Here is a 72,089-nt window from a genome sequence, read left to right on the forward strand (position 1 = left end):
TGAACCTGAAAAATAATCAAGCACAACAGGTTTATAGTGGGGAGACATCATATCCTGCTTATGTTGTGGAAATCCAAGAGATAAACCTTCGATCTAGGAAGGCACTTCTAAATTCTCACCCACATTCTCCACTTGAAGAACTTGAAGAAGAGAAAGAAGATAATACCCCTCAAGCCAATGTACCTCCCTATCCTAAAAGGTTGGTCCAACCTAAACAAAAAACCTCGGAAGAGACTGAACTTCTAGGATAATTAAATAACTCGTGTGAAAATATCCATTCTCTAGGCCATCAAAGATTTCCCCATTTAAAACAAGCTTATCAAGGAAGAATGCTTTAAAAGGCTCGGGAGAAAAATAAGAGATACCCCCACTATCAATGTTGTTGGGAAACTATCTGATCTAATACTTGGGAGGGTGATCTCCCTAAATTACTTGGATCTTCGTAGCCCAGTGGTGGACGTGCACATTGATATAATTATGGTCCCTAATAACTTGATTGACCTTAGGGCTACCATCAATGTTATCACAAAGGAAACCATGCTCAAGTTCAAACTCAAAGGGGTCTTGAGGAAGACCACTACAATACTACAACTTGCAAATAGATCCATAGTAGCCCCTAAAGGAGTTATTGAGGATGTTGATCCAAACTTAAATAGGAACGCAAAAACTTAAATATATAATAATAAAAAAGAGATGCAATAGAAAAACACTTCATTTCATTAATAGAAAAATATTGAACTATGCTTTGTGGAGTACTAAAGAAGGTATGTTTTTGGTAATTATTTCAATATCTTTTCATTAGAACTTACAAACCTTTTGCATCATGAACTAGGTAAATGATAAGGAATTGTAATAAAACCTGTGAGATTAATGTGCAAAACGAAAACACTGACAATTGTCATTTTCTTATGCAGGAAGAAGGAAAAATGAAAGACTGTCGTTCCAAAGGAAAGAACAAGGTCGGGTTAACCATTATCCCTTTGACGGGAAACCGTATGCAAACAAGGCAAACCAAATCAAAGCGTATCAGCCCTGGAAAGGAAATGGAGATATCAGCTCGGCGCAAGAAAGAAAATAGATAACTGAGGACTAATGGTTCGACGAATCCCTTAGGATCCTTTGATCTTGAGGGATCGCTGCTTTAACTGTTTTTGCACTTAGACATCTCCGCCTTCACCATTATAAAAATGGGCAGCACTGTTAGCCCGGGGAGTCTGTTATGTTTTATGTAATTTCCCTTAAGATTGAAACTTTGATCATCGAGTCTCGTTGAGAACTGATCTACTGTAATTTTGTCTTATGCATTAATACAAACTCGGTTTCTATTTCATCTCTGAGTCTAGAATAACTTCAAGCAGTGTACCCCTGGAGGCTAAGGGCCCGGCCCTGGAGGACACTTGATCCTGTACTATTACTTTTGTTTTATGTGTGGTTTTCTTATCAGCGTTATTCGCTAATCTGATATGTTCTGTTAGTTTACATCACACGCTCTCTTATGTTTGATTTACTAAAGTTTCTGAAGACAGAGCTATTGTATTTACTTTGCAACGTATTACTGTTCCTTTAAGTGCTAATATAATATCGCCGGTCTTTACAGAATATTGTTGTTGTTCAATTACAGAGTATCTGTGTGTACACTTATTTTTTTGGTATTACTGAACTCATCTTAGGGATTATGTTCTTTGCGATTGTTGAATCTATAGACATTGTTGTTCCATTCTGAAATACAGTCGTATTCTTTATAACTAAGATTGATATATGGATTACCAAGATCAAATTACTATTAAGGTGTGCCATGTGCATGTATGTATGGTTTTCAAGCGCTGTTCTATAGTCCATCATTAATCAGTGTTGTTCCATTTTCATGTGCTGTTCAATTCATCCTTAAAGTGAAGGATTGCCATTTGATTCCTGTAGGACACGATTATTGCATTTGATCTTGTAGACTAAGGTGTTACTGCTTGTTATACTTGATTGTTGTTACAGTTTCCTGTTTGTTGTTCCATTTCTTATTTGTTGTCCTATTTCTTATCTGTCGTTCCATTTCCTGTCATTTGCGTTATTGTATGGTGTGAAGAACGATCTAAGGCTATAGTGAGCATTGACATTTACTGTCTGGCTCCCAGGTCGATGATCTGTTCCCTGATTTCCTTTAGTTCCATCAGTTTACAAAGGGATGAGTTACTGCTACTGAACCCTTGACTGATAAATTGCTTAGTTTTCTGAATGCATGGTTTAGTCTTTAAAAGTAGTTTGCTGTAAACAAGCATCCGTTTACTCTTGTATTTTTGAGCACTGTACTACTAGCATTACTCTGGCAAATGATAGCCTCAGACTGAGACACTCTTTGAAATAACAAAACGTTCCTGGATTGACAAACTAATGTGAGGTAATTAGAGGTGAAAGAGACCCTTTTTATAGCTCGACATTTTGGCATCGTTGCCGGGGAAAGAGTGTAGCTATTTGTTTCTTTTCGGAGTAGTGTAAGAACCTGCTAGGGAAGAATTGGGTTTTAAAAATGGAAGGTAAGAATCTACGTGTGGAACATGTAACAGCCCTGCTCCCTTGCTCGCTTTCTTATAGATTTGCTGCTGTTTTGTTTGGGTAGAACCTAGCAGTTGATTTGTGTGCATGACTAAGCAGAAAAAGCCAGAAAAGAATTCCAAACCTCTACCCAAGCCAGAAAAATCTAAGGGGTCGGTGACCCTTGGCCGATCAACCTTCATAGACGAAATCTTCAAGAAAGCAGAATCTCAGCCTTCAGTAGGACCCAGAAAAGTTATTTCTAGACAGCCTACTAGTTCCCTTCAGGCCACAGGATCACCATCTGTAGCCTTTGCTGAGGTGCATAGTCAAACTGAAGAGCAGGACTTTTAAGAAATTGAAAATTCTACTCTAGAACTATTGCAAGAAGGGAATTTCAGCAATATTTCTGAAGGAGGAGGAGAGATAGGGGAAACTGAGGAACCGAGGTCTCCTCTTGGGACAACTCAGCCATTGAATAGCCTAGACAAGGGAAGTGCTGCAAAAAACATTTGTGAAGAAACTCAATCTCCTCAGATATTAGGCACTCTCATTATCCCAGATAGAAGAAGTGCTATTAAAACCATTCCTGTTAAAGCCATTCCCTCCCAACATAGGAATACCCTCCTAGATATCCCAGAAGTTTATTGGCATATATTCAACCAAATGGCTCAAAACCAGACAAAAACCCAAACCTCTACATTACAATACCCCATAGTGGATACTGCAGCAAATGCGCCTATGAAAGCAATCCCTCTTCAACATATCCCCACATTCCACAATCTTACATCAGAAGATCCGGATGCATTTCTATTTGAGTTCGATGTGCTGTGTAGGGGATATGATTACACCACCAACCCCCAAAAACTGAAATTATTTCCCTCTACATTAAAAGGGGCTTCCTTAAGATGGTTTATGGGATTAGGTGGCGAGGTTATAAATAACTGGGATCAAATGAAAGAATCTTTTCCAAAAAAATATCAGGACTATTGCAGGTCTAGAGAACTGAAGGACGAAATATTCCAGATGGTAGCTAGACCAAATGAAACATTAGAAGGGTATGTGGAATGTTTTCAATATAATCTTCAAAGATCTCCTTATGCATCACTACCTTTACCTGATAATGTGTTAAAAACAGCATTAATTAGGGGCATGAAGGAACAATGGATTGAAACATTAAACATTATGGGAAAAGGAGATATTTATCAGGAAAATTTTGCTGACATTATTGATTTATGTATCAGGAGCTCGAGAGGCAGCACAAGATTAAAACCGACAGAACATGAGCAGTTTGTAAGAGATAATAAAATTTCTATAAAAGGAGTAACGCGTGCAGAAATTGGAAATTTATTGGAAAATTTTAAAACTGATATACTAGGGACACTAACTACACAACTTGATATTATGCAGGCCAAACAGAAGCAAATGGAGGCAGAACAGAATTTGGCATTCTTCTGTACCCGATGCAGGAAGAAACATAGCCATAAGGAGTGTCCACTAGATGCAGTCCAAACATGTGCCATATGCACAAAAGATCACCTTACGGAAAGTTGTCCCACACTTCCCGGATTAAAAGCAGTATATAAGGAAGCAGAAGAAGATCTAGAATTGGTCTATCTACTCAACCAGCACAGTCAGTGGCAGCCGCGACAGTCTGGTATGTTTTCGGACCCAACTTCTTCTTTTCAGTCTCCAAAGATAATGCTCAACAATATAATATGTGGCAAAATCAACCTTAACCCCCGTTTCCAAATTGGTCACCACAATCATTTCCTTCATCAACCCCGTGGCCGAATCAGGAAAGCCAATCTAGTTGGCTGACTTTTCCCTATGCCCCACCATATTGGCAAAGTAATGCATACCCAGCACAATGGACTCCCCCTACTTCACAAAGTCCAGCCTAGCAGACAAACTAGCAAATACCGATGCACCAGCCAGTAGGAACCATTCCGCTCCCTCAACCTACACTGCCAGCCTTACAACAAAATCTCCAGTCTAATATGAGACCGCAACTCCCAGCCCAACCCAACCCTAATCCAAATAACATATCGGTCCAATCTGTCCAAATAGCAGAAACAACAAAAATAGGAGCCGATCTGAGGGAGTGTAATGATCTTCAGCTAAGATCTGGGCATATTATTGAAACTGAGGGAGATAAGACAACCCATGTTGAAAATCAGTTACCTAGAGAGCAACTGTCACAAGAAGAGGATGTGGACAAACAAAAAACTCATAACCAAGCAACCACATCCTCTCCCCCGTTCCCAGAACGATTAATCATACCTCGACCTACACAATATCCTAATTTTGACATTCTGGGAGAATTACAAAATTTGTACATAAAAATTCCATTCCTCCAAGCCATTCAAGGCATCCTGATATATGCAAATACTATCAAATAATTGTGTGTAAAGAAACCGAGGAATATAGCAAACAATCCGAGAGTCCAAGTAGTTGGCATTCTATCTGGCTTATTATCAGGAAAAGAAACACCCATTAAATATGAAGACCCAGGAAATCCAACAGTCACCGTACAAATTTATGGTCAAATCTTCCCCAATGCCTTAGTTGATCTAGGAGCTACAATCAACATCTTAACAACTACTACTTGCTAAAAGCTAGGCATTGCATCTGTATAACCCACCTCTACCTTACTAGAACTGGCTGACCGATCTATGGTTAGGCCAGAGGGAACACTACATGATGTCATGGTATCTCTTGACTCCTGGGAATATCCGACCGTTTTTCTGATAATAAATCCCAAAAGCCGACTTGATGGACACCCATTGATTTTAGGTAGACCTTGGCTTGCAACTGCCGATGCCTATATCGGCTGCCGACAAGGCAATATGACCATAACGAGAGGAGCGAATATCAAGAACTTAGCTTTATATCCTCCAGCACAGCTGAGTGTCACAATAATCAAAACTAATAAGCACCCTGTATCATACCTTACTGATAACATTAGATCTCCATTAACTATACAAGAGGCACTTGACTTCAAATACCAAAAAGAAGACGATGCCATTAATAATTTTATTAGTCAAATTGAACCCAGATCCCGCACACAATGTCATATGATAGAGGCAGCATTCGATAACAAATTAGAAGAAGATCCTCTTAAAGATACACATGATGAAACAATACCTGTTACCTCTATTGCAAATAGTAAAGTTGTGGAAGTTGAACCGGGAAAAACCTTAAACATTAATGCCAACCTCACCTTTGAAAAAGAAACGAAGCTCATCCATTTATTAAGGAAATATAAAGAAGTATTTGCATGGGACTACCCTGATATGAAAGGAATTGATCCCCAATTATGTACACACCACATTTACATAGAAAAAGATGTGAGACCTATTCGTCAACCTCAAAGGAGACTTAATCCTCATCTAAAAGATTTGGTAAAAGCTAAACTTCAAAAACTCTTAGATGTCAATTTCATCTATCCTATATCTGATAGTAAATGGGTCTCTCCACTTGTGGTAGTACCAAAAAAGAATGGGAAATGGAGAATTTTTGTGGACTACAGAGAACTAAATAAAGCAACACAAAAAGACCACTTCCCTCTCCCATTCATTGATCAAGTATTAGACACTTTGGTAGGAAAGAAATTCTTTTCTTTCCTAGATGACTTCAGTGGATATAATCATATCCAGATTGCCCCTGAAGACCAAGACAAAACCACTTTTACTTGTCCTTGGGAACATTTGCCTACAGAGTTCTACCTTTTGGCTTATGCAATGCTCCTGCAACATTCCAAAGGGCTATCCTCAGCATTTTTGTAGACTTAATAAATGAAGGACTTGAAGTATACATGGATGACTTTACACCATACGGAGACGATTTCGATCCAGCATTGGATACACTGGAAAAAGTCCTACAACGCTGCATTGCTACCAAGCTTTGTTTAAGCCATGAAAAATGCTATATGATGATGACTGAAGGACTTATTCTAGGACACTATATTTCAGCAGCTGGCATTCAGGTAGACCAAGCCAAAATCTAAATAATTTTGCCTATTCCCACTCCTACCACCCAAACAGAGGTACGCAGTTTTCTTGGATTTTCTGGTTATTATAGGAGGTTTATAGAACATTTTTCGCATATTGCTGCACCCTTGTATGCACTAACAGGTAAGGTTGATTTTCTTTGGACAGAAAAATGTGAACTTGCTTTCCAGGATCTGAAGAAGCTTGTGTCCACAGCCCCAGTCCTTCGAGGACCAAATTGGGATTTTCCATTTCAGATATCATCAAATGCCTCAGATATAGCTATTGGAGTGGTCCTTGGGCAAGAAGAGGATAAAAAACCATATGCAATTTATTATATTAGCAAAAATTTATCCCCTACTAAACTAAATTACACTGTTACTGAAAAAGAATTTCTAGCTGTAATACATGTTGTCAATAAGTTCAGACACTACATTACTGGATATCCTGTTATCTTGTATATAGATCATTCTAAACAATGTAAACTTTGAAACGGGAACTATAAACTCAAAACGGGAACTCTGGCCCAAAAACCCCAAAAAAACCACAAAAATAGTGCTCAAAACGAAAAGTGTGTATACTGGAACGATGTTTTTTTTTTAGGTGTCAATTTTGCGGCTGTTTTAAAAATGGCAGTGACTACGAAATTTTCTACGAAATTTTCCTGCAAAATATAGCTTCAGAACGAAAGTGTTGATACTGGAATAATGATTTATTTTTTTAGGTGTCAATTTTGCGGCTGTTTTAAAAATGGCAGTGACTACGAAATTTTCCTGCAAAATATAGCTTCAGAACGAAAGTGTTGATACTGGAATAATGATTTTTTTTTAGGGTCAATTTTCATACTTTTTAAAAAATGCTAATAAAACCAATTTTTTATGTCTCAAACAAAGTTAAATTTTAAGGAAAAAACACATTAATGTTTCTGGTAGAATATCATTTTGGGCCGCCCCCTCCCCCCGCGGCCCCCCGCCCGGGCCGCCCCACCCCCCTCCCCCCCCCCCCCCCCCCCCCCCCCCCCACCCGGGCCGCCCCCCCCTCCCTCCCCCTCCCCCTCCCCTTCCCGGCCCACCCCGCCCTCCCTCGCCACCCCCGGGCCGCCCCGCCCCGCCTGACCCGACGGCGGGTCGATTCCCGAAATCAAGATGCAAGTTTGTGTATCATGCAAGATGCAAGAGACATGCCCAAAGTATTTATCATATAACATGAACCAACGTCAAAACAATGGGTAGAGGAATAGGTCATTTGATAGAGAAATCTAGGTTGATAGGGATAGGTCATATGATAGAGAAGCCTACGTTGATAAATGTCGACCAAAAAGAAAGAAGAAGAAGAGAAGGATAGACACACTTAATTGGAACTTTACTTTGTTGATTGGATTTTTATAATTGAAGAAAGGTGAAAAGAAGTAAAAAATAGCAATGACATGTTGGTAGTGTGTGATTGTGGTTGGCTATTGTTGGTAGTTTGTGATTGTGGTTGGCTATTGTATTCTTACCCATTGTTCTAGATTGGATTGAGGGATTAGAGAGCAAAGGTTTGAAGTGAACTCTTGATTTAGTAAAGAGGCACCAAATAAATTTTCAATTTGAATAAATACAATTTCATTGATTAATGTTGTTACAGACCTATTTTAAAATTAAATAATAAAATTAACAATTTATTCAAGTGTTATGTATAAATGGAAAACACATTCATGAAATTACATTTATATCATAAAAACAAAAAGTAGTATCTTGTTTCCTTAGGCACCAAAACACTTATCTCGTGATACATCTCACATCACCAAAATTATAAAAATTAACTATATTATAACTTTATTATTAATATTATTATTATTGTAACAATAATTAAATTTGACCCATTAATATTCAGATTCAATTCTTATATATTAAGTTTCGTAATAGAAATATTGTTTCAATAATTTCTAAAAAACTAAAATATATATATGGTTTATATAAAATGCAAAATTATTTTAAAACTTAAAAAAATTAAATTTATCTTTTTCGACTAATCGAATTTAATACATTAGCGATGAAACTCCATTGGTTTATTCTACAAATAGATGTTTTTTCACGACTCCACTTGGGCTATTTCAGGATAAATATATCTTTGTCATAGTAGATATAACTTTAATGTTCAAAAATACCTAATTTTCATGATAGAGATACGTTTTAAAACAAAATTCACTTTAATATTTAAAAGTAATCAGATCATGTGTAATCTGATTTGATTATAAAGGGTGGTTATTATCATCTTTCTAACGACTACTATAAATATGACAGTAAGACACGCTAGCTGCAACGATGGATTAATCAGCGCCACCGGGGTGACGAAAGCAGGATTCCCATTAGCAATCAGAAATTATGGTTTCGATCTGTACAGAGTGCAAAGTTGCAAACCATACGCAGCGCCACCCCCGGGCCGCCCGACCCGGCGGCGGGTCGATTCCCGGAATTGACCCGCCGCCGGGTCGGGTGGGGCGGGGTGGCCCGGGGGTGGCCCTGCGGGCACTTGGTTGAAATATTTCAGGTCGGTTGATGTCACCGTGACAAGTAATTAACATGTTTTTCACAACAGCTGCCTTAATGCATTTCCACCATCCATTAATCAATTTCTCTGAAACGGAAGTCCAAGTTCTTGAAGTCACGTCGAATGCTATTGCCGCGTTCCGATACCCTCGTAGAATTATCTTCGTTCCCAAAGCAGCAGACGCCCTTAGTGGAGAAAGACCTCTGCTATGGGCTCTTGCTAGCGCTTCAGATCGGGGGATTAATCCCGTCCATTTCATGGTACACGGATCGTACACTTCACCCCATCGGTGGTTTCTTATATCGCACCCTCCAAACACATAAATTCTTCCATCGACAACGACAGCATGGCCGGCACTCCTCTCCACTCTGCTGAAAGTGACATCAGACCAGTTATGCGAGACTGGATCAAACTTGTGAACAAGACAAGAGGTACATGTGCCTCGGCTACCACCTATAATATATAGATTATCATCTAAGACTGAACTCACATTCTTCCAGTAGAAGTTCATAGGAGGGTCGGTCAGACGCACATATAAGCTGTTTTCTTTTATATCAAAAGCATACAAGCTTTTGGTCACAATCTCAGTTTCCTCTGAGAATCTTGCGTACACCCAATAACATGAAGCATCATGCACCATGCGTGCAAAATGTTCTTTCGTGACCTTTACTGGTGTCGGGAAACCTTGGGAACTAGATGCAACATCCTGAGGACTGTCCGTGATTTTGTTCTTCCCAGTCTTACCCTGAACACCTCCTTCGTTTGGAACATTATCAACACCATCTTTTCCTCTAGTCATGGGGCGGGAGTTGCAGATTTCCATGACCTTTGCCTCACAAAGCAGGTTGCGCACAGAGAATTTGGAATAAATTGCCTCGATCTCGTTCTCGTTCTCAGCTCTATCTTATGAAAAAAGAAGCTATCCGTTCAAAACGGTTTAAGATTTAAAATGTATTCAAGGTAACGTTCGTTCTTCTAGAAGATTATTTCCGCTGGTCACGAGCATGAAAATTGGTGAGCAATGAATTATACACATGGTAACACCGTTTTATCCGCTGTTACAAGCAAGGGATGTGCTTGGCCATTTGTTGTTCTATATTGTTCTTTGCCATAATATCCTTGATTCCAGAGACTTTCCTTCGTCCTACTGATAGCAATGAACACCATCGATGCGTAAACAGTTGGATAACCAATTAAGATACAAGATCACCAGTGATCAGGTTTGTATTCAAAAGAAATATATTTATTATTTATTTATGTGTGTTTAAGGTTCACAGAACATGAGCTATATAATAAGCCTTAGTTGTAGGTTCAAAGATGGCAAGCGAGTGTTCTTTTACGACTATCTCAATTCGGATTATGTACTTTTTAATAATATTTAGGATTGTGCTAATTATTTTATTATTATAACATATGTTTTGTTTGTTTTTTTATTAAATTATGAATTTTTATTTTTATTTTTATAATGCTTTTGCACCAATATGGATTGTTATTAGAGCTTTTGTATTAATATGTCGTTAATTTTATGACTTTTGTATTCAGAAGTATTAAATAGTTAACATCTACATGTATTTTTCTTAATTTTATATTTTTTTGTTTTTTTCAATTTTACATTTTTTTCATATAAGTTGGTGCTTCTTGTAAGGTTTATTTTTATATATCTTTTTAATATTCTTGTAAATTTTATTTTTATATATATTTTTAATATTTTTCAATTTGAAAGTGCCACATTTTTTTTTAAGGCATCAATAGTCATTTTAGTGTTCATAAAACATCATAATAGCATCATTATGTTTTGTCGCACCTATTATTGTTACATAGTTGCACATTATTTTTAAGTAACTTATTATAATCAATCTTGTCATTTTATCATCCTTGTTTCTAATAAATATATCATTTTGCATTTAAGTAATATACTTTAGCATTAGATTTTATACTATGTTAATATTATGAATCATGATTTAGAGGTATTGAAATTATAGTTAGGTTATGAAAACTTTCGAGCATGGCACCTCAAATCTATTACAACATTATTTAAGAGGAAATCATATCAATAGGCATACTTATGAAAGAGAGATAAAAGGTAAACATATGAACAAGAGAGAAATGGGTTCTATAAGTTAAAAAGTTTATCACAATATCAAAATATGATGTTACGAATGATGTATGAATTGTTTATTTATACACAGATTATGACATGGGGTAGCATCTTCCTGCATGGAGTATGGGCCCACTTAAATTCTTCTGTGAACCTTACAAACCCCAGACAAATGTGATGACAAATGTGATGACCGAAATGAAATTATTTCTTTTATGAATGATTTTCAAAGGAATCAATGGCACATTTAGGACATTTTGATTCATCTTCAAAGGAGAGAGCACAACTGTGATTTTCGCATTGATTTTTAAGTTAATTATTATTTTTTGAAAAAAAAAGTTGTTATTATTATTTTTTTGACATGAAATTCATAAAAAAAACTATTATTTGACCATTTTTAGTTAATATTTTTGTATAAAAATTGTGATTTTGACATGTTAATTCTAGCAAAAAATTATCAAAACGTTTAGTTTTTTTGTTATATTTATGTTAAAAATGGTTATTTTTATGTCCATTGTTAAAAAATGTTGTTTTTTAGAAACAATTATTTCACGTGGATTGAAAAATTAATTAAGGATGTCTAAATATGTAGATTATCTAAAATTCAAACTATCGACTTTCTAATTTAAAAACGAAAAACAATAAAAAGGCCACTAAAAAAAAAAAAAATTAAGATAGAGAATAAGAAAATATGAATACAATGACGACTTCAAAAACTATTAAATTTAGAAAATAATTTTTTACATTTCACACACTAGAAAATTTAAAGTCAAAAAATAGGTCTTTTAAAAAAAGGGCGTGATGCAGAATACTCACTTTTTAAAATCAGGATGAAAATCACTACCATTCACTACCATTCTAAAACTTAATGCACATGAAAAAAATTAAAGTTCCAAAAACCATGTTCTAAAAAAAACATGTGTATTCTGCATCACCACTTTTGAAAATCGGGTCATTTTTTTGCCACCTCTACAAAACGGGTAACAGTATCAGTTCCCGTTTCAAAGTTTACATTGTTTCTACCATAAAATATTTAGCAAATAAGCCTATCACGAATGGCAGAATAACTAGATGGCTGATTTTATTGCAGGAATTTGATATTACAATCAAGGATTGACTTGGGAAAGAAAATCTTGTAGCCGATTTTCTCTCAAGAATGCCAAAGCCAATTGATGCAGCAGCAGTTGAAGATCAATTTCCAGACGAGCATCTGTTTGATGTTGTTGTTAAAACGCCCTGGTATGATAATGTTGCCAATTACCTAGCAGTAGGTAAACTGCCGAAACATTTAACACCTAATGAGTGGAAACAGATTGTTCAACAAAGTGCCCGATTTTCTTGGATTGGGGGCTACTTGTTCCACACAGGGGTAGATATGCATATCAGGAGATGCGTTCGAAAGGATGAAATCTTTTACATTTTAAAAGCCTGCAATGGCAGACCATGTGGCGGACATTTCGCCGATCGCAGAACTGGACATAAGGTGCTGCAAACAGGGTATTATTGGCCTACAATTTTCAAAGATGCAAAGAAATTCGTCCAAGCTTATGACAGTTGCCAGAGAGCAGGACGCCCTGGTCAGTCTGATGAGATGCCCCTGAATCCACAGCTAGTCATTGAACCATTCGAATGATGGGCCCTTGATTTCGTTGGACCAATTAACCCACCCTCGAACCAGAAAACATATATTTTGGTGGCAACAGAATATGTCACCAAATGGGTCGAAGCAGAGGCATTGCCGAGAGCTACAGAGGATTCTGTCATACAGTTCCTATTCCATATATTTGTGCGCTACGGTCTTCCAAGAGATATAATTACGGATGGTGGACCACAGTTTGCTGGGAACAAAATAGCTGCAACACTCAAAAACTATCATGTCCAGCATAAAATCACTACTCCATACCACCCACAGGCAAATGGTTAGGTAGAAAGCAGCAATAAAATAATAGAAATAATCCTAACAAAAACCATTGTGTCACATAGACGCGATTGGGTTGCCAGACTACCAGAAGCACTGTGGGCTTACAGAACAACATGGAGAAGTACCACTGGTTACTCACCTTATCAATAAGTGTTTGGAAAGCAACCCATTTTTCCCATAGAATTCGAAATCCAAACATTGCGAACAGCACAGGAAGTTGGCTTAGATCTAACTAAGGCACAGATTAATCGACTACAGCAAATCAATGAGCTCGATGAAATCAAGCTCTCTGCACTACAAAACACTACACTGATCTAACAGCAACGAGCTAAATGGCATGATGCTCTCATTAAAAATAAAGTCTTCCACGAAGGAGACTGGGCACTTTTGTACGATTCCAGGTTTCAGGACTTTCCCAAGAAACTCCAGACTCGTTGGTTGGGACCATACGAAATCTAGAAGGTACACGACAATGGTACTCTTACTCTAATCACTATTAACAGTTCTGGATATGCCTTCGAGGCAAATGGCCACCAAGTTCGTCTTTATCGCAAACCACTCACTCGGGAATCCTTCTGCCAACAGCTACGCCAAGACTCTGATATGGAAATTTTGGGGGAGGGAGAGAAGTCTTCCTCACTTGTGATTCATTAAGTCATTTATTTCTTTTTACACTTTGTACATAATTTCTTTGTTTTGTTGAATTATTTTTGTATTAACACCTTGCTGTTACTTTTCCGAGCAGTGGCAATTTTATTATTTTCTGCTGATTCCCTTTCTCAAAGGGACAGCATTTCCATCTTGTTGTTCCTTTTTCAAAGGAACAACACCTTTTGGATCAGCCGTTCATTTTGCTTTAATTTTGTTCTTTTTCTTTACTTTGTGCTTTTTGTTGTTCCTTTTCCAAAGGAACAACACTTTTGCTTTTTGTTGTTCCTTTTCCAAAGGAACAACACTTTTGATTTTTGCTATTCCTTTTCCAAAGGAACGAAATTTGTGTGTTCTGCTATTCCTTTTCCAAAGGAACAGCATTTTCGATTTTTGTTGTTCCCCTATCCACTGCTATTTATTACACATCATGCTCTCATCCCCTGGAGCCCCGAACAGTTATGAAGAAAAATCAATCAAAGGCAAAAGGTATATGAAGAAGGGTGGAAAAGCAAAGGTCAGGGTAACTCATGTACCACGATTTGCTCTCGCCTCTAATCATATACCCAGGTTTGGGCTTCCCTTATTATAACTAGCCTAGTACCATGACATGTGGTCTGAATGATTCCCCTGATTCCGACTCCACTCCATTACTATATCATTTACCATCTACCATTTGAGGGATGTGCCATGGACATGTCACACTCCTTTAAAGGTTGAAACCACCTAATAGGGTCCTGTTGTTCTGCTGTTCCTTTTCCAAAGGAACAAAATTTTCGATTTTTGCTATTCATTTTCCAAAGGAACGACATTTGTGTGTTCTGTTGTTCCTTTTCTAAAGGAACAACGTTTTCGATTTTTGTTGTTCATTTTCCAAAGGAATGGCATTTGTGTGTTCTGCTGTTCCTTTTCCAAAGGAACAACACTTTCGATTTTTGTTGTTCCTTTTCCAAAGGAATGGCATTTGTGTGTTCTGTTGTTCCTTTTCCAAAGGAACAACATTTTCGATTTTTGTTGTTCCTTTTCCGAAGGAATGACATTTGTGTGTTCTGTTGTTCCTTTTCCAAAGGAACAACATTTTCGATTTTTGTTGTTCCTTTTCCAAAGGAATGGCATTTGGGTTTCTGCTGTTCCTTTTCCAAAGGAATAGCATTTTTGATTTTTTGTTGTTCCTTTTCCAAAGGAACGACATTTGTGCTTTCTACTCTTCCTTTTTCCAAAAGGAACACCGCTTGTATTCTTTTGCTCTTCCTTTTTGAAACAGCAACATCCTCGTATTCCTTTTACTTATGCTTGCTCCCCTTGCTATTCTAAATTAAGGATGCTTACTATTCCTGTTCTTTCAAGTCTTTTGGAATACAGCTATGCACTTATGCAATGGATACAAAATCACAACATACTGAAATCGGTGAATTATAAAATCTCTATTTTTATAAGAAATTGCTCTGAATTGGTAAGAGGACAGAGAGAAGGACACACTTACCCATTATCTTTTGTTGTCATTATTCCACTAACTCTGCTCTGATTGGTTATCTTTATCATGTTGGTTCTTTTTAATCCTCTTTGATTATTATTCAAGAATAAGAGCAAAGGGTTTATATCTTCCTATTGAGATGTTACGACTTCTTCCACCATTCCTACTCTTAAGGAGTGTTGAACCATCCTTTGTGTATAAATGGGAAAGTACTTTATGAAAAAGAAAGAAAAAAGAGCAAACAATAATGTCTTAATGACTTGTTTATATAAGATGTCAAATGCAGGATAGGGGGTCTCATCAAGAGCCATCCTACCATGATCATGAGGAAGAAAGTGAAGTGGCATTCCCACTATGGCCACCACACTAGGGATATGGTCCAAAAGGTATATCAAATAAAGAACCCTTGGAACAGGAGGTCTCATCACGAGCCGGCCTGCCCACCTTTTGCTCCTTCCTCGTGAATGGCATTATGGCCAACTGGTCACCAAGCCAGCATAATGGCCTACATTTTGACATCGCACAACATTTCCTAAGCATACACAAAGGATCATGGTTCCTTGGGTGAAATAAACAACTCTGCCAAGGTTATGGACACCTGTCGGAAGCAGAGCACTGTTAATGGTACTGAAGTCACATTATTTACACCAATAGGTAGTTATCAGCACCCTTCTGTTTCTTATACCTTAGTAATAAATCACATAAGAAGAATGTATATTATTTTCTAAACCATACAACGCATGTAAATCTATTATCACCAATCATGACAGAACAATTGACAATGACTGCATGAGACTCTTTATGCATGGTAGATGTCCTATCCTCCCAGCCTCGCATCATATCACAGTAGTCTCTTACGTATTAAGCGATCCAACTTTACACCTCGATTTCGGTAATCTGCTACTTTTGTAAACATGGCATATTGCCATACGCTGTTCCTTTATGACTCTACTTCAGAACAGAACGGCACGCCGCTCCTTTATTTGACGACCGGGACAGCCTATCACATTTCGGGGGGGGGGAGTTTAACCTCATCATTCCCTGGATTACGTGTCAGACCGCTATTCAGGAAATTGCGTACTTGGGAGTAGCACGACTCAATGGTATACTATTTTTTATTTTTGCATGGCTTGCTGTTCCTAAGCCATTTCCATAGTATGCTCCACGGCATTAGTAAAGCCCTTTAAATTCTAAGCGATTCTTGCGTCTGTCAACCTCTCTGTGTTTTAACAGCGTGAACAGCTGCTGTTTTATTGTCAAATTCTGAGATTTTACACCGAAACCATAAACATGGGAGGAAGATCGATTCGAAGAGAACCACAGGTGTTAACAATCTCTGATGCTGCACAGGAAATCCTAGCAAGAGCAGGGTGGCTAACTTATCTCAATCGCTTACAGGAATCCAACGAGACTATAGCAATTGAATTCTTGCAGAACTTGCAAGAGGATCACTCCACAGTGAGGGGGAGACACATATGTTATAGACATTTTTGGGCACTGCAACCCCAATCATAAATGTACATAAACCAAAGGCTCTTAAGTCCCTAAAAGTGTTGTTCCAACCCCTAAAAGAACAAGGTCAACTGATTACATCATCTCCCAGAAGTTCTCCATGAAAAACTACTCAGAACTGGTCAAAACTCGACCATCTCACCTGCTCCATGGTCAAAGTGCGCTGCATCCCACCTAAATGCACACGGGAGGTACGATGCATACTGAAAAGCCCTTCTATGGGGTGCGATGGGCGAGAGTAGACAAATGGCAGGGTCAATCTGTGAGGTGGAGGATCATGGAATCTTCCAGAAACTTCTCCTGTGACACTTGCCTCTCTGCATTTGCCCAGGGATGAGTAAGAGATCATCAATATCCAAGTGGAATAAAGAACTATCAGAGAGAGGACACTAATCAAATCTCAAAAGCTGACTCACCCCCCTTGCAAACATCTATATATGGATCCCTCATCCCAGAGATCCAGAGGCTGGAATTTTGTATCTTGTAAGGAAGTGCTGCTAGTTTCTTGGTGCAACATCATAATGTTGGGTGATCTAAGCTTTTCATGAGGTGAAGAAGGGATTTCTTGCTGAGAGGATGACACTGGGTTAGAACAATTGGTTGTAATCCTCTTTGCTATTCTTGATTATTAATAAATCTATTCAAGTTTTCCTCCACATTCTTGTATGATTGATGATATATGCATTTGTGTGGTCAATATATATCTGGTCCTATATTGTTTATGATAGTAGATCTCTGTTCTTGTATAGTGTTATGCTGCTTTGATTCCACATGTGCTCTTTGAAGCTAGGTAGACGAGGAAGCGAGTGGCAAAGACCTATCAGAAGGGAGAGGAATCAAGCAAGGAACCAAGCGCAAGACAAAGGTTGGTCTCCTTTTTCCCCTCTTATCTACTTCTCATAAAGGAAAACAAAAGTGGTTTTAGTTTGTTTGTTTCTAAGGTATCTACCAGCCTTAGTGGGACTAGCAACTCTGCATAGACACTAGATTTCCCAATAAAAAAATGGCAACTCCGTTGGGGAGCGAATAGATTGTTTCTTTGTCTATATTTGTTTGCTTTATAAACTTACAGACGGAGCCTGAAGTCAAGCCAGCTAGCCTTCGAACTGCATTTGCTATGCAAATGCAAAGTAGATCAATGCTTCTTCAGTCTATCTCCGAGTTTTGTTTATGAACTGAACAATCGATTTACAAACTCTCTAATTGCCCTTGTGGTGGCTCTGGTAACCTCTTTGATCTACCCCTTTGATTTATTTACTGATTACCACTTGCTCGGCCTAAATCCCTGAACTGTGCTGCAAACTATGATCAAGAACTGGATCAAAAGTCTCGCATTGTACCATCGCACCCTCTCTTCAAGGATAAAAGTATGCATCACACTTCCCGTGTGCTGTAGGTGGGATGCATACTGGAATCCTGTGTAACAGGTGCGCTGATCAGAAAGGGCTAATTTTGCCTCCAGACTTTGGTTTTTTCACTCTTTTCAGCTCTATTCAGGAGTTTTGCTGTCTGTAGTCAGTATACCTCTGTTGGAAACCCCCTTCCTTGCCATTATTCTGCCTCCATTGTGTAAAGAACTGTAAATGTTTTTATGTATTGTGAGCCATTTTCAGTTCTCCTTTACAAAGAAGTAGCGTAATTGAACTGTCGTTTCTTAATCTGGAAGTGTCGTTTTCAGTCATAGAAGAGAATCTGATTGTTCTTGATAGTCAATTACACTGTTACTCTTGTATTTGATTTGAATTAGTGGTTTTTCAAGTGTCGAAAGCAAGTTTTCAATTCCAAATAACAAAGTGTCGTCATTGTCTTCATTTTGTCTTGAAAAAAAACTTGTTAGTAATGTCGCTTTGAAAAATAATTCAGATTTGCGCTTAGCTTTCTTTTTATCGTTCACACATTAAGAAGGCTGAAAGCAAATACATGCATGTGCATTTGCATTTAGATTATTTGTTGGTTTGATTTAGGACAGTGCATATAGTGTGTTCTCTCTGCTCTATGTTGAAAGAATATCGTCTCTCTTTCCTTAGTAGCTAGGATTTTCATTGCAAAAAAAAGATTAAACAATTGTTTATCATCTTAGATTGCATTTTAGGAATTGTGTATCTACATCATGTGGTGAACCTGAAAGGAAATTTTTTTAAGCAAGATCCATTGTAAAATAAATTTAATGAATCTAAAAACACTTTGGAACCTAACGCACAACATTTAGAAGTCTAGGTTAGAGACGTATTCCGGCATCGTAAAGCTTGATAACTGTTGTTTTCATTGCTAGTTGGGTGATTCCTCCACTTTGAGATGATAAGTGCCAGTACGGACTTGTGCTCCCATGTCCCGTCGAGTATATATTGGGAGACCACAATAGGCTTTATCCTTTATCCATAGGAAGTCGTGGCTGCCGCCCTATCGATCGCAATGCACTGAACACAGCATTCGAGAAGATTGACTGTCGTACCATAAAAAGTATTCTGCAGTTTTGCGATTAGTTTGGTAATCCCTCTGTCTATATTTCCAGAGTAGTCTCTTTCGTTCCTTTTCAGACTCCTTAAAGGAAAAGGTCCAACTGATCACTTGTCACTTCAAGCTCATTAAAAATCGAAGGCGACTAGAGTCATCTTTTTTTTCTCAACTCTTAAAAATTGAAAAAACAAGTTGTGTCAAAGCGTCTAAAATTTATTTTAATCGAAATAAACATCACCTTTCCTACATTGGTCTTAGGTTGAGAAAAATGGAGTCCACCAACCAAGGATTTTCCCTTGGAGGAAATCATAGTCCTTTCTCCTCTTAGGGAGATGTTGGTGCACCCCATATGGCCACATTGTCGCTTCCAGGATTGACAATCGGCTTGCCCGTATGACTCTTCTTGACCTCTATCGTTCAGAACACCGTGATTCCTGAACAATCAAGTCAGCAACTAAAAGATACCAGGGTTACCCCCCAACCTTCCACTTCGTCCAATTCTCTCTCTCCTCCTTCCTCTTCGCTTGATGAAGCTAGTAAAGCCAAAAATCAAGTAACTGAGAAGAATAAGGAGAAAAAGAAGAAAGAGAAGAAGAAGAAGGAGCCAAAGGAAAAAAGCGGCAACCAGGTGTCGTTTAGCGAAAATCCACACACTGCACCATCCAGGCCTAAATCGCCATGTGTCATTTGCAAAGGAGACCACTATCATCGAGATTGTCCTTGCATCCCTCGGATCCTAAGGGACTGGTCTCCTCGTTTGCACAATCTAGTGTCATCAACCTTTGACGATCATGTTGAGAATACACCATCAACTAGTGAAAGTGAAGCCCCTGGACAAAAAGGAAAATGTAAATTTCCTTGTAAATTGTGTGAAGGCAATCACGCCGTCCACCGGTGTCCCTTCTTAGACGAGGCTAAAAGAGTTTTGGACAACCGTCCGGTTTCACCGTTACGGCTTCCTCCTGGATATAAGAAACTCTTGCCGAGTCCGTCACTAGTTGAAAATCCATCTGACACGCCATTGTGGTCGGCCGAAGCATCTATCATTGAAGATGAACCCTCTTAGTCCACACCAGAACAAAGTCAAAAGGTCGAGGCGGCAGTTGACCCGGTCTTGACTTCAGAAGGTCCATCTTCAGATGATACAGTCACCGGAGAGAACAAGAATGACACCGTTCAAATTCTCTTCATAAGCACAAACTCCGATGAACATGGGGGCAGTCTACCCATTCCTTTACCGCAGGAAGGAAGTTCATCAGAGTCATATCCGGCCATCTATTCGGTCCCACCTCCAAGAAACCTAGTTGTTACCTTCAACTGGAATCTGCTAGGCAGACCCCATTTACCGACTAGTGTACCATTTCGAATCATTGCTCAAATATATAGAATGGTCATGGCCGGTATCATCATAGATGAAGGGGCCTCTGTGAGTATCCTTTCCTCAACTACTTGGAAAGCGCTTGGTTCGCCATCGCTTTTGCCTGAAATGAGAAATCTAACAGGCTTTGACAAAGGAACCAGTCGACCGTTAGGGATCCTTCCCAATGTGTCGATAACATTGAGAAGGAAAACCGTTCACATGAACGTAATGGTAGTCCAAGGACCCCTGGATTATAATCTACTCCTTGGACGCGACTATATTTATTGCGTGGGAGCCATTGTCTCCTCGCTCTTTAGAGTAATGTGTTTTCCGCATGAAGGAAGAGTGGTCAAGCTTGTAGACCAGCTTTCATTCCCCAGTTCACACATAGCAAATAGTCAAATACCATCCCTGAATGGTCTTTCAACGCAAGGAATGTTTAATCAATCCCCAGTCCGTCCACCTGATGAGCGCGAGTGATTCGGAGGACATGACTGAAACCGAGGGGGCATGCACCCTGGTCTGTTTCGACAGGAAAACCTTGGGTATAGGGTAGTTTTCTGCGAAGGATATATGACTGGTTTATGAGATTAGACTGGAATAAGATTCCTTCATCAAAGTTATGTGAGTGGAGCCAGTTGCGCCACTCGCCTTTGTTTATTTCGGTAGACATCGTCGAGGAAGTGTTTTGTCCGCAATGCGAATAGAACAATCTTTGGTAACTTGGAAATTTTTCGCTATACCCGGGGGCATGCAAACCTTTTGGCATGCAAGCGAAGAGCGACCATTTATTTTTTAAATTTGTAGGTCCTCTAACCCTTTAAACTCATAGGATTGGTCGTTTCCTAACTTGCATAAAGAAAGGATGCGGGGCAAAGCTTTGAAAAAATGCCATTTTAAATGAGACATCCTTATTATATGACTGGATCGAGCAGTTTTAACGTGGAATTCAAGCTCATTAAAAAATAAACATAAGCAATGAGCAAACATTCCCCCAGAGTTTAAGCTCATTAAAAAATGAACCAATTTCCAGTAAATAACCATCGTGAATGCATTATCATCAGCCTTTGAAGCCTTGGTCGTGTTCTCATCATCACCTCCACTCTGTATTGACCGATCATTCACCTCCATTTGATTGTTTACCCTTTTTGAGGAACAGCTGCGAAGAGTGATCCTGTTAGCCATCCTTGTGACACTGCCGTGATTGGAAAATTCCAAACCTTACCTGGAATTAGCTACTACCTGAATTTATCACTCCTTCCTCGAAAAACGAGTCTCCTTTAAGCTCTTTTCATCTGACTCATAAAATATGAAAAGATTGCCGAGCAATTGGCCTCTCCAGCTTGTTAAAGTGACCGGAAGTGTTATCCCTCCTTTAGATTTTAATCCTTTTGGACCTGAGGGATTATTACACAAAAAGATCGAGTGCTTGTTTTGTTCAGCTCGTTAAAATTACCGAAAATTCATCCCTTCTGTATTATTTTATATTTTTTTGGACTCAAGGGATTATATGACGAAAAAGGATTATTGGATTTTTCTTTACGTCCCTTTTCAGACTCTCTAAAATTGAAAAGGACCGAGTTATCTTTGTCGTTAAACTCGTTAAAACCAAATAGCGACAAACTTGTCCATACAGACAGGAACGAGTTTCACTATCGCTAGGCTCGTTAAAACATAGTGATGGGTTTGCTCGAAGGGAAAATTATAGAACAAGCATATGTTATCCTCCTCAAGCTTGAAAAAAATAAAGAGGTACTGGTCAGCAATGACTGGGGAAAAATTGGGCATAAAACTTGAAGAAACTTTATTGGTAGCAAGTCACTCTTGAACATGACACTTTCACTCCGCATCCGAGTCGGGTTGGGTTGTTCCGTTCACTGGTCATATCACCATTGGTCCATCACACCATCCATATTTTGGGTTAACGCTACCAATCCATCATGTCAGTATCGCCGATATGTTCAAGAGAAGTCGCTCAGAGAATTCACCTGTGTCTCATCCACTGCAATACATTTACGCTCCATTCTTTCATGACCACCACCCTAAACCTTATGTCATCAGATCGTTTTCACCTCCATTAAAATCATTTGCTCCGTTCCGTGTCATTGATGTGGGATTCACTGAGGCCCTCCTATGACGGATCGCTTCTTGTCGACATCAGCTCATTATCCAGGAAGTCGATCTAGGAACAACCCTTTTAGTACTTTGAAGCTTGCATGCCTCAATGGCAAGTTTCTCACTTCTGGCGACAGGTTTACATCAATGGCCTTCGACCAAAAGATTTTGCGTGGTGTTCGACGCCAAGTCCCTTATTCACACCACATGAATTGTACTGTAGTACCTTGAGGGTCATCATCATTATCGGTGATTCCTCTTGCACCTATTAACAGCTTACATCATTGGCTGGTAATCAGGCGATGTCTTTCCATGTTCGACTCCAAAACATCTCTCACATGGATCGACTTGTACTTTGAGTGAAGATTGAATGAGATTGAAGACCCCAGATATAGTTTCATCCATCCAGGCTGTGATATATATTCAGGAAAATAAATACATTAAATGTACATCATTGCTGCACATATAATCATCCAATCCAAGGGATGATGGCTCTACCAGAATCATCAGTCTGCACTCAGACGATTGTCTGTCTTATGTACATGAAAATGAATTTATAAAGCTGAGCATGGGAATGCCCGCCTCATCTAGATCATGAAAATATAATGAAGATAATGTGTTGTATTGTATCTTATTACAGGTTGCCTTCCATCTCGAAAAAACTTCGGATCCTCATGATAAAGCATTTCACCTGACATCAAAAGATTAACGACCTCATGCTTTAGGGGGCAACTGTTATAGACATTTTTGGGCACTGCAACCCCAATCATAAATGTACATAAACCAAGGGCTCTTAAGTCCCTAAAAGTGTTGTTCCAACCCCTAAAAGAACAAGGTCAACTGATTACAACATCTCCCAGAAGTTCTCCATGAAAAACTACTCAGAACTAGTCAAAACTGGACCATCTCACCTGCTCCATGGTCAAAGTGCGCTGCATCCCACCTAAATGCACATGGGAGGTGCGATGCATACTAAAAATCCCTTCTATGGGGTACGATGGGCGAGAGTGGACAAATGGAAGGGTCAATCTGTGAGGTGGAGGATCATGGAATCTTCCAGAAACTTCTCCTGTGACACTTGCCTCTCTGCATTCACCCAAGGATGAGTAAGAGATCATCAATCTCCAAGTGGAATCAAGAACTATCAGAGAGAGGACACTAATCAAATCTCAAAAGCTGACTCACCCCCCTTGCAAACATCTATATATGGATCCCTCATCCTAGAGATCCAGAGGTTGGAATTTTGTATCTTGTAAGGAAGTGTTGCTGGTTTCTTTGTGCAACATCATAGTGTTGGGTGATCTAAGCTTTTCATGAGGTGAATAAGGGCTTTCTTGCTGAGAGGATGACACTGGGTCAGAACAATTGGTTTTAATCCTCTTTGCTATTCTTGATTATTAATAAAGCTATTCAAGTTTTCCTCCACATTCTTGTATGATTGATGATATATGCATTTGTGTGGTCAATATATATTTGGTCCTATATTGTTTATGATAGTAGATCTCTGTTCTTGTATAGTGTTATGTTGCTTTGATTCCACAGGTGCTCTTTGAAGCTGGGTAGACGAGGAAGCGAGTGTCAAAGACCTATCAGAAGGGAGAGGAATCAAGCAAGGAACCAAGCGCAAGACAGAGGTTGGTCTCCTTTTTTCCCCTCTTATCTACTTCTCATAAAGGAAAGCGAAAGTGGTTTTTGTTTGTTTGTTTCTAAGGTAGCTACCAGCCTTAGTGGGACTAGCAGCTCTGCATAGACACTAGATTTCCCGATAACAACATAACAATCACTGATGACATAATCACAGAGGTCTCAGGACTGCCAGCCGCTGGCCTTGTATGAACATTAAAGAAGGAGAGATTGCAGAAGATCATAGAAACCTTCCAGGAGGAAGGCCAGAGCCTGACAATTAAAGGAAAGGGAGTTCTACCAGCAGCATTAGGAGAACCGTGGGTGGAATTGGAAAAGATCATTCAAAGCTACATCACCTATGAAGGAAGAAAAGACGTGGTAAGACCACGACACCTTAAACTTTTAGTTGTATTAAAGCAAAAATGCTTTGTAAATTTACCTGCATTTTTGAATTCATTACTTCATGACATTGCACGGAGCATGAAAAAGGCACAGCATGTAGAATCAGTTGTTAGTCATCATGGGTTGATATGGTTAATAGTTAGCCATAGCCTTACCCAACAGCAGAGCAGCTGGGAAGAGCTAATTTCCATGATAGATGGAGGATTGACCACACCATCCCAAAAACGTAAACATGCCACCAGTACACCTAAGCATCCAGAAAAACGAAGGAAATTGGTCCGACTAGCACGACTAAAGGGAAGGAAGGAAAAATCCCAAGGAGATACCAGCCAACCAGTAGAGATAGACGATACAGGGGATGAACAACCCCCACAATTAGAAGGAGAGGAAAATGAGAAAGAAATGTAGGAAAATGAGGAAGGAGAAATGCAGGAACACGAGGAAGGAGAAACGGAGGAAGAAACCGAGAAACCTAAGCAGTAGGGGAAACGGAACAGCAGGAGGGCAGCACATTGCAAAATCCATTGAGAGAAGATGAATTGACCAAAATTTTGGCCAATATGGGCGAATATGGCCGGCCTTCCAGCCCATCAGATCTCCATGCTGAAGAAGAACCAAAAGAACACTCTGCTTAGGATAGAAATGCACCTGAAAAATTACATGCCGAGGAGGTAGAAAATGAGAGTCAGCCTGTTCATGACGGAAGTACAATGGGAGAAAGAAGTGATGCAGAATAGGAACAATCCGTTCCTACCCAGAATACACCAGAAGAAATTCTGGAAGAAGGGGAGGCGGAAAAAGAAGTCACCCAAGGAATAACAGAACCAGCTAGGGTTCTTGGCCCTGAGCAGCCCGAGCAGAGTAATGAAGAAGCCCCACAAGGAGAAAACCAGGGAAATAATCGAGATAATGGTCTAGGCCGCAGTGAACAGTCTGTTGTTCCTTCTAAGGAAATTGAGGAAGTTAAGAAATTACGAAAATAACATCAAAGACTACTGAATGTAATAGTTCAGATTCGACAGCAGATCAGGATTTTGAAAGCAAGGAAAATGGTAAAAAGGACTTCGGGAGGGAAACATGCAACTACTCCAGCAAAACCCCTCAAGACAAAGGATTGGAGGACCAGAGTCCATCCTGTTGTTCAAAACCCTGTCGAAAAGCAGGCTGTTGTTCCAAATGTTGTTGAGGAGCAGTCTGCTGTTCAAAATCAAAAGGAACAGCAGTTGACTGTTACCCATGTTGAAATACAAACAGATGATATATTGACCTGTGATAAAGAAATTCAAACGGAGGCACAACCCTCGGGAGAAATACGGGCCATGAATGCAATACAACGCAATAGGAAAATTCAAGTAAATCTCCCGATCTCCATCACCATATGGGAAAGTGATCCGAGAACAGTAACCCTATGAGAGGGTTTGACGTAAGCTCAGCAAGCAGCATAAAATCTCATAGAGAAAACGGTCCCTCGAGAAAGGTATGAAGAGCTACAACAACAGCTAAGGAACGTCAATCTATCCGAAAGCCAAGCCTTTGAAGGGTGGCGAAGGGAAGAAGAAAAATTCGCGAAGGTAACTTGTAGGTTAGATATAGTTATCAAGCAGATGGATACCTTATGTTTTTTGTACAATGATGTCCTAGCAATGTGTAGAGTCTCTGCTAAGAATTATGCCTTGTTTTTAATGGAACAATATTTGCAATTGAAAATAAAGTTTGTTAAAGCAGGTGCTCCTATACAAGTTAATACCATCGATGATTTTATAAATTGTTGTAAGCACTACGGGGTAAAAGTTCAAATATTATTGTGTGAGTTTTATTTGCATAACCTTGAATTAGACCAGGAGACCGAGCTGAACCCTGGCCCTTTTGTTGAGGATATCCAATTACAGGCATTTATTCATTTGGGGTTAATCAAATTAAATGGCTTAAAGCTTATAATGCTTTCCAAAGGCAAGAAAATGGATTAGACTTGTGGGTAAGAGCTGAGCTTAGGGATCTAGTACAGCTGTGGAGAGAACATAGGAACCTCATGAAGACTCCAGGTGTAATTGAAGCATTAGGACCCATTCATACAGCAGTCAATCGGCAGGGAATAGAATACTTTTTCACTATTAAAGACCTTGCCATTGATGTGGCTAAATTTCAATATCAGATCTCTAATCCGAATATCCAACTTAGGGAACCATTTAAGTATGAAAATTTTAAGTTAGCCGCCAACCGCTTGCACCTCTATGGTGAAGTCATTTTGAGGGCGGGGCCATCCTGGTTAGGATATAGGTTCCGGAGTCCAATCATTTGGCACCCTGCACCTGGATACCAAGTCCTGTATGAGATGCCTGAGGGTCAGACAGGCCATTTCTTTGAACACCTAGTTATGCATCATGGTTGTAGACCTCCACATGAGATTCCCTCTCCAGCCTACTCTCTCACTGCCTTACATGTCAACTACAATGTTTTCATGAGGGCATGAAAAAGGGTAAGCAGGGCGGTGTGTGGAGTACTAAAGAAGGTATGTTTTTGGTAATTATTTCAGCAACTTTTCATTAGAACTTACAAACCTTTTGCATCATGAACTAGGTAAATGATAAGGAATTGTAATAAAACCTGTGAGATTAATGTACAAAACGAAAATACTGACAATTGTCATTTTCTTATGCAGGAAGAAGGAAAAACGAAAGACTGCCATTCCAAAGGAAAGAACAAGGTCGGGTTAACCGCTGTCCCTTTGACAAGGGAGCCGTATGCAAACAAGGAAAACCAAATCAAAGCGTATCAGCCCTGGAAAGGAAATGGAGATATCGCCTCGGCGCAAGAAAGAAAAGTGATAATTGAGGACTAACGGTTTGGCGAGGGATCGTTGCTTTAACTATTTTTTCACTTAGACATCTCCGCCTTCACCATTATAAAAAGGGGCAGCACTGTTAGCCCGGGGAGTCTGTTATGTTTTATGTAATTTCCCTTAAGATTGAAACTTTGATCATCGAGTCTCATTGAGAACTGATCTACTGTAATTCTGTCTTATGCATTAATACAAACTCGGTTGCTATTTCATCTCTGAATCTGGAATAACTTCAAGCGGTGTACCCTTGGAGGCTAAGGGCCCGACCCTGGAGGACACTTGCTCCTGTACTATTACTTTTGGTTTATGCGTGGTTTGCTTATCAGCGTTATTCGGTAATCTGATATGTTCTGTTAGTTTACATCACACGCTCTGTTATGTTTGATTTACTGAAGTTTCTGAAGACATAACTATTGTATTAACTTTGCAACGTATTATTGTTCCTTTAAGTGCTGATATAATATCGCCGGTCTTTACAGAATATTGTTGCTATTCAATTACAAAGTATCTGTGTGTACACTTATTTCATTGGTATTACTGAACTCATCTTAGGGATTATGTTCTTTGCGATTGTTGAATCTATAGACATTGTTGTTCCATTATGAAATACAGTAGTATTCTTTATAACTAAGATTGATATCTGGATTACCAAGATCAGATTACTATTAAGGTGTGCCATGTGCATGTATGTATGGTTTTCAAGCGTTGTTCTATAGTCCATCATTAATTAGTGTTGTTCCATTTTCGTGTGCTGTTCAATTCGTCCTTAAAGTGAAGGATTGCAATTTGATTCCTGTAGGACACGATTATTGCATTTGATCTTGTAGACTAAGGTGTTACTGCTTGTTAGACTTAATTGTTGTTACAGTTTCCTGTTTGCTATTCCATTTCAGGTTTGCTATTCCATTTCTTATTTGATGTCCTATTTCTTATCTACTGTTCCATTTCCTGTCATTTGCATTATTGTGTGGTGTGAAGAATGATCTAAGGTTGTAGTGAGCATTGACATTTATTGTCTGGCTCCCAAGTTAATGATATGTTCCCTGATTTCCTTTAGTTCCATCAGTTTACAAAGGGATGAGTTACTGCTACTGAACCCTTGACTGCTAAATTGCTTAGTTTTCTGAATGCATGGTTTAGTCTTTAAAAGTAGTTTGTTGTAAACAAGCATTTGTTTACTCTTGTATTTTTGAGCACTGTACTACTAGCACTACTCTGGCAAATGATAGCCTCGGACTGAGACACTCTTTGAAATAACAAAATGCTCCTGGATTGACAAACTAATGTGAGGTAATTAGAGGTGAAAGAGACCCTTTTTATTGCTCGACATTCTTACAAACAGAATGGAAATAAGATAGCTCAGGTGATGGTAGCTTATCTCTGAGAAGAGATGTGGTGGCTACATACCTATAAACTGAGTTACAATGAGGCTCAAGGGCCTTTTTATTATTGAACAATAAGAGAAAACCCTTAACAACCAAAACCCTAACCTGAGGAGATGTAACACCAAGAGTTTATGGGCCTCGTCGGGGTTAGTTGGGCAACCAATTTCCCATGGTCGTAACTTGGTCATATTATCTCCATTTGACGCGTATGATACCTTGTTGGGAATATCTCTCCGATGACTATGGTTGCTAATGCGATTATCGCTAATAATTTTTTCCAAAAAAACGTCGTTTAAGGCCTCAAAACGGCTCAGGAAGTTTAAGACCCGAAAAACTACCAAAAATAGTAAATTGTGCTACAATTAAGGAAAAAAATGAAACTGGTGAGGGGGGGGTCCATGTGGAATAGGCGGGTGGCCACCAATATCCACCTAGATCATTCTTTCCCCCTTAGGAAGAAATGTTCCTATAGTAGTGAATACAACCACCCTCCAAAAGTTTGCCTTAGCTTTGTTTTGGAGCTTCCCTACCAACCATCCTAGTAGCATGTCCTGCACTGTCAAGTACATAGGCTTCATTGGTTTTCAGCAGCTTTCCAGCTGGTGCATGTCATTTTTCTTCACTCCCCTCATAGGCTGCCACTACGAACTTGGGCTAGTGATGGCTGAGGAGGTCCCTCAGAAAATTGCTCAATTCTGGAGGGGAACCAGCCTTCCCTCCAGAAATTGTGCAAATTTGTTGGACCCAGAAATTGCGCAATATAGTTAGACTAGATTCCTTGGGAAAATTGCGCAATCTGGCCCAACACTATAGCTCAACCCAAAAATTTCACAATTATGGGCAGTAGTCACCTACTCCTCCTAGAAATTACACAATCCCTCTGAGATAGCCAGCCCAACTCCTCCCAGAAATTGCGCAAATTCCTCTCTCAGTCAAGCAGGCTTTTGCATGTGCCTTTAGGTTGACTAGTTCCACCTGCGACCCAGAAAACTTGATTTGCATGCATGGGCTACTTTTTCCTGAAATATCAAAAAGCAACATGCAAAAAGCGTCATAAAATTTTTGGGATCTATTTTAGCAGTTGGAGGTTACATGCAAAGATCGTTTTAGAAACTTCCCTCCAAGTGTCGTTTTTTCATAGATTTGTGGTATGTGCATCATAAGCCTCAAACTAATTTATTCAAAGCTTCAAAGATCATTCTTCACATCGATATCGGAGCTCTGACATCGCACAACACATCTAGGAGTCTTCGGCACATCCAGCTCAACTATTTATGGGTCAGTCTGCTTTACTTGCCTTTTGCAGCATTTCTGTCGGTTTTTGTGTTTTGGCTTGTTTGAGTGTTGTCTACTTGATTTCTGTGAATGCTTGTTGTTGTTTGCATGCATGTTAGCCTGTACAAGCACCGTTTCAGCTTTCATTTGCATCTCACTGCTATCACATCCATGACACTGTTTTACACAAATAGTCACCGATTCGGCGACTCGTTTCATGCACATGCATGTTTTCCTGTTTTATGAATATTTCATTCGCTATTTGCATACATGATCATTCACTCCTGCTTACACTTAGTTTCACCATGCATTCATATCATCATATGTTTTTAGTCACCTGTCGGCGGGTCTGGACAACCTTGGCCCAGACTCTGCCTTGCCCGGACAACATTGTGCATTTCTGAGAGGGAAGGCTCTGCCTTCCTCCAAGAAAATGCACAAATGTGGCCAGACAGTGTTCTCCAGACTTGCTTTGCGCAATTCTGAGAGGCAGTATCTACTAGCCAGAAAATTGTGCAATGCAGTCCTTGGGCTTACATGACTTGCCAGCTGAAATTGCGCATTGCACAATCTCAACACCCAGTAGGCCAGTCTGGATTGTGCGTTACGCAATTCCTGTAGTCAACCAACCACCTGATAGTCTGGACTTCCTTTTGCACAGTTCTAGCAGTCAGTCTCCCAGCCTCCCAGTGAAAATTGTGCAATCCTAGCAGTCAATCTCGAGTATGTTGCATATCAGTCCTCAAGTTCACTTTGGTTTTAATTGACAGATTCCTTTCCATGCATGTTGCCATGTCTCTAGGTATAACAGGTGTTTGTCTGTCTCTCAGTAGTTCAAGATCAATGACCTCCAAGGTAGCAGGGTCAAAGGACACTGACAATAGCGCAACTGGAAAAGAAGTTGAGCGAGTGTCTATGAGTTTTCCGATTTACAAAGACACCAAGCTAATTGTAGACAAAGACAGCAACCTGAAATGGTAGGAGATCAACGACGCATTCTCAATCACATTTGGGGAATATCTTAAAAGCTGCAAAGTCTATGTGAACATTCACAAGTCCGGCTTGTACTGGATTTCATGCAGGTTTCCCGCGTTCCCATGCACAGACATGATACACTGGATCATCTCACACACTGATCCTGAGACGATGGTGTTAAGCAGTGTCAGTGGGATAGAGATTTCTACCTTTAGGGAACAAGACTATCAACAGATGTACCACTTGCCGAAGTGATTGATCACCATGGAGACATCCTTCAACATACCCAGTAGTAATGGAAACTCCAGGGATATCTTTAAGAACTGAGTGAAGGAGCCAGCCAAGTTCAGGATGACACCCAACCAGATTTACAAAATGAAGATACTGCAAAAGGCATATTAGTACTTGGTCATCTTTGCATGCTACTTATATGACCAAGAGAGCACAAAGACCTTCCCATATATTTGGGTGATCACGTTGGACCAACTGTCCAGTGAAGGTAGAGCATGCAACTAGTCCGACATGTTGGCTCACTAGCTAAAGGAACAGGTAATAGGAGCTCAGCAGCGGCCCAAAGGTCAGCAAGCCGAAATCTACATGTCCGTATACATCTTAGATGCAATCTGTTCCCATCAGCAGTTATCGGGCTTGAAGTGGGCATGGACATCGACAGAAACCTCTATGAACACTTATTGCAGATTGTTTTTCGAATGTAGTTTCTGAGGAGTCATCACACAGTTTTCCGACCATTTTGTCACCCCAGTGTACAAGATGATATTTGAGCAGGATCCACCTGGCATGTTGAAAGCAGCAATGGAGGCACTAATTGACATAGCAGATTGGTATGCCTCACCGTTTGGCACCTTCATAAGGATGTACAATGAAGAGAATCCTCCACATGTTTTTCCAAAGTGTGCCATCGACAAGCTCGTCATGCAAGAAGTGTCATACCACATCTCGGCAGGACTGTCAGCTAGACTATGTTAGTGTCGGTATCTTCATCCCTCCGTCAGAGATCAAATTCTCTTGTTGCATTTCATTTTAGGTGTCCTTCTCAGTCAGATGCATTCCATTAGGAGCATGGATCATCTGACGGTAGTGGCTTGTCTTACATTTTCCCTCATGCCTTTTGCCTGTTGGCCCATTTCCATTCATTAAAATCATCTTCAATCACCTTTTGTCTTTAAATTTGCGAGAGTCATTTCTAGGGTTTCACTTTCATTAGGTATAGAGTCTCATCAAAAGGGTCTTCAAATTGTCCAATAACAGTCAGCAGGCGCATGAGGAGTTTCCAGTACCAACAAAATTCATAATCAATTGCTTAAAAATGTATTTTTCCTCACAACTCTGTTTTGAGGAAAAACAGAGTATTCTAGGTATTTGTTGTATAAATTCGTGTAATTTCAGTTCTCTTGTATGTAAATCACTTCAGTGGCAACCCTAGTCACCTTGCCAAGCTTCAGATGCTCCATCGTCTTCAAGGAAAACAAAAAATCAAAGCATTCAGTTCATCACAGGAAAAAATAAAGAAAATTGCCCAAAACAGAGTTTGAAAAGCAAGTCAAATGCAAACATTACAGAGTGGGTTTTTGATAAGTGAAAAACTAAAATCTCTTGTATATAACTCATTGGTCATGTTCAAAGAGATCATTTGCATTCAAAGAAGACATATTAAGAAAGAGAAGGTCGTGTTGGAGAAATGAAGCAAGTTTGAAGCAAAACTGTGCAAATCCAAAGGCGCGGCGCATTGGGTGAGAAGCGTGGTGCATTGGACCAACCTCTACAGTGTAAAAAATACACTGGCGCGATGCATTGGGTTTGTGGCATGGCACATAGAGCCACAAGCCTGATTCCACCTATAAACTCTCTCAAATTTCCAAAATCGCTCAATCTTATGGTGTGCAAGTAAGTCAAGCCTTTTTCCTTGCTAGTGAAAGAGTTTTTCTTAAAATTTATGGTGGCTTAGTGTGAAAAATCTCAAACCCTACCTCTTTGCAATTTTGCTCAAAAAAAATTGCCTAGGGTTTGTATTTATGTTTTTGCTGCCAAGTTCACTCCACCACTCCCTTACTCTTTGACTCCTCCATTTATTTTCCAGTTTCATCAACTCATTCCCTAATCCCCATATCCCTAAATTCACTAACCCCATATCCCTAAGTCCTACTATCCCAAACCCTAGTTAAAAATTCCCAAACCCTAATTGTTGTCCCAAGAGCTTCATGTCACCATTCGGCTGAGTGTACCATCATTCAGAGGGTTGTCATCATCATGTCAGGTTCCAATGGGTCATTTTACACCTTGTTCATGCTTCAGTTGTGCCTAGGTAAGGTTCATTTCCCTCTCCTAGGGTTTTGAAGGTAATTTCTCTTGGATGGTCAAATAATCAGCAAAACTTGTATCTTGATGTTCATACACCTTCCCCTATCCTTAATGTACCTTATTAAACACTTCACATCACTGATATTCCTCAAATTCCTCATTTTCGCACAAACCCTAGTTTCTTGCTACAACTTGACCATTTTCTAGGCTAGGCCTGTGTTTTGCCCTTTTGGACCCCTTCCCCTCACTCAATATTTGAAATCCCACTTTCCTCTGCTTCCCAACATCCCTCCCTAATTCCAAAAATTTTCTCAAGAATTTAGAAGCCCTTTATCCCCTTCATTTCACTTCATTTCGACAAATCCCCTCTTCCACACATCAGGATAGCTTTTACTCCAGTGATGTTTTTGAGCAATAAAAGATGAATTTGGGAAAACTGAGAGAGGTTTTTGTCCATAGTAGGCAAAGGAATAAAAACATCCTTCACTTTTTACACAAGTGTCATTTTTTTATATAAATTTCAAAAATACAGTTGCATTGGGAGAATTGATGCACCTCTGAAGTGACCTTGGGAAAATCAAGGTTTCTCCTAGCTTGGTTGGCAAAATGACTTTCTTGATGAGTCAAATGATAACTAGACACAAAACTATTTCCAATGAGCTATTATGAGCTCAATTTGGAGTTGAGGAAGACTTTCAAAAGTTGACTGCAACAACACTCTGCCTTTAGGCAGCCTCATTTTGCACATTTTGACAAGTCTTGGGAGATTTGATATTTGATAGGGAAAATGAACTCCAAATTGAAAAATTAAAGTTTGGTTGGAAATTATACTCAATAAGATTTCCAACGAGCTATTGTGCACCCAATTGGGATACCGGGAAGGCCCTCAAAACCAGTCTGAAAAAAGGCGCTACGCATAAAAAATTTTAACACAGAATTTTCTGCCCTATGCACCGCGCCACGTGGCGCTCGCTTTTGCTAGGAGCCTCCAAATGAAAAAAACTTAGCATTTTTGGATTTGGCATGGAGAAATATTTTTTCCTACCAATGGCCAAGAAATTTGGACAGGTTTTGAGCCCTCAAAAAGGTCAAAAACACTCAAAAAATGACCTCACTGCCCCTATTTTGACACACAGGAAGCAGTGTTGGGAGAACTAACTTTTGGAGGGGAAAATGGAGGCCAAATTGAAAAATTCCACTTCGGTTGGAAAGTAGACAGGTAGATATTTCCAAAAATCACACTTGGAGCTAATTTTGACATCGAGAAGGCATATAAAAGTGAATCCAAACAGGCGCTACACATAGAGAATCAGGCGCAGCGCATAGAGGAAATTTTGCCAGTTTGACCAAGTATTGCTCTGTTTTTCGCCCAGCTTTGGCCAGTTTGACTCTTTCACTTTCTTAATGGAAAATTTGTGATGTAATTTAATTTACATTGATGGATAATGATGTAAATATGTAAAATTTTCACTTGTAGAGGTAGATTCATCAGTTTAAAATTTGTTTGAAACTGAATGAATCAATTCCCTTGTTTCTAGAGGCATGCTGTTTTGTTGCCTAATTTCTAGTTCTTAGTTTAGAATTATTTGGAAAAGCTCCTAAACATGTGAGCTCGACCCCTAGAGGCAAGTATGAGCTATGGTTTCTCTATATTAGGTTTTTTTTCAGTCATTAGCATGGTTGGACTTTTGAGAAATCCTTGAGCTTCATTGTACATTCATATCAGCATTTTGGCTAAGGAATTGAGACCAGGGTTTGCAGCACTCATTGGGATCCATGTGGAAATTTGTCTTGGTATTGTGCTTTATTTTGTAATTGTGAATTTTCTTATGTGTTATGTATGTGATTCTCTATCTTGTTTCTTCTTAACTAAACAAAAAAGAGTGTAAGTAGAATCCATTGAAATTGCAGTGCTCTACTTGAGGTTTGCTTTAGTTTCTTTATGTTTTCAGTTGTTTGGAGAGGATCCATGACTTTCCTTGTCCTCTTCAACTCCTCACCTATCTAATCCTTACATCTCATTCAAATTGAAGTGCCAAAAACAATTGCCTACCTTTCCCCATTGAGATCTCTGTAGGACTGAGCCTCAATCCCTGCACCTAAAATCTACCTTTCCATCTGAGCCAACAAAACACCATTTTATCAAATCAAACTCTCTTGCACTTATACCTAGCCTAAGATCAGTAGATATTTCAGTCATCCCAAGCCCTTATTGATCATAATTTGCTGAGATTGACCTGGAGAGAGCCCTCTCTTGACCTGGTAGGGCTAGCTACCAGGCTAAGCGTGGTTTGATGTTGGCCCTGGATCCTACCTTTTCAGCCTGAGGTAAATCTAGGCACTAACAGACTGCAAGGGAAGAAGAAGGCACCCGGGCCCACTCTTCCGTTGCGGATCAGGTTATACAAGATTCAGAATCTCAAGCATGAGGATGTCGAGACAGAAGATTTCAAAAGATGTACTTTCGACACCAGGAGCTTCAATCCATATGACCCGCATTTCTTGACGAAGGATCACTACACAAGAGTGAAATTTCCTTAGATCCACGAGGCATGTCATTGGGCTGAGGTAGACCCTTGGATATATTTTCACAACTTCTCCAGGCCCAATGAACTAGTCAGCATCATTGTGGAATATTTAGCGAAGCAATGTGAAGCAGCACCTAGGAGAGCACCAGAAGCAACAGTAGCAGAGGGAAACATACATGCGCATGACAAAGGCAAGAGAAAGATTGTTGATAGTATAGAGGTAGAAAAAAGCCGCAAGTTTAGAGCAGAAACACTTCCGGAGAAAGCAGCTTTGGAGATAGAGGTGAAGAGGCGACCACACGACAAGAGGACCGTGTAAAGGCAAAGAGAAAAACAGAGGATGGATGAAACAGTGAAGGAGTTACATGATTTGAAGGAGAAACTCTGGAAGGAATAGGAGTTGTGTAGATAGGATAAGGAAGCATAGTAGGGATAGACACAATAGGGGGTGCAACATGTAGAGGTTGATGAAATTATGACCATATAGGTAGTAGACTCATTCAAGTAGCTGGCACAAAGCAGATAGGGTAAGGAGTCGCAGGAGCAGGACTTCGCTCAAGAGATTGAACGAGCACTTGATCATATGGATACGGATATGGAGCAACTAGATTTAGAGCAAGATATCGACCTCATGCCTTACAACCAAGAGGTCAACCCACCAGCTTCGCCAGATCCAGAGGCAGAGAAGGTCCCAAGCGACCAAGGAGACACTAAGATCCTTGGAGACAATCTGGAAGAAGAGATGCACAACATATCATTCGATGAGTCGCAACATAGAGTTGTGAAATCGTGCAGAGTGTATACTCCGGATGTCCACACATCCCCTACAATGCTTGAGGAATGAGTGATCATGTACGATGTGCGCAAGAATCCAGCAGCATTGGATGATGCTACCAGAGCATATGCCAAAGCCACTAGCTCGAGTGTTCACTTCTTGATAGCAGAGAACGAGTGAATGGCTAAGGATTTACAGACGACTAAGCAGGGAGGAGAACTAGTTATAGCATTTGCTTGAGAAGAGTTGAAGAAAGTGATACTAGATGAAGTATCGTCCCTTAAGACAGTCACACGAGTGTTGTATTCTAGGTTTGGTACCATGCATAAGGCAGTTGTCCATCTCAATAGTTGGTAGCATCACTATGCTAGGAGAGCACGTATCTTGTCAAACCTGCTTAATGTTTTCGACCACATGCAAACATGGAAAATGAGATATAAGGGAACCCCATTACACTTGCCCAAGATGAAGAAGCCCAAGGTGGTTGAGTTGAAGGCATGCATCTGAAGTCAGATCCAAAACTATGAGGAACTCTTGCAGTTCATCACTAGTTTGCACATTTCCCATGCACGAGTGTTCAGAATCTTGGATGTTGTTGTGCACGCACATGCGATCCCATCTATTGGGACACTCACCAAAGAAAATACAAAGGGTTAAGCTCGGTAGGAGCTAGACTCGTACTTTAACAATTTGATGCGCATAGTCACCAGCACAGACTTGGCGATTAGTGCAAACACCATGCATCAGTATGTCGTTGGTCTGGCCACACTGAAGACAATGATGCACATGTTATCGGACGAGTTGGACAGAGGAGCCAGAGCAGTGTACCCAAATGAAACAGAGGCAAGAGTTCGTTTCCAGAAAGATGTCACCACAGAGTACACAAACACCATTGCAGACTACCAAGCTTGGCATCAGTTCGCCACCATCAACCATCATGAGGATGTCGAAGAGTTGGTCTTCCCACAGTTGTCCGAGTCATAGTGATGTCTTGCATGGCTTGCTCAAGCCTATTTTGTCTCACATGAGTACATGTGTAGATTGTATGTAACATCTTGTCAAGTGGAAGTTCAAGTGTCGATAGTAGAATGTAACAGTCATATAGTAGTTGAAGAGTCATGAGGGTAGGTGAACAGTCACAAGGGGGATGTTAAGGGTCACCCTACCCTTTGCTATATATAGTACCTCATAACTCTTTGTATAGGCTATTGGTCAGCCAAGCTTCTAATAGGATTATCTTAGATAAATCTTGGAGAGTATTGTATCGAACCTTGGCTTCTCCATTGTGAAGAGCTAGTACATCTCTTTTGGAGCAGGAAACAGTGACTGTAACGTTCCATTATTGGGACTAGTGGTTGGTCATGGTTATAATGTATTATTGGAACTTTCACTTCTTAATATAACAGAGCCAACACATTTCAAGCATATGTTGTTATTGTATTCCAGTTAACTTGTTTACTCTAATGATATATGTATCTATTTGCTTACGCATGTATGTATAGACTCTTTCTGTATATGTATGTATGAACCTTACTAAAATGTGTTGTTGGTTTAACCATCACTTTGGATTGTTGGTTCACCTTCCTTCCAACTTTGTGATGCATCTTTTCTCGTGTGTTCCCTTCCAAGCTATGTGTTTACACAGGTTTCCAAGGGGCACACTCATTCCACCTTCCGTGTGTTAGAACCATTCATGCACCTTCCTTGGCTTGTTGTGCATGTCACACCCTTGCTACCAACAGGGACATATTACTTGCCTCTGCGCGCAACCACGGTCAAGGTGATACCATACGACCCACTGCTGGGACTCCTACACCAAACGTTCTGAGGTCTAGTTGGGACTTCTTACAAGGGAGATCCCCTAGCATGTTGGCAGGTCTAGTATCGTCAACATTTCTTGCGCTAGAAGGAGGGCAAGATGACAAGTTGTGTCCTATCATCTAGTTTTGAACCTTTGCACATCTATCATGGATATTGTCACACTCATACCTCCACGATGTTTTTCGCATGCTGAACCTCTCGACATCATGAGAGAGTTTTCTAATCTCTTGTCCAGATTCGCGTATGATGGTGAAGGCGAAGTAGCTTGGCCTTAATACTTAGAAGACTTCTACGCATAAGAGGTTAGTGTGATGCTTTCATACACACTTCGCAAATCCCCACTACAGTGATGCTAGAGTCTCGCTCCCGGTAGCGTGCACTCACTTGAGCAGTTCTGTGACCTCATTGAATCCACTTTCCATAATTTTGATCCAGAACCTCTTGAACAAAAAATGTTACAACAACGAAAGACCTCGGAAGAATTGCCTATGGAATTTTTGGACAGCTTCTGTGTATTTCAGTTTCAAGCTACGGAAAGTCAAATGAAATTCCAGTATCTTACGGATAAATTTGAATACTTTCTTACCAAATATGTCAATCCTAAGAAAAATTTCAAGCCCAAGACCCGCTTAGCATATTTTGGTGATGAAGCTGCGCAATCACAAATGGACACGGTCATTGTCATAAGTGATTGTCCCTATCCCCTCATCAAACAACTCCACCACTGCATAGTGATGTGGGAGAGTAGGCACACACATCCGTTCAACTGTCACATCCTCCCAACATCACTTCTCTCAGTTTTTGTGCAGATTTGGTTCCGAATCCCATTGGTTGTCACATGTATTTCGTACCTCAACCTTTGTCTTCATATTCTAATGATCCTCTGGATTGCACTGTCTTGTGTTCTTCCATTCCGGACCCTACACTTGTTGTGAACGAGCATCAAGATGTCGAGGGAGTTGGTGTTGCATAGCCAACCTATCCTATCATTCATGGAGAGTAGGACTGGGAGCTTAAGCATCAACCCTCGGCGAAGGATGGCTCCTTCTATCCGAGCCTCCTTCATTCTTCCTTGACATCTTAGGTGATTCTGCCATCCCTGATTTCACATGTGTATCTCCATCTACAGATGCACCCATTGTTGATCATTTGCAGGACACACTAGATGTTAGTCCATCATCAAACAACTGAGAGGACCAATTATTCGTTGAAAATCTACTTGATTTTTCATCTACATTTTTTGGAAACGTAGAGGGTGAACATTCTTGCTTGTCATATACCCCTCTATGTGATTCATCAAATCATGAGGATGCCGACAAACATCCTGAAATTTTTTATCTTGGTTGTCGTGATCTCTCTACTTCTTCATCTGATCACAATGTTGATTCAACCATTGTTAATCTATCCAAGACACTGGTCTACAGTTATCTGTCTGTTGACGAAGTCGAAACCCCGCAGACTATCGAGGCACTTCAGCTCGAGCTGATGCTTATGTCAGGCCCTCACTGCCTTGAGGTTGGTTTCACTTCCGATCAAGAAATTGTTGAAACACCCAAGGCTCCTCATCACTCATTTGTATGCATTGAAGATCAATTTCACACATAGATTATGCTTCCTCCACTTGAACTACACAATCACATTGCTCATGCATTGAAGGAATCTTACATATCAAGAACATGTGCACGATGCAAGTTTTCTTTGTTTATTTCATTTTCTTACATGTCACAGTCAAGAGTATGCATATGCTTAAAAACTGCACGCAATGTCACACAACACCATGGTAAGTCCACGGATTGCATGTCATGCACTTGCACTCACTTATGTTTTGTGGACGCATCTAAGCTCAAAGTGTGTTTGTCTTCATTTTTATATCTATCTTGTTTGTTGATTCGCACAGTTGTGTTGTTCGCGAACCATACCTTCACCAACATGGGTCGAACAATGCGCTGGTGGCTGCATTGGAAGTATCACTTCAATTGAGCAGACCCATGCACCATTAGCTTTGGAGTAGGAGTAGTGTGAGCTTTTGGTTTGTTTGCATGCATGCATGTTTTGTTCTTACTTTGCATGTTTATTTTCTTTCCTTATTTTTTTCTTACTCGCTTTGCTTACACATTTACTTCTACTTTTTCTTTGTTTTGTGTTTGTTTGCTTGTTTACATTCGTAGGTTAGTTTCACATGAAATTGTGTGTGACTCTTGAAACAAGCTAGGTAAAGTACAAGAGGACTTGTGCAGTTATCAATACTTGGTTATCTTTTGTCTTGCTTTTGTATAAAGAACTTGTTATCTTCATTCCATGATACGTCGATGGAAAATATGTACTGTTTGAAGTGAACATTGGTGAGAACACAACGCTTGCATGCTAACTAGTGTCACCTACTCTAGTCGGTTGTTGTTGGGTTAATATTTGTCAGCTCAGTCAACTAGAGTAAGGTGAGGGAGAAAAACTTAACAAGCACGTTAGAGGTATATATAAACTACTTCTCTGAAGGAACAACCTCTTCTACTCTCAATAAGTCGAGATCCCCCTTTTACCTCTGAAATGAATAAGTGATATGCACAGTTGTGGAAATGAAAAATGAAAACGTGAATAATTTCAAAAAAATGAAAAATGGATAAGGTAAAAGAAGAGAAAGGCTTACTACGTAGAGAGGTGATGTAATTAATTTTGTCGTGGTACTAACCAGGCTCGCTGGCAGCAGAGCAATGCTTGTGTTCTTGCGTGACCCCACCGGGTACTATCCAGGCCTGCTGAAAACAGAGCAACACCAGAGATGAAACTAAAACTCTGATGACCATAAAGCTTGTGAACCAATATACCCCTCATCCCAATCAAAACAACTTTGTTGGCTTGTCTTGGAATGCGTGTCGATCGATCAAGAACTTGGCAGATGCTACATCTTACAATCAAGAAAGTGTGGAAACCATGATGAACAGAGAACTGAACAATACTTCCGGAGGTGTTAGACTTTCTTTTCATGAACAAGGTCCATTCAGAGAGCTGGATTTCTACTAGTGTGTCACCAAGTGTTGTACTGGCTACAAATACCCTCCAAAATTTTTCCTTATCTTCTTTTTGGAGCCTCCCTACCAACCATCCTAGCAGCATGTCTTGCACTGTCAATACATAGGCTTCATTGGTTTTCAATAGCTTCCCAGCATGTTCATGTCAATTTGCTTCACTCCCCTCATAGGCTGCCACTCCAGACTTGGGCTAGTGCTGTTTGAGCATATCCCTCATAAAATTATGCAATTCTAGAGGGGAACCAACCTTCCCTCCAGAAATTGCACAAATCTACTAGGCAGCCTCTTGGGCCTAGAAATTGTGCAACGCAATTAGACTAGTTTCCTTGGGAAAATTGTGCAATCTGGCCTAACACTACAGCTCAGCCCAGAAACTATGCAATTTTGGGCAGCAGTCACCTGCTCTTCCCAGAAATTGCGCAATCCCTTTGAGACATCCAACCCAGCTCCTCCCAGAAATTACACAAATTCCTCTCTCAGTCAAGCAGGCTTTTGCATGTGCCTTCAGGTTGAATGATTCCACCTAGGACCCAACAAACTTGATTTTCATGCATGGGCTACTTTTTTTCGAAATAGAAAAAAGCAACATGCAAAAATGATCCCTAAATTTTAGGGATCTATTTTAGCGGCTGGAGGTTACATGCAAAGATCGTTTTAGAAACTTCCCTCCAAGTGTCAGTTTTTCCTATATTTGTGGCATGCACGTCATAAGCCTCAAACTTATTTATTCAATACTTCAAAGCTCATTCTTCACATCAATCTTGGAGCTCTGACATCCCACAACACATCTAGGAGTCTTCAACACATCTAGCTCAACTATTTTTGGGTAAGTCCACTTTACTTGTCTTTTGCAGCATTTTGTCCCTTTTTGTGTTTTGGCTTGTGTGAGTGTTATCTGCTTGATTACTATGAATGCTGTCTATCATTTTCATCCATGTTAGCCTGTACAAGCACCATTTAATTTTTAATTTGCATCTCACTACTGTCGAATGCATGACGCTGTTTTGCACGAACGGTCGTCGATTCGGCAACTCGTTTCACACACATTCATGTTTTCCCATTTTATGTATCTTTCATTCATTGTTTGCATGCATGATCATTCACTCCTACTTACACTCAATTTCACCATGAATTCACATATTCATATGTTTTCATTTGCCCGTCGGTGGGTCTGGGCAACCTTGGCCCGGACTCTACCTTGCACAAACAACATTGCACATTTATGAGAAGGAAGGTTTTGCCTTCCTCCTAGAAAATGCACAAATCTGGCCAAATAGTGTCCTCCAGACTTGCTTTGTGCAACTCTGAGAGGTAGCGTCTGTTGGCCCAGAAAATTGCGCAATGTTGTCCCTTGGCCTACATGACTTGTGAGTTGAAATTGCACATTGCGCAATCTGAACACCCAGAATACCAGTATGGATTGGGCATTGTGCAAGTCCAGTAGTCAACCATCCTCCCAATAGTACGAACTTCCTTTTGTGTGGTTCTAACAGTAAGTCTCCCGGCCTCCCAGTGAAAATTGTGCAATCCTTGCCAGTGGTCTCTCAGGTATGTTGCATGTGTCTAAGTATAGCATGTGTTTATCCGTCTCTCAGCAGTTTAGGATCAATGGCCTCTAAGAGAGCAGGTCAAAGGACACTAAGGAAAGTGCAACTGGAGAAGCAGTTGAGCGAGTGTCTATGATTTTTCCAATTTACGAAGACACCAAGTTGATCATAAACAAAGATATCAAGATGAAATGGCAGGAGATCAATGACACATTCTCAGGCACATTTGGTGAAGATCTTGAAGACCACAAAGTCTATGTGAACATTAAAAAGTCCGGCTTGTACTCAATTGCATGCAGGTTTCCCACATTCCCATGTGTGAACATGATACATGGGATTGTCTCACACACTAATCTCGAGACAATGGTGTTAATCAGTGCCAGTGTGAAACATATCGCTACCTTCAGGGCACAGAACTATTAGCAGATGTACCACTTGCCAAATCCAATGATCACCATGGAGAAACCCTTCAGAATACCCAGCAACAATGCCAACTCCAGGGATATCTTGAAGAACTAGGTGAAGGAGCCAACCAAGTTCAGGATGACACCCAACCAGATTTACAAGACAAAGATACTATGGAAGGCATATCAGTACTTGGTCATCTTGCATGCTTCTTATACGTCCAAGAGAGCACAGAGACCTTCCCACAGAGTTGGGTGATCACGTTGGACCAATTGGCTAGTGAAGGCAGAGCATGAAACTGATCCAACATTTTGCCTCACAGGTTGAAGGAACAGGTAACCGTAGACCGACAGCTGCCCAATGGTCAACAAGTAGAAATCTACATGTTCACATACATCTTGGGTGCAATCTCTGCCCGTCAGCAGTTCCCGGGCTTGAACTAGGCATGGAAATCGACAGAAACCTTTGTGAACACTTATTGCAAACTGTTTTCTGAATGCATCTTCCGAGGAGTCATCACATAGTTGTCAGACCATTTTGTCACCCTGTTGTACAAGATGATATTTGAGCAGGATCCACCTTGCATGTCGAAGGCAACAATGGATTTACTAAGCGAAATAGCGAATTGGTATGCCTCACCATTTGGCACCTTCATACATATGTATAGCGCGGAGAAGCCTCCGCATGTTTTTCTGAAGTTTTCCATGGACAATCTCATCATGCAAGAAGTGTCATACCACATCTCTGTAGGACTGTCAGCTAGACTGCATCAAAAGAAGAAGGCACCCAAGCATACTCTTCCGTTGTGGATCAGGTTGTACAAGATTCAGAATCTCAAGCATGTAGATTCCGAGACAGAAGAATTCAAAATATTTACTTTCAATAGTAGGAGCTTTAATCTGTATGACCCACATTTCTTTGCGAAGGATCACTACGCGAGAGTGAAATTCCCTTGGATCCACAAGGCATGTCATTAGGCTGAGGAAGACCCATGGAGATATTGTCACAACTTCTCCAAGACCAATGAAATGGTGGGCATCACTATGGAATGGTTAGAAAAGTAGTGTGAAGCAGCAACAATAGAGGGAAATATACCTGTGCATGACAAAGGCAAGAGAAAGATTGTTGACAGCGCAGAGGTAGAACAAAATTACAAGTTCATAGTAGATCCACTTGTGGATAAATCATCTTTGGAGATAGAGGTGAAGAGGCGACAATGCGAAAAGAGGACTGCGTAAAGGAAGAGATAAAAGCAGAGGATGGAGGAAACAATGAATGAGTTGCATGAGTTGAAGGAGAAACTCTAGAAAGAATAGGAGCCGCGTAGAAAGGAGAAGGAAGTGCAACAAGGAAAGACACAACAAGGGGCGCAACATGCATAGGTTGATGAAACTGCACCCATATAAGTATTAGACTCATTCGAGCAGTTGGCACAAAGCAGACAAGGTAAGTAGTCGTAGGAGCAGGACTTCACTCAAGAGAATGAATGAGCACTTGAGCAGATGAATACGGAGATGGAGCAGCCAGAGTTAGAGCAAGACATTGACCTCATGCCTTACCACCAAGAGGTTGACCCATGGATTCACCAGATCTGGAAGCAGAGTAGGTCCCAAGCGACGAAGGAGACAGTAAGATCCTTGGAGACAATCCGAAAGAAGAGATGTGCAACATGTCATTCAATGAGTCACAGCATAGAGTTAAGAAATCATGCAGAGTGTCTACTCCAGATCTCCACACATCCCCTACACAGTTTGAGGAATGTGTGATCATGTCCGATGTGCACAAGCATCCAACAACATTGGTCGATGCTACTAGAGCATATGTCGAAGCCACTAGCTCTAGTGTTTTCTTCTTGATAGCAGAGAATGAGTGAATGGCTAAGAAGTTACAGATGACCAAGTAGGGAGGAGAATTGGTTATAACAACCTGCAGGAGAAAATTTGAAGAAGGAAATACTAGATGAAGTATCGTCCCTCGAGATAGTCATGCAGGTGTTGTATTCCAAATTTGGTACCATGCATAAGGCAGTTGTCCTTCTCAACGGTTGGCAACCACACTGTGCTAGGAGAGCATGTATCTTGTCAACCTTGCATACTGTTTTCGACCACATGCAAACATGGACAATGAGATACAAGGGATCCCCATTACACTTGCCCAAGATGATGAAGCCTAGGGCAGTTGAGTTGAAGGCACGTATCGGGAGTCAGATCCAGAACTATGAGGAACTCTCGCAGCTCATCATTAGTTTGCAGGCTTCCCATGCACGAGTGTTCAGAAGCTTGGATGTTGTTGTGCGCGTACATGCGACCCCATCTATTGAGACACTCACCAAGGCAAAGACAAAGGGTTAAGTCCGACAGGATATAGACTCGTACTTTGACGAGTTGATGCGCATAGCCACCAATGCAAACTTGGCGACCAGTGCAAACACCATGCATCAATATTTTGCTAGTCCGAAGACACTCAAGACAATGATGTGCATGTTATCAAACGAGTTGGACAGCGGAACCAAAGCAGTGTACCTAGATGCAACAGAGGCAAGAGTTCGTTTCCAGAAAGATGTCACCACAGAGTACATGGACACCATCGTAGACTACCAAGCTTGGCATCAATTCACCACTGTCGACCATCATGATGATGTCGAAGAGTTGGTCTTCCCATAGTTGTCTGAGTCATAGTGATTTCTTGCATGGCTTGCTCAAGCCTATTTTGTCTCACATGGGTATATGTGCAGATTATATGTAACATCTTTTCAAGTGGAAGTTCAAGTGTCGATAGTTGAATGTAATGGTCATAGAGTAGTTGAAGAGTCATGAGGGTGGGTGAACAGTCAAAAAGGGGATATCAAGGGTCACCCCACCTTTTGCTATATATAGTACCTCATAACTCATTGTAGAGGCTTTTGGTCAGCTGAGCTTCCGATAGGAGTATCTTAGAGAAACCTTGGAGAGTATTGTAACAAGCCTTGGATTCTCCACTTGCAGAGCTAGTACATATCTTTTGGAGGAGCAAGCGGTAGTGAATGTAACATTCCATTATTGGGACTAGTGGTTGGTCATGGTTGTATTGTATGTTTGGAACCTTCACTTCTTAATATAATAGAGCCAGCACGTTTCATGCATATGTTGTTATTGTATTTCAGTTAACTTGTTTACTCTAATGATATATGTATTTGTTTGCTTACACATGTATGTATAGACTCTTTTTCTATATGTATGTTTGAATCCAACCAAAATGTGTTGTTGGTGTAACCATCACTTTGGATTGTTGGTTGACCTTTCTTCTAGCTTGTTATGCATCTTTGCTCATGTGTTCCCTTCCAAGCTACGTGTTTACACAGGTTTCCAAGGGGCGTACTCATTCCACCTTTCGTGTGTTAGAACCATTCATGCACCTTACTTGGCTTGTTGTGCATGTCACACCCTTCCTTCCAATAGGGGCATCTTACTTTCCTCTTTGCACCACTGTAGTCAAGACGATACCGTATGACCCACTGCTGGGACTCCTACACCAAAAGGTGTGAGGTCTAGTTGGGACTTCTTACCAAGGAGATCCCCTGACATGTTGGCGGGTCCAACACTAGCAACATGTCTCCATTATGTGCAAAGCCTCCATGAGGTGAGGAAATTTATGTTAAACTTGGTCCCTGGTGAACCACTTGCCCTGGTGAAGGAGATGGCCTACTTTAACAAATTGATATAGATGTATTTTGTCTTTGAGGTTTCTGTGAGTTTCATGATTATGTAGCATCTCTTCCGGATACATCGCATTAGGTTTTTTTATAATCGACGTTTCGAACCAGCAACGGTGGTTCATCTTCAGGATGTGAAAATTGTTGAAAGACTGATCTCATTTTTTAAATATAGAGATGTTTGAGATGTTTAGCCAATAGATAATGGGATTTGTTAATTATAATTTTAATTGTTTTATTATATTTTGTTAATTTTGATTGTATTTGTGAAATTTAGGGTTTTAAAATTGTGACCGAATTAATTTATTCTTTTAAAAATTATTATTATTTTTATTAGGGTTATGGTTATATTAAATTGTATTTGTATTAATCATTTTGTATTTTAATTATATTTATTTTTATTAATTTTGTAATTATTTTAATTATTTATTTATTTTGATTATTTTTAATTATTTAATTTTATTAATTACTTATTTTAATTATATTTCTTTTAATTAATTCTTAATTCTAATTATTCTAATTCTATTTGTTTTAATTTATTTATTAATTATATTTATTTTAGTTATTTATTATAGTTTATCCATTTTTCTTATTGTAATTGTTTTTATTAATATGTTTTATTGTAATTGCTATTTTGTACTTGTATTAATTTTAATTATGTTGAATATTAAGTAGAATAAATTATTATGTTTTATTGTAATCATGGTTATATTAATTGAATTTGTATTAATCTTTAATTAGAAAGATTAATACAAATTCAATTAATATAACCATGATTACAATAAAACATAATAATTTATTCTACTTAATATTCAACATAATTAAAATTAATACAAGTACAAAATAACAATTACAATAAAACATATTAATAAAAACAAATAGAATAAGAAAAATGGATAAACTATAATAAATAACTAAAATAAATATAATTAATCAATAAATTAAAACAAATAGAATTAGAATAATTAAAATTAAGAATTAATTAAAAGAAATATAATTAAAACAAATAATTAATAAAATTAAATAATTAAAAATAATCAAAATAAATAATTAATTAAAATAATTACAAAATTAATCAAAATAAATATAATTAAAATACAAAATGATTAATACAAATACAATTTAATATAACCATAACCCTAATAAAAATAATACTAATTTTTAAAAGAATAAATTAATTCGGTCACAATTTGAAAACCCTAAATTTCACAAATACAATCAAAATTAACAAAATATAATAAAACAATTAAAATTATAATTAACAAATCCCAATATCTATCGGCTAAACATCTCACACATCTCTATATATTTAAAAAATGAGATCAATCTTTCAACAATTTTCACATCCTGAAGATGAACCACAGTTACTGGTTTGAAATGTCGATTATAAACAAACCTAATGCGATGTATCCGGAAGAGATGCTACATGATATCGATGTATTCTCTGTTGGCAAGTGTTCTTGATATGTGTGTCCATGTTTCGATCAGTTGTGGCCTATTCCATGCAGTCCGGGTTGAGCTCTGTTGGTGTGAGCTGTTCTACAATGTCAAATATGTCCAACAATGGTGGAAAGTATGGTCGAAGGCAATCTACATTGAACATTGGGTACAGACCAAGGAATGGTGGGATGCTGAGCTTGAAGGCATTGTCACCGATGATCTTGGTGATGGTGTGTGTCCCATATCGGAGTAGGCGAAGCTTGAGGTGGGGTCCAGCAAGGTTCTCCTTCTGTAAATGAAGCCAAACTTTGTCACCCACCTCGAACTTGTGTTGCACTCGATGTTTATCATGCCACTTCTTGTACTCAACGTTGGATTTGTCCAATATATCTTGGACCTGTTAGCGGATGTGTTGTATGTGCTCGATGAAGCTATTAGCCCTTTCAGCTTTGGATTGCACGTGAGCCAAATCTACATGAGTGGCTGCAAATGGTATGGCCACATCAATGGGGCATAATGGGTGAAATTCCAACCCTACCTGAAAGGGGTTGTGGCCTGTTGAGCTGTGGAGATCTCTGTTGTAGCTGTGTTGGACATAGGGGAGACTTTCATCCCATGTGAGTGGATGCTTCGAGTTGTACATGTGCATAATGTGTATGATCATTATGTTGACAACCTCTATTTGTCCATTAGTTTGGGGATGGAAAGTCGTGGACTTAGTAAGTTTTGTATCCAGCATCGACCAAAGACTTGACCAAAATGCACTTAGGAATCTATTGTCCTGATCTGAGATAATGGAATTTGAGATCCCAAAGTGTACCCACATTCACTCAAAGAAGAGATTAGTAGTGGCCTCTACTGTGATATTCTTCTTGCAGGCTACCATGATGGCCATCTTAGAGAATCTGTTGACGACCATGAAAACACAATCGTTTCCATTCTTAGTAGAAGGAAGGCCTGACATATAATCCATGGAGACAAATTCCCAAGGCCGAATAGGAGTAGGTAGAGAAGTATACAGGCCTTGATTCTTGATGGTTGGTTTGGCAATGGCGCAGGCAGCGCAGAATCTAATGTACGTCCCAACATCTTAACAAAGTTTTGGCCAATGAAATTACTTTTGCAATACCACCACTGTTTTCTCCACTCTGAAATTTCTAGCGACCCGACTGTACTGCGCCTCCCAAATCATCTTGGCATGATTGCTTGAAGGAACACATGTGTCCCAAGTGGCATAATAGTGCATCCTGAAGGTGAAAATTTGGAACCTGCTTCCCTTCCAGGAGTGTCTGGTATATACTGCTAAATTCTGGATCGCCCTTGTAAATATGCGACCACCCTGATGTCTCGTGCCCACAATAGTCTTGCACGGTGATTAGCACTATGACCAGAGGTCGATTGAGGCAATTAACAAAATTATTGGTGTTTCCCTTCTTATACTTAATGTTCAAATGGAACTATTGTAGATAGGTGGACCATTTTTTATGGTGATCATTCTGCAACTTCCCTTATATTTGTATGAATTGTAAAGGCCGATGGTTTGTCTGGATGACCATTTCCTTCCCCAAAATGTAATGCTTCCATTGACGGTAGGCCTGCACAATGGAATACATTTCTTTGTCGTAAGTGAGGTAATTTTGGACTGTGTCTGAAAGTCTCTCGCTGTGGTAAGCCACTGGATGCCCATGTTGAGGAAGAACTGCACAAATAGCATAGTCGGAGGCATCTGTCTCAATCTCAAATGGTTGTTGCAGGTATGGTAATGTGAGAACTGGTGCAAAACATAGATGATTCTTCAACTTGGAGAACCTTTGTTGTTGGGTTTCTGACCAAAAGAACTTTGATTTCGCTCTTCCCTTGGTGACTTGACTTAAAGTCCAAATGAGATGAGAGAACCCCAACATGAACCTATGGTATAAATTGGAAAGACCCAAAAAGCTACGGAGCTCTGTTAGAGTGGTTGGGGCTGGCCAATCCCGAATGACTTGTATCTTGGATGGTTCACATGTACACCTTACTCATCAATGATGTACCCCATATATTGAACATGGGTCAGGCCAAAGGTGCATTTCTCCAAGTTAGCACACATATTGTGTTGTTGAAGGGTTTGAAGGACCTGTCCAATATGATGGAGGTGCTCTTCCAAACTCTGGTTGAATATCAAGATGTCATCTAAATACACCACCATGAATGCATTGGTGAAGGGCTGCAAAATGTTTCCGTCAATCTCATGAAGGTTTCAGGGGCGTTCGTCAATCTGAGCGGCATGACTAACCATTTGAAAAGGCCCTCCTTGGATTTGAAGGTAGTCTTCCACACATCGAAGGGTTCGATAGGCACCTGGTGATAACCTGACTTCAGGTCAATCTTGCTAAAATATTTGGCCCCCTTGAGCTGGTCCAGAAGGTCATCAATTCGTAGGATTGGGTACCTATTCCAGACAATGATCTTGTTCAGTGCCCAATATTCAATACAAAGCCTCCAAGTCCCATCCTTCTTCTGTAGCAATATAATCGGGCTCCCAGAGGGTGATGAGCTTGGCCTGATGTGCCCTTTCTGCAGTAGTTCCTGAATCTTCCTCTTGACCTCATCGTTCTCCAGAACATACCATCGATAGATCGGTCCATTGGGCAATGGCGCACTTGGAGTCAGATAGATGGAGTGCTTGACCTGACAGGGTGAGGCAAAACTATCCCTGTACTTTTCCACAACCTTGTCCATCTACTGTTGTTGTGTAGAGGAGCCTTGCCTGGAAGCTATGGACACAAAATTCTTCTTTCCTTGGGGTGAATCATAAGGAAAACAAATTTCCTAGTCCAAGAAATGATCTTACTGCATTTATTTGCAGTGATCAAAGAGATGGAGGTAGGCGGGGCTAGCTCCAGTATCCTGTACAACTTATTAGCCAAAGTAATAATCACAGATAGAGGTCTAGACTCATATACAACATGTCACTTCCATAAGAATGGTTGTCCTAAAAATACATCAGAAACTTCAAGAGGAGCAATGTCACACAATACCTCATCTGTGAATGGCTTGTTGCTGTAGGGAAGGAAAAACTACTGGATGACGTGAAGATCTCATCCTTGGTGGAGCCACCCAATGGTGGACGACTGTGGATGTGATGTAGTCTTTAGGCCCAACTGCTTCATGACTTCTGCTGAAATGAGGTTCTTTTTTCTCCCACTATCGACAATGAACTGCAATGGAGAATCCTTCACCCACATCTGTGAGTGGAAGAGGCATTCCCCCTCCTCTGTATCTTCAAGCTCAATTTTCTAGACCTTTGTGGTGGTCACGGTGGCACTGGGCTCCGCATCAATGATCTGCTTCCCTTTGTCAGTCCCCTTATTGGGTTCTAATTCAGAGTCGGAACTTGTGTTTGATTCAGAAGCCTTCAGCTCGACCATCAGTGACTGCTTGGCCCGACACTCACTTGTATTATGAGTGGAGCTCTTATGGAACTCACACCATTTTCACATGTCCTCCTTTGTCTTCGTGGTGTTGTTATTTTCTTGCGGCTTCGGTGGGTTGTCCCGGGTAGCCTTGACTTGTCTTGGTCCCTTGTTTTGTGGTTTGGAGGACCCTTTTCCTTGCTTTGGATTCACAGATCCAAAGTCTCGCTTCTTATGTTTAAACTTCTGCTCAATATTTACGGCGTACCAATATGTTGTGCCAAGCGAGGAAATTTCTAGGAATTCCATCTCGTGCTAGATATATTTGTGTAGAAAGCCACATTACTTGACCACCAAATGTCGTTCAGTATCCTTGATACCCAACTTCGTATGAAGGGTATGAATGTATTTGTGAACTCTGGCACATCTTGGTCCCTTCCCTACCGTAATGTGGTCCACTTTATGTATTTATCTTCATAGCTCTCGAAAGGGTAATATTGTTCCTTGATGACATCTCAGAAAGAATTCCAAGTGGGTGCAGCTGAAAGAAAATGAGGATTCACTCTCGTCCTTTTGTTCACAGTAGGTTTTCCACTAGTCCTTGATCTGTGGGGCAGCTTTGAGAAGTGCAAACATAATATTTTCCCGATTGGAAAAGTCATGAACCGAAAAATGTCCTTCCAATAGATTTATTTATGATGTTTGCATCTACCAGGCCTTCGAATATGGGAATATTGAAGTTAACTTGTACCTTAAAAGGAATGGCGGCTCCAGAGTGACTATGGGATGAAGATGCATCGCCTGTGGGTAGTTGTCGAAGGATCTGGGAAACGTTATCCATCACCACGTCCCTCTATCACTCGAGGGCTTCCTTGATAAACATTTTGAAAGGATCTCCTACCCCCTCATCTTTCTTTTCTTCCTCCATGGGAGGTCGCCAGGTTTTGCGAGGATGATCTTGCAATGGTTCAAACTGATTGAGCCCTAACTCCTTATAAACTGACCTCATTGGGGACATGCAAAGAAAAATAGAGAAAGGGAAAACCACTCTTATACCACTAATCCGAACTTAAACAGGAATGGAACAACTTACAAATATAATCATAAACACAAAGATGTAGCAGAAAAACACTTCATTTCATTAATAGAAATACTAAACTATGCTTACAAACATAATGGAAATAAGATAACTCGAGCAATGGTAGCTTATCTCTGAGAAGAGGTGGTAGATACATGCCCATGAACTAAGTTACAATGCGCCTCAAGGGCCCTTTTATTATTGAACAATAAGAGAAAACCCTAAACAACCAAAACCCTAACCCGAGGAGATGTAACACTAAGAGTTCATGGGCCCTGTTGGGGTTAGTTAGGCAACCAACTTCTCGAGGTCGTAACTTGGTCATATTATCTTCATTTGACGTGTATGATGCCTCATTGGAAATATATCTCTAAGGAATACGACTACTGGTGTGATTACCGTGGCAATCGCTGAGAAATGTTTCCAAGAAAACATCGTTTACAGCCTCAAAATGACTCTGGAAGTTGAGGACACGAAAAACTGCCAAAAATAGTAAATTGTGCTACAATTAAGGAAACATATGAAACTATTTTGGGGGTCTAGGTGGAATAGGTAGGTGGCCACCAATATCCACCTAGATTAGATGTGATGGTCTCCATCGATTCCTGTGATTACCGCACAAATTTCCTTGTACTCTAACCTAAAACCAAGTTTAATGGTTACCCTCTCATCTTAGAAAGACCTTGGTTGGCCATTGTTGATGCTTACGCTAGTTGCAGGGTTTGTAACATGACCATCAAGAATGGGAATCTATCAAAACAACTTGTGTTATACCCTCCTGCTCAACCTTCTATTGAGCATGAATTTCCCTTGTGGGTAAAGGATGAGGAAGAAGAAGAGTTTTATCAGACATCCCTCTACCCATTCTATACACTAGACACTGCTGTAAGAGGTAGGAAACTCGATGAAGATGGCCTTATTGACCATATCTTGTAGAACCAACCTCCCACTGTTATGCCAATTGATGAATTAGTAAGACAAACCTTAGAAAAAACTGAGGGAAACCCATGGACTGATCTATTTTATATTGACCCTGATCCAGATCATGCCAAGGTTGTGGAAATTAACCCTACATCCAAAACCCTAAAGATCAACCCCTCTCTCCTAGCCAAGAAAGAAGAGAAATTATGCATTTTGTTGAGGCAACACCTTGATTCTTTTTCTTGGGACTATAAGGAAACAAAAGGTGTGCACCCCTCTATTTGTACTCATCTTATCTACATCAAAGATGGATGCAAGCCTATGTGCCAAACTTAAAGGAGGATGAATCTAACTCTTAAGGATATTGTGAAGCTAGAATTGCAAAAGTTTTTGGAAGCTAGATTCATATACCCTATTTCATATAGTGAGTGGGTGTCCCCCCTTATCATAGTCCCCAATAAAAATGGGAAGTGGAGGATTTGTGTTGATTATTGAGAGGTTAAAAAGGATACAAACAAGGACCATTTCCCCTTTCGATTCATTGACCAATTCCTAGATGGCCTTGCAAGGAAGATATTATTTTCCTTCCTAGATGCATTTAGTGGGCACAACCAAATCAACTCAACCTTGAGAACCAAGGAAAGACCACATTCACATGTCCTTGGGGTACCTTTCGCTATAGAGTCCTTCCATTCAGTTTATGTAATGCTCCTTGTACCTTCTAAAGGGAAGTTCTGAGTATCTTTTTTTACCTTGTTCATGACAAGGTTAAGATATACATGGATGAATTCACTCCTTAATAATGTGACTTCTAGGAAGCTATTTCTAATCTATGTAAATTATTAAACAAATGCATTGAGATGAATCTTTCATTAAGTCCCAACAAATGTGAATCTTTGATGAATGCAAGGACTATCCTAGGCCACTCCATATCTAAGGAATGGATACAAGTTAACCTCAACAACTTTTCTATCATAAAAAATGTCCCTATCCCTAAAAATCAAAGGGATGTCTAAACCTTCTTTGGATTAGCTAGCTATTATAGAAGGTTCATTAAGGACTTTAGTGATTTGGCTTCACCCTTGTTTGGACTACTAGTTAAAGATTCATACTTTTGTTGGATAGATAAATGTCAAGAGACCTTTGAAGTAATAAAGGAGAAGTTAATCACTACACCCATCCTTAGGGGTCCAAATTTGAAACTTCCTTTCCATATCCACAAAACTGCATCAGATAAAGTTGTAGGAGAAGCCTCCGGAAAAGTGGAAGACAAATTACACTATGTTATCTATTTCATCAGTAATAACCTTTCTAAGGTCAAGCTAAATTATACAGTAACTAAAAAATAACTCCTAACCATGGTGCACTCTTTGAATAAGTTTAGGAACTATATCACTAGATATCAAATTTTTTTTCACACCGAGCATGCAACCATTAATTATTTGATAAATAAACCTGATATTAATGCTAGGATAATTAGATGGTTGTTATTATTGTAACAATTTGTTCTAACTATTGATGATAAGCTAGGGAAGGTGAATGTGGTTGCATATTTTCTATCAATATTAACTCTACCTACAGGAAATGAGGAGATGGTAGATGAACAACTTCCAAATGAACACGTCTTTTCCATCTCAGTGCTCTCTCCTTGGTTTGCTAATATATAAAATACTTGGTTGCTAGGAGATTCCCTATTAATATATCCTCCAAGGAGAAGAGAAACATTGTTATAAAGAGTCTCCCTTTCACTTGGATTGGGAGAAATCTCTTCAATTTGGGGCTAGATCAGATCTTGAGAAGATATGTGAGGGAGGAGGAGGTCATTAACATCCTCTTAACATTCCATGATGGAACTTGTGGGGGGCACTTTGTTGCTAAGAGGATGACCTTCAAAGTTTGAGGTCCTTATACTACTAGTGTAACCCCTTATTGTTATTAGTACAACCCCCTTATTATATTGTTGTGCCCATGTAGTCCCCATATTGTTATTATTGTGCCCTTACATTATTATTGTTATGTCGGCTCTGATTATATTATGACCCCTTATACTCCTATATATAGAAAGGAGTTCTTGTCATTTGTATCATCCAAGAATTGTTCATTTGTGTAACGTAAAGGAGGTTGCCCCTTCGAAGAGGCTGAATTCTAAGGCGTTTATATTTATTTTCTATCTTTTTGTGAGCTGGTTTCATAACATTTGGTATCAGAGCTTTGGATTCTAGGGTTTTGTTACTCCAAATAGGTCATCGTGGCATTTTCTCTATAACTATCTTTCTGCGATGTCTCAGAAGCTAAAAAGAAAAACCATTTGAGGCGAAATCTCGTTGAACCTCGAGTCTGAATTTCAGATTTTGTCTTGCTATATTTTCAGAGATATGATCTGAGGAAATTAGGGTTTTTGCAAGCTCCAGAATTTCATCTAAAACAGGTCATCGTGAAATTTTCGCTATAACTTTGTTAATACGAAGTTTCAGAAGCTAAAAAAAAAACCATTTGAGAAGACATCGATCTAAACCTTGGATCCGAATTTTAGATCTTGTCTCTCTATATTTGAGGATATATGATCTGAGGAAGTTAGGGTTTTCGAAGACGCCTGAATTACATCCTAAACAGGTGACCTGGGGAAAATCATCATAACAATCTCTCTGAGCATCAGATTGAAATTTCGTAAGTTACAGAAAAAGAACGGATTGTAGTTTTCTTAGTATATTTTTCAGATCCGAAGGTCAAAACAGTGACACGTGGCACTTCATACAAGTTTGCTCTTATGAAAAGGTATATAATCAGTTCATCTTGGAAGATTGTGCATAACTCTTTCTTGGAGAATCCAATTTCGATCAGACTGGTGGCATTGGAAGCATGACGCAAAGGGCTACTGTAAGTCATGATTTCAAAACTGGAAGATCCGATATTACAAGGTTACAGTCGTTTCAAGATCGAGCTCCCAAAATCAATAAAAGGCGATATGAAGAAGTTTGATGGCAAGGATCCAGTAAATTGGATACTACAGATGGAGAAATATTTTGATCTACATGGTGTACCACTGTTACAAAAGGTACGTATTGCATCTAATTATTTAGAACTGAATCAATTTTTATGGTATAAAGGGCTTTGTTCTCGTAAACCACTTGTCGCGTGGTCAATTTTCATGGAGTAAATGATAGCACATTATGAGGATACCAAGAGCAACACCTTCTTTAGCCAATTGATAAATCTAAAAAAAAAGGGTTCAATGGCAGAGCAAATTGAGGACTTTCAAAAATTGAATATAAGGGTAAATGATATTCTAGAGAAGCAAAAGATAAATAGTTTTATCTATGCCATGGAAGCTAATATCAATGATATGAAAGCATATTGGAAGAAAGGCATGGAAGATTTGAAGAAATACATGGAAGGTTTGAAGGAAGATGGGACAAAGCCACTACAAGAAAGGCCTCCTAATGATGAAAAGGATCAAGAAACGTCAAAAGAAGAGGATATACACGGGGAACCAACCCTACAGAAAGAACAAATGAATTAGACCATATCTTGTATTGTAATGGCAGGAATTACCACTCCTCAAACTCTCAAGATAGAAGGACATATCAAGAAGAAGAAGGTTCAAGCAGTGAAATATTAGGAAGAAAAGTATCAAGAAACATCAAAAGAAAAGGATACTCACCAGGAACCAACCCCAAAGAAAGAAGAAATGAATCCGACCATATCTTGTAATGCATTGGTCAGAATTACCACTCCTCAAAATATAAAGATAGAAGGACATATCAAGAAGAAAAAGGTAATAGTGTTGATTGATTCGGGTAGTACCCATAATTTTATTCATTGTAATATAGCCAAGGAATTGAATTGCTTCCTATATCCAGCACCAAAGTGTCAAGTGACGATTGTAAGTGGAGGAACCATAAATTGCTCTGGAAAGTGCCATAATATCAAGCTATCCATGGGAGAATATGTATTGAATATCCCAATGCTTTCCATTCCAATGGGTGGTACTGATGTTATACTAGGGGTCCAATGGCTACAATCCTTGGGTACAATAGCTTTTAATTTTCAAGAACTTTTCATGAAATTTTCTTCGAAAGGAAAGGAAGTTGAATTAAGGGGTATCACAGGGAAACCTAGAAAGGTAATCATCTCTAATGGAATGAGAAAGCTTCTAAAGAAAGAACAACGAGGCGTAATTGCACGATTATGTTCGCTAATAGTTCCCACATTGAAATCATATATTTCTCCATATCTCCAAAAAGTCTTGGACAATCATTCCAAGGTATTTGAGACTCCCAAAGGTCTCCCATGTATTTGTGATCATGATCATGTTATTCATTTGATTCCAGGAAGTGTTCCCCCAAACATTAGGCCTTATAGATATCCATATGACTAAAGGAGTGAAATTGAACATGTGGTTGTAGAAATGGTAGAGGTTGGTATAATTATCTAACCAATCTTGATAAACAAAGCAAGGGATGAATAGAAAAATGGCGAAGCAGGGTGGGAACTCATTCAAAATTTTCCGAAGATCCCAGTTCCAACAATATTGCCAGAACTTGAAAGTAAGGAAAAATCATATTGGAACCTGAAGCATTCACAGAACCAAGAAGTTGATAGCTATGAAATTGATAAATTTCAGAGTATCTCATCAAGTGGAAGAACTTACCCGCTGAATATTCCACGTGGAAGGATGAGAATTTTATACAAAAGCATTAAGAACTACTCAAGTGTTGAGGACAACACTTTTTGAAGGAGAGGGACATGTTAGGTCCCTATACTACTAGTGTAACCCTTTATTGTTATTAGTACAACCCCCTTATTATATTGTTGTGTCCATGTAGTCCCCATATTGTTATTATTGTGCCACATAGAAGCCCACTATTTTTATTATTGTGTCCTTACATTATTATTGTTATGTCGGCTCTGATTATATTATGACCCCTTAGACTCCTATATATAGAAACGAGGTCTTTTCATTTGTATCATCCAAGAATGTTTCATTTGTGTAATGTAAAGGAGGTTACCCCCTTTTACCTTATATAAATGAACAATTCTTGGATGATACAAATGACAAGACCTCCTTTCTATATATAGGAGTCTAAGGGGTCATAATATAATCAGAGCCGACATAACAATAATAATGTAAGGGCACAATAATAACAATAGTGGCCTTCTATGGGGCACAATAATAACAATATGGGGACTACATGGGCACAATAGTATAATAACGGGGTTGTACTAATAACAATAAAGGGTTACACTAGTAGTATAGGGACCTAACATGCCCCTCTCCTTCAAAAAGTGTTGTCCTCAACGCTTGAGTAGTTCTTGATGCTTCTGTATAACTATCTTTCTTTTCTATCTTTTTGTGAGTTGGTTTCATAACAAAGTTCTACAAGCTGGTTACTACTGGTTTACTCTACACCAAGATGCAAGAATATACACCACTAGGTGTGATCAGTGTCAAAGGATGGGAAAGCCTACACCCAAGGATGAGATGCCCCTGTAACCTCAAGTGACTTTGGATCCATTTGAGAAGTGGGGAATGGACTTCATTGGGCCCATTAATCCCCCATATGGGAAAATCAAGTACAATATTGTGTGCACTGATTACTTGAACAAATAGGTTGAACCAAAGGCAGTAAAGGAAGCAACTAAGTAGAAAGTGGTTGAATTCTTGAAGGAGAACATCTTTTACAGTTTGTATTTCCAAGGGAGTTGGTCACCAATCAAGGGACATAGTTCACATGAAATTTGATTGAATACATCAAGGGGAAACACCACATCAAGCACAATAAATCCACTACCTATCACCCTCAAGAAAATAGGAAAGCAGAGGTCACAAAAAGAGCCTTGGAGAACATTTCAACCAAGTTATCAACATCAAAAATGATTAAGCAAATAGATTTATAGAAGCCACTTGGGCCTACAATACCACTTGGAATTCCATTATTGTATTTACCCCATTTGAATTAGTCTATGGAAAGAAGGCCCTGCTGCCCATTGAGTTTGAATATAAGACCCTAAGGATGGCAGTTCCATTAGAGTTAGACCTTACTATTAGAAAGAAAGGTTGCTCCAACTCAATGGTTTGGATGAATTTAGATTGCAGGATCTCTTATACATCGAGGTACTCCATCTATAGAGGAAGGTCTATCATGATAAACACATTAGGGAAAGATATTTCCAAGAGGTTGACTGGGCTCTTTTGTATGATTCAAGGTTCAAGGATTTCAAAGGAAAATTAATGACAAGGTGGTTGGACCCCTACCTAGTGGAAAAATGTTATGAGAATGGGTCTATCAAGATTAGAACAATTGATGAGGAAGGTATCCCTTACTTTTTAATGGTTACTGATTGAAGTTATACAAAATACCTTCGTCAAAATAGGAGTTTATTAGTTCAATTAGCAAGGAGATAAATGTAATTGGGAGGCTCACAACCCTAAGTTCACCCAACCTCTAATCAACAAAAGAAGAATAAAAAGAGAAAAAATAAAAATAAAGGGCCTAGGTGAAAACCTCCATGAGGAATCTAAGGCCAACTCTAGGGTTGAAAATATCTATGAGGCAACAAAGAGGAAAAAAAAGGGAAAAAAGAAAAGAAAAAATAAGATGAAAAGATCCCCAGGTCAAAACCTCCTCTGACTTGCCTGGGGTAGGCCTGAAGATTGAAAACCTATTGAGAGACATTTTTCATGTCTCAAAAAAAGAGAAAAGAGAGAAAAAAATGAAACACAAGGAGGAATCACACAGAGGTAAGGGTGTCCTTACGTCAATTCTTCTAACAGTATTATTTTGTAGGAATCTAGACACTCAAGGGATATTTGTTGAAGGGACAAAGTCCACAACCAATTTCCACATTCCTCAACCTAGCCACTGCATTTCCTCCATCATGTCACCCATATCCCTACCATCTCCCTACATCCCTATATCACCTAGCAAGAAACTATACTTGATTCTTCCTTAATCTTGTAGGTGCTACAAAATGGTTCTGAATTGCTATAGGAATGACCAAAAGTGTTATAGAATTGAGATCTGCTTAGGGGAAGGAGTAAAAAAAATCATGTTTTCCCTTGGTAAATTTTAAGAGAGGCTCATCAAACCTCCTTCACCTCCCATCCACTTCATTTAACCAAATTCCTTCTCCATATTCCACCTTCGTTCATGAAAAATGAAGAAACACTTTGCCTTCACATTTTTTCTCCACAAGCTTTCACCACCATCAGAGATCCTGTTCCTATCCCTAGTATCACCATGATTTATCCAAGCTAGTGAATACATTTCATGAAGTAATATGATGTCTTGGAAGGGACCATGTGACTGCTACAGGTAGGAGACCAATCCTGTAGCAGCCTGCATAGATCCAACAAAACCATAGGAAGAGGACTACTGCATCACTAAAATGAAGATATGGCCACCCTCAAGCATCAAGAGGCCATCCTTGATATTTAAAGAAGTCACACCATCATTGAGAGGAAGTTACAAGGTCACCAATCCACTCCAGCAACAACATATCGAACAATGGAAAAGTATATATGAAAGAGAGACTTCATCAGTCAAATACATCATCATATTGTTTTGTTCAAATGAGGACCTGTTCACAAGCAAGAGTATGGAAGATAGCACCTTGAGAGAGTATTTTATTGACCACCATTTCAATAGAAGCATGCGTGCATCAACAATAAATTGACATCATAGATAGGCTCAGATATGACACCCATCACCTATTTCCCTATGCGCATAGTGCTTCAAAAATGTTTTTAATGAGCAAGGATAAAGTTTTTGTGTGTTGGAGGTGGCCAATAAACTTGGCCACCTTCAATTAGTAAACTGAAGTATACTTATCCACCCATGTAACGTGGAAAAGTCAAAGTGAGGAAGGTGATAATTATGAGGAGTGGGGACAACAACTAAGAAAGGAAATACGTGTAGAGGCTGTGTCACCAAGCGCACCAATCCCACTACCACAAAAAGAAATAAAAGGACAAGGCTCAATTTCGGTTGTACCAGTGCTCATTCCCAAAATAGTTAGGGAGGCTCATTAAGGCATCAAAGGTTGAGCTAGATGCTATTAGGGGCTACCTAGGGTGCTACAAAAGAGCTATAGAGTTGGTTTGCAGGTGCTATAGGATTGGGCACCACTCCTACAAGAATACTAGAACTTCTCTTAAAGTACAAGTCATATTGGAGGCAACTAAAGGAAGCGTAGGAGGATTTTCCCATGCGTTTACTCTCCTTTAACTCAAATTGATCCCTAGAATCACTCATCTGCACTCACCTACAACTCGAGGTCCACTGGAAACTAATGAAATCAAGTGCATGAGAGGATCTCAGGGAACCAAATCTACTAATTTTGAGATTTTGGAGGGAATAAATCCTCCTATCAAGGGAGCTGCCACTCAGTAATATTTTGTATAAATAGATAGGCCTAAGGGCTCATTAGGATTCAAAATTTTGGAGCTAAGAAGATCTATTGAGGGCCAAATAATTGAGATTGTTATTTCCATTTTGATATGATGTATTTAAACTCCAATTTTTGTTAATGAAAGGTTCATTGTTGGTATACATCAAGGTTAAATTTGGAGGTCTAAAACCCTTGGGTTAGGGCCCAAGCCAAAGGATTTACTCCCTCTCATGTATTTTATTTTGTCCTTGTTTTAGTTTTTGTATTTCTTTCCTTGTTTTGGTAGAAGTTAGATTGAAAAAATTGTGGTTGCAGGCCTGATCACCACCTCTCTTGTGGGAAGTGTGTTTGATGAGTCTACAACAACAAACAAAAAATATGTGTTTATGTTTCTTTGAAAGTTGCTAGGATTTGATTTGTAATTCTCTTGCATAATTTGTTTCTGCACCCTAGAAGTTAATCTCATGTCTTTTCAAATGGATTAGATGCATATTGTAGGATAGAATAACTCTCGATGAAATAAATTTCAACTCATATTTTCTACCTTAATTTATTTTGTTGTAGTTTGATCATTAGATGTATGTTTTTCCCAAGAGTAACAGAGGTTGATTATTAGTTTGCAAGTACTGCCACTGACTTTCAGGGGTTAGCACACTCATCCTACATCCACTTTTTCATACCATCCTCCTCCTAGAAACCTCATACCGCTCTCAAATTCTTCCATCGAGATCATCTTTTCAGGGTCATTGAAGGACACCATGCACCTTTCCAAACTTGGTATCTGTTAGGTCCCTATAATACTAGTGATTATACACTTTTTTAGTAAAGCAAACTTGTATGAAGTGCCACGTGTCACTATTTCACCCTTCAATGCCAAGTGAGTTTTCAACATCTTCCTCAAGATTGGTTATAAGGCCTAGGAGATGTTATGAAGGGCCAAGAGAAAAAAATTAAGCTTAAAGGAAAATTCTAGTAAAGTTTTGAGGGCTTCTACACGGTGCTACATGATGCTATAGGGTTGCCACATTATCTTATAAGATTGCCTTTTTTTACTACAATATCGAATCTAAGAGCATTTTGTGGGTTTGAAAGGTGATCTAAAGGCGAGGAAAGATGGGACAAGTTATAGGAAGGGTATATGAGGTCCTTTCCAAGCTTAGTAATCCTCAAAAGCCCATCTTGCACAAGGATCAATGAAAACATTGGCCTCTATAAAATCTGAAATGAGTTCTTTATGGATAGTCTACTTGAAGAATTGTTGAGAATGGAAGGAGGGTGCTAATAGTAAAATTAGTGGTGGAAATTACATTCCTCTGCCTACAAAACCAATAGTATGACCTCCACATCACAGATATTACTTAACTTGAAAAAAATGTAAAGCACGCTAATAAGACTAATTGCATAAAATTAAAACATAAAGGAAAGGATGAGTTGATTTTTATTCAATATCTAACTACTGCATCAAAAAGGAAACCTATATTTTTTTGCCTTCCAATAAAATGCCTACAATCACACTCCCTAGGAGACATGATTGAAATATCTACAAATGCAACCTTTTTATATAAACCAAACTTGCAAGAAAGGAAATACTACTAAACCAAGTACAAAAAGGAAAGAAGCATAACAAAAATGTATGAAAGATAGAAACTAGAGTGCTTGGGTTGGGCCCTAACCCAAGGGTACTCAACCTTCTAGAATACACTCAGATTGAAGATGAAATAATTATTTTCATTGATATCAAACAATGCTCAAGTACATGATAAGAGAATTGAAAATGACATTTACTAGCTCCTAGCTCTAGAAGTTTCTATGCTTCTCTAAATAATTGAATCCCATTGAGCCCTTAGGCTTCTTTATGTATCCAAGGATGGTTGAGGGAGAAGCCTCCTTAGAAGGAGGCATGATTCCCTCCAAAATCCCTATAAATTTGGATCTAGCTCCCCGAGATCCCCACAGGGATTTAGTGCATCAACTTTCTAATAGATCCTTGAGTTGTAGGTGAGTAAATATAGGGAGAAAATTGAATTGCAGGTTAGTAAATGCAGGGTATAATCCTCCTACATTCCCTCAAACTGGGTTCCAACGTATCCCCAGACATTAAACTATTTTTCCCCTGCATATTCAACCTTGTTAGGCTACAATACATGACAATATTCCTTTCCTTTCCTAATGAACACATTATAGCTCAAAAACATGTCATCAAATGTAGAGAGAGAAAAAAATAGGCTGAGGATGGTCAGATGAGCCTTGTGGTATACCAATTTAGGAGGCCCATCCCCTTCCAAAATCATAATTTTTGAAGCCTAATCCCCACTCATCTCCCCCACCCCCTCTGCATAACAACTTCTATGCTTTGTTGTGCCCTTCACCTAAATATCATCCACTCAAGATTTGTCATGCGTAAAAGAAGTTTCTCATGCAATATGTGTTGCCTTGTTCCCATATCATAACTTGAAAAGATTCATATTGCAACACTAAAAGTTTCTTGTGCGACATGTCACATGGGAGAATTTATTCTTTATTTTGACAACTAATATGCATCCCATATCACTTTGAGAAATGGATTTGTTGGCAATATATTTCATGGGAGGAATTTTTCTCCGGTGCAACAACGTTGGCCCTCTTGCTCACCTTCCCACCGCATCAAGAAAAGAATTAACTCACATGATAAAGGGAGGAACCTTCACTTCCTCAAGCTTTTTTTGGGCATGTAAGGGCTTCAAGCTCTAAATCTATCAACTCTTAAACTTGAGGATTTCCAATATGAGTTCAAGGATCAGATCATTGATCCATAAGATAATAAAAAACCTTTAAAATAATATCAAAAACTAAAATTCAATCATAAAGCATACCTTTTCATAGGTAGTAATCAATATAATAAATAATGGAAAATGATTACATGGTTAAATCATAAAATGCCATTAATTAACATAGACAACCACCTTCATAACTCAATTTCCAAAATCATAAGAATATGAAATCAAAAATTTAAGGGTATAGACATGACATAGCTAATTAAATCACTGCAAAGCAATACATATCAAAATGCTACAAATTTTTTTGTTTTTTAACTCCATGCCCTCACATCTAATGGAAAAAATTGATGTACATATAATGTTTATCCCAACCAACCTTTCATCAAACACGTCTATTTTTGTAATGATATGTAGGGCCAGTCAAGGGTTAATTCACTAAACCCTTGTTGAAAACCACCTAGCACAAATGTGTTATGAAACCAGTTCAAGAAAAGATAGAAAAGATAGATAAACGCCTTAGAATTCAGCCTCTTCGAGGGGGCAACCTCCTTTACATTACATAAATGAACAATTCTTGGATGCTACAAAGGAAAATACCTCCTTTCTATATATAGGAGTCTAAGGGGTCATAACATAATCAGAGCCGACATAACAATAATAATGTAAGGGCACAATAATAACAATAGTGGGCTTCTATGTGACACAATAGTAGCAATATGGGTACTACATGGGTACATCAATATAATAAGTGGGTTGTACTAATAACAATAAGGGGTTACACTAGTAGTATAGGGGCCTAACATGCCCCTCTCCTTCAAAAAGTGTTGTCCTCAATGCTTGAGTAGTTCTTGATGCTTCTGTATAAAATTCTTGTCCTTCCATGTGGAATCTTCAGCAGGTAAGTTGTTCCACTTGATGAGATACTCTAAAATTGATCGATTTCGTAGCTGTCGAGTTCTTGTTTCTGTCACTTCTCAAGGTTCCAATATGATTTTTCCTTCCTCTTCAATTTCTAGCAATATTGTTTGAATTGGGATCTTTTGCAAATTTTGAATAAGTGGCCATACTTCTTCGTCCTTCTTCCATTCATCCCTTGCTTCGTTTATCCAATCTGGTTCGATAATAGAAATAGCACAAAACAATGCTTCCACATCCTCATCCTTGAAGAGTCTTCCCATTCTGTAAGGTCGCCGTTTTTTAAGTGCATGTAGTATTTCCAACATTTCCTTCTCATAAATAGCTTGCTTGAGATGTAGGAGTCAAAATACCCAATCACCTACATCAAAAAAAATTTCACTACAATGTTGATCTACCTGTTGTTTCATTTGATTTTGCACCGAAGTGGCGTTATCCTTTAAAAGTTGGAGAACTTGTTGTTGATGCTCGATGTGATCTTTCACTGCTTGAACCTTTTTCTTCTTGATATGTCCTTCTATCTCTAGAGTTTGAGGAGTGGTAATTTCTTCCAATCCTTTACAAGATATGGTCGGATTCATTTCTTGATGCTTGATGTGATCTTTCACTTCTTGAACATTTTTCTTCTTGATATGTCCTTCTATCTTGATAGTTTGAGTGGTAATTCCGGCCAATGCATTACGAGATATGGTTGGATTCATTTCTTCTTTCTCGATGTGATCTTTCACTTCTTGAACCTTTTTCTTCTTGATATGTCCTTCTATCTTAAGAGTTTGAGGAGTGGTAATTCTTGCCAATGCTTTACAAGATATGGTCAGATTCATTTCTTCTTTCTCTGGGGTTGGTTCCTCGTGTATATATACTTCTTTTGATGTTTCTTGATCCTTTTCTTCCTCCTCTTCATAATCTATGTAAAATAATTTCTTCTCAGCACACTTATGACCTTTAGTACATTTTCTATCACAATTGTAACAAAGCCCTTTTTCTCTTTTTTCTTCCAATTGTTGTGGTGTCACCCTTGTAGGTTGTGGAAGGCTAGGAGAAGGAAAACTTACATAATTATAGTCGTGAGTGGTTGGATTCCTTGTTTCCATAATTTTGCTTTCAATTTTTCTTGCCCACTTGAATGCCTTCTCCAATGAATCAGGTTCCCAAAGACGAAGCTCATGTTGAATGTTATCCTTTAAAGTACCTATGAAGACATCAATCCTTTGCTTCTCTAGAATATCATTTACCCTTATATTCAATTTTTGAAATTCCTCAATGTGTTCTTCCATTGAACACTTATATTTGAGATTTATCAATTGGCTAAACAAGGTGTTTCTCTTTGTATCCTCATAATGTGCTATCATTTCCTCCGTGAAAATTGACCACGTAACAAGCGGTTTACGAGAACAAAGCCCTTTATACCATAAAAATTGATCTGGTTCTAAATATAAAGATGCAATACATACCTTTTGTAACAGTGGTACACCATGTAGATCAAAATATTTCTCCATCTGTAGTATCCAATTTACCGGATCCTTGCCATCAAACTTCCTCATCTCGCTTTTTCTTGATTTTAGGAGCTCGATCTTGAAACGACTGTAACTTTGTAATTTCAGACCTTCCAGTTCTGAAATTGTGACCTACAATAGCCCTTTGTGTCCTCTTTCCAATGTCATAAGTCTGACTCAAATTGGATTCTCCAAGGAAGAGTTATGCGAAATCTTCCACAGTGACTTGATTATAGACTAGTTCAATAGAGCGAACTTGTACGACGTGCCACGAGACTCTATTTCGACCTTTGGTTCTGAAAAATGCATACAAAAAACTACAGTCCGTTCTCTTTTTGTACCTTCTTACAAAATTTCAATCTGATACCCAGAGAGAAAGTTATGACGATTTTCCCCAGGTCACATGTTTGGAATGTAATTCAGGAGTCTGCAAAAAGACCAACTTCCTCAGATCATATCTCCGCAAATATAGCGCGAAAATATCGGAAATTTGGACCCGAGGTTTAGCGCGATTTCTTCTCAAATGGGTTTTTTTTTGCAAATTCTGAAACATCACAGAAAAAAGTTATAGCGAAAATTCCACGATGACCTGTTTGGAGCAGCGAAACCCTAGAATCCAAAGCTCTGATACCAAATGTTATGAAACCAACTCAAGAAAAGATAGAAAAGATAGATCAACGCCTTATAATTCAGCCTCTTCGAGGGGGAAACCTCCTTTACATTACATAAATGAACAATTTTTGGATGATACAAATGAAAAGACCTCCTTTCTATATATAGGAGTCTAAGGGGTCATAACATAATCAGAGTCGACATAACAATAATAATGTAAGGGCGCAATAATAACAATAGTGGGCTTCTATGTGGCACAATAGTAGAAATATGGGCACTACATGGGTACATCAATATAATAAGTGGGTTGTACTAATAACAATAAGGGGTTACACTAGTAGTATAGGGGCCTAACAATATGAAATGAGATGGGAATTGATCTGCCATCATTAGGAAAATATACCCAACTCCTTCCACTAAAGCTTAATTGGATGACCAAGCTTCCAAGGTTCGAAGCCTTCATCTTAGCTAAGGATGTATTATAGCTAAAATGACACAAATCTTCTACAACAATAGAAGATGGTTTCTTTAAATTAGCCTATCAAGAGCTTGATAAGATTAATATGCTTATGTACATGATTTAGAAGGTACACCTGAATTACTTAATCAAGGTTCAAAAAACTTCACCCAACATAATTTTAAAGATAGATCAAAATGCATGCTCAAACAACAATCCACATGCATGTTCAAATTTTTAGCTTTTTGCCAAGGATTTCACTAAATGGTAAGATGAAGGATGACAACATAAGTACTAATTAGTCATAACAAGAAGTTTCAATTAGCGTAAAATATGAGTAAGATATTATTCCACTATTACATATGGTGTCTATTTTCTAAATGGAGTTTATACACTACAAACAAAATTAACCATACCATAAAAAATTAATTAGTAATCACAAAAAAGTTGTTATTTTTTCTCTTCATGCCTTAATGATCATCGAACCTTCAACTATGGGTGATTTTTTCCAAAATTATGATGCCACTTTGATAATTTTTAATAGGTACACATACCAAACCATTAGGGACATATGGTGGCATGTAATGTAATGTTAGAAAATTTCTTATCTCATGGGCACATTTAGCTCCCAGGGCTTAATTATGCTGACTAGGGGAACTAAAAATGCCCTATATGGCTTATTATGCCTTCTAAGGTGACTAAAATGCGTGCTTGGGGCTTAGTGTGCCACCTGGGGGCACAATTCACCTGTGTGAAGGTATCACACTAGTGGCGCGCTGCAAGTGGTGTTGCAAATCCGATGAGAAGGGTGTTTAGGAAAGCATTCTTGTATATTATGTTTACAAATTATATATATGTGTCATGCAATATCTAGAAGAGATATGCACTTACTATATTTTCTCATACATACATATATACATACATATAAATATACATGTGCATATGCATATGCATATACATATACATATACATATACATATACATATGCATATACATATACATGTACATATACTATCCATATGTTGGATTATGGAAGATCATTGTAAGATGTTGTTCATAGTTGGTGTACTTGGGAGACTTTGTGAATTTCAAATATATTTATTGCATGTGCAAACATACAAAAAGTTGGAGTTGAATGTTTGAAATTAAGATAAAACTTCTTTATGAATCTACAATGATAATTGATATTTTAGTTTGTATGCCTACATGAAATATGAAAAATTAAAAGGTTTGTAGGGGAGTTGCACATTTTCCTATACCTTGTTTTTTGCAATTAGAAAGCTAAAACCCTTTGTTGCGTAAAATACCAAAAAATGTATTGTGGGACAATAAGAGCAAATGGTTTAAACTTTCCTTCTTAAAAGGCATGCCAACTTTAGGGAAATGCACTCCTAGTAGTGAATTTTGTATGATGAGATAATAGATATATAGGCTATTGAGTAATGCATTCCTTAAGATTATATATATATATATATTCCTTAAGAATAAAAGGCACACTTTAAAGGAAAATGATGTGTTTTCTACATGTAAACAAGTCATGTTGTAAAATGAATGCCCTAGAGTGAACAACGCAAGCCTTGTGTTAGTATTTGAATGATAACTTCCTAAAGTCATAATGGTAGTTAAAATTCGTATCTTTAGATGAATTATGCACATTATACACGTTTCCCTTATGAAATTTCATAAAAACAAGGCATTGAGGAAAATGCATGCCTTGTAAGGGAAAATGCATGCCCTCGAGTGAAAATGCATGTTGAATGCATGGAATGGTTTTTTTTCAAGGAATAATATGCACAAATTTCTAAGGATAAATGTCTGATTGCACAATAAAATTGTACACCCTTGACATATTGTACAAACCTATAGTGACATAAACCCCAATTGATTCTTCCTTAGCCATATGAATGATCATCATGGGAAGAAGGTTCAAGATGAATGATAAACCATTATGAGATGATAATGCTAGTGTGACTTGGATTATAACAAATTTGAATCCAAGCATCACAAATTGTTTGGAACATACTTAGGTATATGACTTAGTTACACTTTGGGGACACAATTCACCAATGTGAAGGCATCGCAATAGTGTCACGCTAAAAGTGGTGTTGCAAGTACGATGAGAAGGGTATTTATCAAGTATTCTTGTATATTAGGTTTACAAATTATATATATGTATTATACAATATCTAGAAGAGATATGCATTTACTAGATTTTCTCTCTCTCACACACACACATATATATACTATCCATATGTTGGATTATGAAAGATGATTGTATGATGTTTTTCATAGTTGCGCTTGGGAGACTTGGTGAACTACATATATATTTATTGCATGTGCAAGCATGCAAAAATCTAGAGTTGAATGTTTGAAAGTACGAGAAAAATTATTTGTGAATCTACAATGATAACTGATATTGTAGTTGTATACCTACATGAAAGATGAAAAATTATAATGTTTGTGAAGAAGTTGTACATTTTCCTATACCATTGTTTTTGCAATTAGAAAGCTAAACATTAGAGAATTTTTGAAGTAAAAAATTGGTATCAAAACAAAAATGTACAACAAAATCAACTTTATAAGAACCAATAGGATTCAATATCATGATGTCAACTATGGGGGATAATTCACCATTTTTGGAGTTAACAAAAAAAAAAACCCACTACTTTTTGAGCTTGTATTTTCAATTTATATCCCTACGAATTTACTCAAATCTCAAGCGGGATCACTCATTGTATGAGGAATTTAATTTTACATTCAAAGAGTACCCATGTTGCATACTTTTGATGGACCCTACTACACAAAAAGGGTGAAATACATGAAAAAACATTATTTCAATCATGCTTTTTCATGTATTTCATACTTTCCGTGTAATAGGGTCCATTGAAAGTATGCACCATGGGTACTCATTAGATGAAAAATTAAATTCCGCATACAATGATTGCTCCAACTTGAAATTTGAGTAGAATCGTAGGGAGATAAGTTGAAAATACGAGTTGAAAAAGTAGTTTTTTCTTTTTTTCCTCCAAAACTTGATAACGTAATCTAATCTTATTTTATTATTTCCATTATTATTTTACAATATTCCTTAGGAGACCTATTTTAGACCTCAAAATTTCTCTAATGACCCTTTGTTGTGTAAAAATACCAAAAATTGTATTATGGGACAAAGAGAGCAAACAAATTAAGCTTCCCTTCTTAAAAAGCATGCCAACTTTATGGAAATGCTCTCCCAGTGGTGAATTTTGTATGATGAGATGATGGATATATAGGATATTGAGTAATGCATTCCTTAATATGAGATATGTATTCCTTAAGAATGAAATGCTCACTTTAAAGGAAAATTATGTGTTTTCTACATGTAAAAAAATCATGTTGTAAA

Source organism: Pinus tabuliformis, chromosome Q (genome assembly GCF_031772625.1).
Source record: "Pinus tabuliformis cultivar Carrire ecotype Pingquan chromosome Q, CPIR1, whole genome shotgun sequence".
Lineage (NCBI taxonomy): Eukaryota > Viridiplantae > Streptophyta > Pinopsida > Pinales > Pinaceae > Pinus > Pinus tabuliformis.